Source organism: Lycium barbarum, chromosome 11 (genome assembly GCF_019175385.1).
Source record: "Lycium barbarum isolate Lr01 chromosome 11, ASM1917538v2, whole genome shotgun sequence".
Taxonomy (NCBI): Eukaryota; Viridiplantae; Streptophyta; class Magnoliopsida; order Solanales; family Solanaceae; genus Lycium; species Lycium barbarum.
The window spans coordinates 39,043,952-39,116,040 of NC_083347.1; the positions used below are offsets into that span (position 1 = coordinate 39,043,952).

General features: G+C 35.8%; 1 protein-coding gene, 1 long non-coding RNA gene and 1 other non-coding gene across 27 annotated transcripts; 1 reads left to right on the plus strand and 2 right to left on the minus strand.

Annotated features, from left to right (window-relative positions):
• Positions 1-27,805: 27,805 nt before the first annotated feature.
• On the plus strand, positions 27,806-27,911 carry LOC132620554 (small nucleolar RNA R71). Its single transcript, XR_009574997.1, has one exon. It is a non-coding gene; the product is annotated as a small nucleolar RNA R71 (small nucleolar RNA).
• An 11,604-nt stretch (positions 27,912-39,515) lies between these two features.
• LOC132620489 (uncharacterized) lies at positions 39,516-47,496 on the minus strand. Of its 7 annotated transcripts, none has more exons than XM_060335168.1 (5): positions 46,575-47,496; positions 45,753-45,803; positions 44,591-44,676; positions 42,637-44,073; positions 39,516-39,835 (listed from the first exon to the last, which is right to left on the minus strand). In XM_060335168.1, exons 4-5 carry the CDS (start codon positions 44,069-44,071, stop codon positions 39,801-39,803), a joined length of 1,470 nt encoding a protein of 489 aa, XP_060191151.1. In that variant the 5' UTR covers positions 44,072-44,073; positions 44,591-44,676; positions 45,753-45,803; positions 46,575-47,496; the 3' UTR covers positions 39,516-39,800. The 7 variants fall into 7 exon arrangements, with proteins under 7 accessions (XP_060191151.1, XP_060191152.1, XP_060191149.1 ...); XM_060335169.1 differs by having other exon boundaries at positions 44,591-44,963; XM_060335166.1 differs by having other exon boundaries at positions 44,591-45,803.
• Positions 47,497-51,150: 3,654 nt separating this feature from the next.
• LOC132620491 (uncharacterized) lies at positions 51,151-59,940 on the minus strand. Of its 19 annotated transcripts, XR_009574938.1 has the most exons (10): positions 59,701-59,857; positions 57,696-57,777; positions 54,624-54,666; positions 54,183-54,359; positions 53,870-53,946; positions 53,655-53,789; positions 53,445-53,570; positions 52,837-53,075; positions 52,658-52,756; positions 51,151-51,500 (listed from the first exon to the last, which is right to left on the minus strand). It is a non-coding gene; the product is annotated as an uncharacterized LOC132620491 (long non-coding RNA). The 19 variants fall into 19 exon arrangements; XR_009574932.1 differs by lacking the exons at positions 53,445-53,570; positions 53,655-53,789 and adding an exon at positions 52,233-52,314; XR_009574936.1 differs by lacking the exon at positions 53,655-53,789.
• Between the last annotated feature and the right edge of the window lie 12,149 nt (positions 59,941-72,089).

The window sequence follows — 72,089 nt, forward strand, 5'->3', positions numbered from 1 at the left end:
TTGATCCTCATAATCCACTCTCTTACTCTTTTCCTCTATCCCAACATCACCTAAGACCACAACACCAATATAGACAAGGATTTTCTAGGCAATTCTTGATATTGAAGGGAAAAGGGCAAAAACATGCCTCAGAAACAGTATAATTTTGTTCTCCGTTTGAATTTGGTCCTAAATATATCTTTATCGTTGGACTCTGACTCAGATTTGCCCTCAATTATGAGAAATAGAATAATTTTTTCCTCCATTTAAATTTGATCCAAAATATGCCCTTGCCGTTGAGAAACTTTCTCAAATTTGCCTCTAAAAACTGATAAGATTCACTTCTTTTTTATCAACCATTTTATTTTAGGGTCAAAAGTTTGTTTGGCTTCTTTTTTCGAAAACGACGAGCAGAAGAACTAAAAGAAGAAAATAAATAAAACGGAAAAAGAATATGTTACCTTTTTTTCTTAAAATACGCATCAAAAGAATGGAAAATAGTTTCTCAAACATTCTTTTTTGCTCAACAGATGACTAATAGAGCCTGTTTGGATGGGCTTATGCTTTTTTTCTCAACAGATGACTAAGTCTTTTACCTTTCAGTTTTCTGAAGATCAATACTTCTTTATCTACGTAAATTTAATATATTCATAAATTTAGTTCAACTAAAGTAAAATTGATATTTTATTAATTTTTTCTTTTTGGCATGACAATGATTGCACAACAACATCAAGATTTTTGTTAAATGTAAATAGTAACTCCTTGCAATTTCTTCATTTACTTTTAATTATTTCTCACATATTTAAGAATTTCAAATCGGTATTGAGTTCTTGAAGAGTATTTATTTTTCCATGAAAAATGTTTGATTTCTTGAAATTTGCATTCTATTTAACTGTTATGAAACTTCTAGAGAGTAAAGACTTTTTTAAAAGGAGAAAGAAAAAAATATGAAGGGAACCTTGGAGCAACGGTAAAGTTGTCTCCGTATAACCTATACAGGTTCGAGCCGTGGGAGCAGTCGTGGGAGCAGCCACTGATGCTTGCATTAGGTTAGGTTGTCTACGTCACAGGCCTTGGGGCGCGACCCCTCCCTGGACCCTGCTAACGCAAAATGCTTTGTGCACTGGGTTGTCATTTTCTATCAGAAACGACCTCTCTAACTTCCAAGGTAGGGATAAGGTATGCGTATATGTACACTCTACCCTTCCCAGACCCCATTTGTGTGGTTACACTGTTATGTTGCTGTTGAGAAAGAAAGAAAGAAAGAAAGAAATATGATGAGAAATTAGATGTAACCCAGCTCTATAACCAACTTGGGTTTGTATTATTTCTGATTAATTTTTTTTATAATAAAATTTAAGGTTAAGATTATTGTCTTTCGAGGTGATACTCCCTTTCAATAATAAAATAATTTTAAATCGGGTAAAAACAAGATATTAAAGGTACATTAATTTTAATGGGCATATTTGAGCAAGTTCTTCAACGATAAGGCCTATTTGGGATCAAATTTAAATGGAGGACAAATATGTTCTGTTTCCCATAATTGAGCGGCAAATCTAAACCATTTCACAACGATAAAGGCATATATAGAACCAAATTCAAATTGAGGACATATTTATTCTATTTCCATAATTGAAAGACATTTTGGCCCTTTTTCCTTAATTTAATTATTACAAATAGGGGCATAAAATTAGGCCCAAAAGATATGATTCATCACATCATTTTAAGTTTCAGCAGATTAATGACCCGCCTATACATTATTAACTCAGTCTATATTAATCTGCCAATATATGTTAATTTAGTCCATTTTGATTCGTCAAATTTATTTCATCTAAAATTTAGCCTGTTTTAGATTAAATTTGTATCCCAAATTGATCTGTGAAAAATGTGTTAAATAATTTATTTATTTTGTCTGATATGTTATATATTACATAAAGAAAAAAAGAAGAGTTTTATTAGAGTTGGTATTTAATTAGACAAATTATAAAAATAACAAATAAGGAAATTAAAATTAGGTAATTAGAATTCAATGGGTTGGGTTATGAGATATTAAATTTAGCTCACCCATGTTATGGAGGCCTAATTAACTATTAGGCATGATTTGCAATAAGTAATTTAGGGGTTTAGGTATTTTGATCCATCAAAATTTAGTTTAAACCGTTTATTTGCCACCCATAAATTTACAAAGTCATTTATTCTTATACTATTTTATAAATAATACTTACAAGTTTGTGGCTGGTAGAGAATAAAGTGAATGGAGAATCACGAAGTATTCGGTTCAAGTGCAATAAAGCAAAAAAAAAAAAAAAAAAAACTTTTTATATATCTGCCTAGCAGCCAAGGCAAGGTAGACAGTGTTATTCAAACATTTCACGTATTTTTATGTAATACTCCATCCGTTCTAATTTTATGTGACGGTGATCAAATTTCAAGTTTCATGTCTTTTAAATATTATGAAATTATTAAATATTATAACTTATAGTACTTTTTTATAATGTTCAAATGTATAACTTTTTTTTCAAAAAAAAAAATTAAAAATTTATCCGTATACTGTTAAAATTAAAAAGTTTAAATATTGAAAAGCGTAAATGTAACAAAAATTGAAACTGAGGGAATAAAACTTATTATACTAAAAAAAGATAAGGGTCAAAAACACACCACAACTATCACTTTTTTTTTTAGTTTCATACCTAAACAATCATAAGGTTGAGAAAACTACCTAAACTATCACTATCTAGTTTGCAAAACACACCTGAACTAAATATGTGAACTCACTCTCCAAAAGGCAAGTGAAGCTGAAATTTTCTCAAAAAAATTGTCCACATGACATAAGTATTGCTATGGTGGGACCTATATGGAAATTAAAAAAAATTATTAACCTTCTGATAGTTTAGCTATGAAACTAAAAACGATTATAGTTGAGATGTATTTTTAACCGTTACCTCTACTAAAAACAAAGCATTCTCATGAGTTTTCTGTCATCTGACCTTTAGCCTTTTAGGCCCACTGCCATTTGCATGCAGCCTGCTGTCATTACAACCCAAAAGGATGTGGAAATCTAACTCTTGTTTTTGTACTTGTATAACTATCATTTTCGTTCTCCTTCTTTTATATTTATTTATTTATTTATTGTTTTGACCGCTAACCAGATCTTTTAACCTTATGTATCAAGAATTCACCATCGCCGCTTAATTTCCAAGTACACCATTGACACTTATGATAAAACTCTGAAATTCCCTGTACTTTCTTTGAGGGGAATAGTGTCTCCTCTACTGATATGAGTGTGAGACATAAAGAAATGTCCTCTTCATGATTAATGAGATATTAAATGCATGAATAACTTAATTAACAAAAGATCCAAGATGTCCCAGCAGCCAAAACAAAAAAATCCTTAATTTAGATATGTATTTTTTTTTTTTTTGTCAATTTTTTTGTCTTAGTTTGACTGCACACAGAATTTAAGAAATTAAAAAAGATTTTTAAATCTTGTGATTATTAATTAAAGATATGTATAATGTATCGGAATTTTCTTTAATTATGTGATCTTAAATATGTCATTTTGAATGAAATTATAGAGTTGCTAGATTTGAAAAGAGACATTCTTTTTTAAATTGACATAAATGAAAGTAAGACAAACAAATTGAAACAGAGAAGTACATACTTAATCATAAAATGCAAGAAAATGTCATTTATTGGGTAAAGCAGTCCAGAATGAAATCCAGATCAAAACAGGGGTGGATCCACATAATTAATTGCGAACTTCATAGAACTCAGTAACTTTGACTCAAATTTTATATTTACATTAAACAAATAATTAATATGTATAAATAATAATCTTAAACCCGGGTAGGCTGTCGTGCCATAAAATTAAAAGTCATGAACTTAAAATCTCGGATACGCTTTCGATTAGAACACACAATAAGATCAGCAACTGGCAAGAACTTTGTAAATGAACTTTCTGTCTTATGTTGCAACATGATAATATCGGATCATAAATAGTTTAAAAATCAAATCTAAGGAAAATTAAAATTAAAATTAAAATTAAAAAGATAAAATAAAGAATTCATGATGAGAAAAGAGGCTACGTAAGAGGGTTAGGAATCACAGCCTGCAGAAGGTGGGGATAGAGGTGGAGACAGAGATGGAGACAAGGGTAAAGAAATTATCATATTGTTAGCTGTCAGTAATATATAATGTCCAAATGCAGGTAGTTTTCATATTGGTGCTTGATAATCCAGAGGGGCCATAGCCTTTGTGCTACATGACATTAGTTTCAATGTCAACAAAGGGCCCAGTCTCTAATTTCCTCTCCAACACCATCACTTGATAAGTTATGGTTGCAGTTGCAGTGACAGGGCATCAATAAACTCATTGGAAGGGATAATCCTTTTTTTGGAACCCCAGGAAACCTGCAATCGCTATTTTTGGGTGCGCACTTGGTAATGATACGCTCAAATTACACCTTTAATTAGCGTAAAGCGGACGATATCAAATATAGTAAACCAACTATGTTGGGGTCGAATCCACAGGGAGTATAGCGTGAAAAGGTTACTAAACTCGTAGAATGCTTAATTTAGGTCTAATGTCTTAATCCGATGATTTTTGTAAAAGTTTGGTTGTTTAGGACTAATGGCTAACTACTTTCTTTGGAATGTAATTAGGATAAAAGAACCCAAGGTTGTGTCCCCTTTAGATAGGGTGTATGATCATGAGTATTGATCTCGATATACTTCGAATGGATTGTTATATGAATGCACTTAACCTCTATGTGAATCTCTACTATTTCCCAATAAATAAAGATTATTTCATTTTATGATTTTCCCAAATATAAGAAAGTGATATGAAGAACGGTTAACAATGCCAAGTAAATTCTTCTTATTCCTAAGTGAATTTATTAAACAAAGTTTAAAGCTTTGAGTTCTTGCTATGTATTCTTACCAAACCCTAGTTATTTTTCCAAATAAACTCAGGTTTATGGTGTTAGCTAATGTTTGCAACCACTAACTATATGATAAAAACGAAGAACACATAAATTCTAACAATCTATGATTCGTATATCGCTAACAATCCCCAATCACATAACACCATCATTGGGTTCACAACCCTAGTAAGGAAATTTAGCTACTCATAGAAGAAGAAGAAGAAGAAGAAGAACAACAACAACAACAATTAGAAACAATTGAGATCATAATGCGTACGAATTGATTGCTTGGAATTGAAGAGAAATTAATTGCAATTGTTTGTAATCCCCAAAAGACTTCCAAAACTATGAGTATTTAGTGCTAAAGAAAGTAAAAGCTGAAATCTGGTGTATCTCTTTACAAGAAACCTAAATCATGTATTTATAAAAGTCTAAGTCGTCCAAAATATGATTGACAAAATTGCCCCAGACGGACCAATGTACGGACCGTACAATTTATACGGTCCGTTGAATCAGTGAGCAGTTCTCCGTAAAATCTTCTTCAGTTGCCAGATATATGATCCACTTTTACGGACCGTAACTATTATACGGTCCGTATAACTTGTCCGTACAATCCTCTTCCCTTTGAGACTTCGCTGGAACCAATATACGGTGGGATTTACGGACCGTAAATAATATACGGTCCGTACTTCTGCCTTGACTTCCTCTTCAGGTCTGAGGCCTTTCTGTTATGCATTTACGGTGGTTTTGACGGACCGTAAATATTATACGGTATGTATGTTTCTCCGTCTAAGTCAGGCTTCAATTATTCTTCTTTCTTTGAATGTCTTTTTACTCCATTTCCACGACTTGCTCCCGCAATACGTTAAACATCTGCAACATATCACAAACACATCAAAAAGACCAAGACTTGCTCAAAAACAAGTAAAACTTATAGCCAAAGAGCATCGAATATGCCATAATTTCACGGCACATCAACACCCCCAACTTAAAGTCTTTGTTTGTCCTCAAGCAAGTTGCACAACACAGTGACTAATCTACCACTTAGATATTGCAGAGCAATGATGTCTACATTGGTTTTGACTCTGAACTCCTGGCATGCATGTTTTTCATCCAAGAACCACCCCATTTTTCGATTTTCACACCATATACACAACAAGAACGCTATGACTAACAATGAAGCTTCAATGCATGACATTACATTATCGAACATATTATGATGCACACAAACGCTACTTGAGGCGGTCACTTATTTTGCTCAATTCTCATCCTTATGCCCTCACATAGACCAAAAAATGTCCCAACACACATATATACAACAAGAATGGGATGAAGACGAAAGAGAAGAGAAAAACACTCACACTCACAAAGAAATTCATATCTACACATGCAAATACCATAGGCTTGCCCTTATTTTCTATGTTTTCATCCTAGACTCGTTCAGTTGTGATCACATTAGGACTTGTTTTGGCTTGTAATGTAGGCGTAGGGACGGGTAGGATACTTTTTGGATATTAGTGACTCACCCTCCTAGAACACTACAACATCTCTTCACCTTAATTCACCTCTTTTCTTTCCAACCCCTTTTATTTTCTTTCAAGTTTTCGACCTTGATGTGGTTTTATTCCTAACCAACTTGCAAATCTTTTTGTGTTACAATTTTTTTATTTTTCTATTTTTTTTCATATATGCAACTACCACATCGAATCTCCACTAGCAAACTCCACCACCCCAACTTATGTTTTTAACATCTACTCCACATTTAATTCACCCCCAACTTAGTTATTTTGCCTCATCTATCTAGTAGCATCAAGAAGGGAACGGGTGCGAAGAAGGATTAATTGCACAAAGGGTAAGGTTTCATAATTGGCTATCCAAGAAAAAGGTCAAAAGGCTCAAAAAGGGAAACTAAGGATATTTGAAAATTTTGGTAAGGCTTATTTAGGCAAAGTGACTATTTACACAAAGAAAGCCTAAGATCATCTCAAAACCAAACTAACTTTCGGATTTCAAACAAGACAAACCGGGCAAGTTCTACATTATACATGCATAAACATAACCAAACTAACAACTCACACACACATTGGCATAAGGACAATTATTTTTTCACTTGTGACCTCCTAAGTAGTCATTCATCACACCCAAAACCCCAAAAATCATAATGTCATATAAAGAATCAATCATGTCAACTAATAACTGTTCTAAGTATGCATTTTTTAAATTTTCGAGGGGTCCAACATTTCCAACAAACGATAACAACATGCCATCAGTTACAGAACAATACCAAATAAGTCAAAACTACTCTACTCAACCTAAGCAACATCCTAAACATGCCAGTTTTAACAAAATAAAACCCCCCTCAGGAAAAGAACTCTGGCAAAGAAAAGCCGAGGGGTTTCCTAAACATATATTTACACTACAACAATATCAAATAGTCCCACCCCAACTAAAGCATCACTCACTGCCCTCAGTCCATCAATGTAGGCATAGATAAGAAAAGGGTTAGGACTACCTGAGGCATACTATATGCGATGGTCCTCCTGCTGTGCCCCCACCAGCTCAGTATCGGAAGGTACTGGATCAATCAAGCTGCTAGGAAGCTCGGTCTGACTCAAGAGAAGTGGGTCAGCTATTGAAACAGTCGTGACGGCCTCCTCTGGTACCTTAATGCTAGGTACCGTCTGCTCAGTAGGGGGATCCAAACTGCTCGATGCCCTTGTGTAGTGGAAATCAACCATAGATAGTAGCGTGGCATGCCTCAGCTGGCGCTCTGCTAACTCCACTGGGTCGACCCCCTCATCATTTTCCCCTGATCTCGGCCTTTTGCCTCTATCTTGGGCTGAGGGCTCTTCCTTTGAAAGTCGCACCACTGGCACTAAAGATGCCAAATCAATCAACATTGCTGGTTGAGGGTGATTTTCAAACACTCCCCCTCCTTCACTTGAAGCGCAAGGACGTCGTCCTTCAGCAGAGTAATATCTTTCTTCACTGCTTTTAAGTCTACTGCTGACGATACCTTCTCCAACTCAAGTACTCTCCTCTCAATACAATCAATTCTGGAGTGAATTTAACGGTGTGATTAGGTGAGGGACTCCTGTAGCGGCTCCATCTCCTTCCGAACTGCCCGTGCTATAACCTCCTCCAACTCCCCTAATAAGCTAGTGATATGTCGATCGGCTCTGTCTACCTTTACATATGAGTCATGGAAGTTTTGTTTGTTAAATGGAATCATTACACCTCCAGGAAGTGCTGTAGATGTGGAGGTGATGCGGGTAGCTAGTGGGGCAGTCGTGGGGACCGGCTCAGTAGCAACCTCAGGGGTTGCTGACAAGGTGGGGCCCGCAGATGATTCGAGAACCGCTGTGGTAGCGGGTGCTATCGTGGAGATGGTCTCAAAACCCTCCTGGGCCTCCTCTAATGTCGTGCCCTCATCCTCATTCTGATCAGACTCATATTGCACAAATTCTGGGGCAGCCACACCGCCTCGGGCTGCTGCCAACTTATCCTTAACCTCTTTATCTTGGCTCTTAAGCAAACTGTAGATGTGTTTTGCCTCATACTTATGGTCCCAGTATGGAAACTTCTGGATGTCATCCTTCAGACAAAGGGCCGTAATCAAGCACGGGAAGACCAGCGAAAGGCCAGGCTAAGTTGCCCGCATTCAAACCTCATCGGCTATCAATTTCCCTATATCAATTGCATACCGGGACATGATGGAAGCCACTAGAATCACATGGCTTATAGTGAGCTGATTATCTGTCTGAGTTGGGTGTATTCTATGCATCAGGACACTACACCAGAATTGTGCCTCTACTGAAAGATCTTTCTTTTTTATCGGTGCACTAGACTTGATGCGCCAAACTAGGTTCCCTCTAGCAATCACCGAGGCCACCCACAACACTTCTTTCATTATATCAGTCCCGTTCCCCGCCATTCTATAGTCTAACTCATCAGTGTTTATCGGCGGTTCATAGTTGTCCCCGAAATAGAATCGATCTATGGCTTTGCTGGAGAAGTCAATCTTCACACCCCTAATAGTTACCTTTTGGAGGAGTATAACTATCTTTGCTCGTTTGGATGGCCCGTACCTGTTGTTTATCTCCACAGCACAGTTAGCGTAAAAATCTCTCACAATGGAGGATATATATGGCCGAGTGGTTCACTAAGAAAACCCCATCCATGGTGATCAATGATAGCCTGTATGGTGGGGAAATGTTCCAACCCCTCAAAACTGATCCACCTCTCCTCAAAGATGTTCCGGCGGAAACCCTGTCCTCCTTCCTTTGGCTCCAGCCCTTTATTATATATTTCTTTCGAACCTTGGACCAGGAACCTAATAGCATGTTCAGACCTCTCCTTCATTCTGTTCTTATTTAGGCGTGCCGCCTCTTCAGCATCAGACTCCTCCGGCACATTAGTCGCCTCCTCCCGACTAGATAGATCAGGAGAGCTTAATGAGTGCTCCCCATCACTGCTGGACCCCTCATCAGACGGGGGGTTTGCCGGAGTTTGGGCTGCTTTTCGCGGCCTCGTGTTTCGTGCGACAGGAACCTGGTCTTCATCACTCACATGGTCCTGATCATGGAGCCTAGTTTTGAATTGGGTCTGACCTCGCCCTCGGCCCTGTCCTGTGGCCTGGGCATGACCCCTTGTGGCAGCCATACCTGTGGACTACATATTAGTATCTACAATAATGAAAGTGTAGATAAGGATGATAATTTACAAACATAATTTTTTTTTATATATATTTATACGGACTGTGAAAAACATACGGTCCGTAAAGGAGACCGTAGATAGGTGACAAAATGGCATGCTTGTTCATGGAGATTCTACGGTGGAATTCTACGGTCTGTATATTCTTTACGGTCCGTATATTCTTTACGGTCCGTAAAATTTCTACGGTCCGTAGGGTATGTCGTAAAACAGGAATAAAGAGACTCAATGCAACTTGGTATATATACGACACAGATTTACGATCCGTAGAATTTCTACAATCTGTAAATCTGTCCGTATATATACTTTCTCTGTAATCAGTTACCCAGAATTCCCCGTGACCCATATGCATTCAAGACTTATTTTTATACATGGAACCCCGTTATTTTGCTCGTATCATGCCGGGGTTACTCAGACTTCACCCCCAATCTACTTTTTTCGCATTCAAGCATTTTATCGAACAATTGGTGGGCATAGCGAATTGTTATATCAATTAAGATATTGACACTCAAGATGCCCACTGACCCAATGGGGATTTCGAGTACTCGTTCCCCATGAGTCCACATGTTAAACACAACACAACCAAATCCCCGCCCCATCTAACTTAAAGAATTCAACACCCATACAAAAATATTGTAAGAACTCATATAAAAAGATCATTGAGAGACAAATGGACATTCGTCCCTCTCGCTAATGTGCGATTTAAGAGCAATATGAAGGTATGAGAGAATCAACAAACCTCATAGGGACGCGGATGATCAAATAGACACAGAAAAAAAAATTATTGCCCCCGACTCTTGCTTCACTTTCACTTTGCTGCTAAGGTTATGGGTATAGACGAGAGATTCGTGGGTATAGGAAGGGTTATGGGTATTTGTAACTGATGATTTGTCGGAGTGAAATAAGGGATGTGATTTGGTGGTTGAGGGATCGTGATTAGAGTTCTAGACTTCTAGTGGGAGTAGAAGAGTGAGTCGTGGTTTTTTTGAATTTGAAGCAAGAGTCGCATTGTTTTTATAATTTCTCCCTTATATTTTTTTTCTTTCTTTTAAACATACCCGGCCTTCTTACGCGTCAATCTACGCCCGTAAAAATTATACGAGGCGTAGATCTGTCCGTAAATTTGCAACGGTGATTTGATCTGACGGTCCTTGGTTTACGCTTCTTTTTACGGTCCGTATAAATTATGCGGTCGCGTAAATCAAGGACAGAAAGATATTTTACCTAGCTCATGTTCTACGCTTCCATCTACGGACCGTACAATTTATACGGACCGTAGATTCTGGCATAGATCATTAACAGAGAACCATTTCTTCTTCAATCTACGCTTCCATCTACGAACCATAGAATTTATTCGGATCGTAGATTCTGGCGTAGATCATCTCCAGTTTCTACCCTTTGCATCCTGCACCAAAACAAACACTACCCTATATGCTTCAAACTATAAAAGAAAATAAACATTACACTTGGGTTGCCTCCCAAGAAGCGCTTGAGTTAACGTTGCGGCACGACGGTGGTATCCATTCACTCCTTATCAGTGAACACCAGGTCAGCGTTTGTTCTGAGGTGCTTCAACCGGTATCGGTCAATAATTCTATCTCCCGAAACCATCCCGTGATAGTGCTTCACCCTCTTCCCATTCATCTTAAATGTTCGAGTTCCTTCTCCAGGCTTCAGCTCAATCGGCCCATGCGGTGAAACACCTACCACCTCAAACGGACCAGACCACCTTGACTTTAGTTTGCCCGATAGCAACTTCAATCGAGAGTTAAACAACAAGACATGATCACCCTTGTAGAATTCTCGCTTCAGGATTTTCTTGTCATGATATTGCTTCATCCTCTCTTTATACAGTGCTGCACTCTCATATGCCTGGTACCGAAACTCATCCATCTTATTGAGTTGAAACAACCTGAGCTTGGTCGCCTCTTCCCAATCCATATTCAACTTCTTCAAAGCCCACATAGCCTTGTGTTCAAGTTCAACCGGCAAGTGACAAGCTTTTCCGAACACGAGCTTGAAGGGTGAAGTCCCAATCGGAGTCTTGAAAGCAGTCCGGTATGCCCATAGAGCATCATCGAGCTTGCGGGCCCAATCAGTCCTATTTGTATTCACCGTTTTAGCTAGAATACTCTTGACCTCCCGATTGGATACTTCAACTTGGACACTTGTCTGAGGATGATAAGGTGTTTCAACCCTATGTTTTACGCCATATTTCTCCATCAATCCCGTGAAAGCTCTATTGCAAAAGTGGGAACCACCATCACTGATAATAGCCCTTAGGGTACCAAAACGAGTAAATATGTTTTTCTTAAGGAACCCTGTTACACCCCATTTTAACCGGGTTAAATTAGAGTACAACATATTGGAGATTCCTATTTATTTTATTTTAAGGAGTCGCCACCTAATTAATTTAATGGTGAATTAGGACACCTAATTGATTGACTAAGGCAAAGCTAATTAAACCTCCGTTAATAGTCTTCTTAATCAGTGTGATTCTAGGTAAGGGTTCTTTATTATTCTAAAGGGAAGGGGTTAGGCATCCTTTAGAATCCGTTAACTACGGTTATCCGGCAAAACTTAGGTTAATTAATTTAGGCTAAATATAGAAATGGCTTGCAAGTATTGCTGAGGTTTTAAAGGAAAATAATGTTAGTCAAGATTTACGGAAAATATAATAATTTGTACAAAAGAGAACTTTAAACTCTACTTTAGAATAAGACTTATAAATGTCACTTAGACTTTAAGTGAAATATAATAAATGCTATTCACAGATGAGACTTGTAGGAAATATAATAATTTGCCCACTTTTGAGAAAGCGATCTTGAACTTTGGATAAATTGTGTTATATGATATAGCGGCGTAGAAAATCTAGACTTATTATTTATTTATTTTTAAATAAAATGCAAAAAGATAATGAGTTTTCTTCCTTTAACTTTATTTAGTTATATTCGGCTAAAATATGTATAATTTGATAAATCTTGAAGAAATTATTTATAAAAAGTTCTTGAATTTATATTTGTGTATTAGTGGCGTTTTGAAATTTTAAGATGGTAATAATGAAATATGATTCCATTAACTCAAAATACATAGTTACGCTATTTGCGAATTAATAAATAAAATAAATGTTAGATGCTATAAATAGTTTTGACATAAAATAAAAAAGAAGCTTATGGAATTAATTAGTCTTTCTCAAATTAACTACCCTTTAACCAAAACTAAATTCTATACTAATTTACTAAGGCTCATTTAGCTAAGGAAACAAACAAGTAAAATGTTAGTTGCACAAATACAAATCAAGTGCATAAAAATGAAATAAGGGAGCAAATGATATCAAAATGGGCTCAGCCCATTTTCGGACTGCTGATTGTGCTGCTAGTGGGAGTGGGCTCAGCCCACGTTTTTTAATGCTGCGTTCAAGGGCTGCTGTTGGGCTGGACACGAGAGGAGTCATGTTGGGCTTTTAGCCCAACGCCAAATGCGGAAGAAGAACGAGTCCCTAGGACTCGTGTGCAATGATCATGCATAAAATGAAAAGAAAAGGATTAGTATCTAAACGATGAATAAGTTAAACATGTAGAATATGAATTCAAAAGAAATCAATAAGTTGTGTATATTTTGGGAATATTTGGGTATATTTTGTATTTATACACCATTCAGCCATTATACACTTGGGGCATAGAAAAACAGGACCACCCTCCCACATAGGCAACATCCACAATGTGATGTTTGTCATACATAAATGTGTACAAGGTTCGGACAGATGCAGTAGCGCATAATACTCAGAATATACCTGGTATACTTGCAAGGTATACATCTATATACGACCTTTGTGTACGCTGTCATACCTCATTTTAACCGGGTTAAATTAGGAGTATGACGTATTGGTGATTCCTATTTTGTTGTTTTAAGGAGTCGCCACCTAATTAATTTAATGGTGAATTAGGACACCTAAACGTTAACTAAGGCAAAGTTAAAACTAAACCTCAATTAATAGTCTGCTTAACCATTGTGATTCTAGGTAAGGGCTCTATATTATCCTAAAGGGAAGGGGTTAGGCATCCTTTAGAATCCGTTAACTTACGGTTATCCGACCAAACTTAGATCAATTAATTAAGGTGAGAATTTGTATAAAAGAGGATTTTGAGTGCCATTTTAAATAAAACTTTATAAATATTGCTAAGGCTTTAAGTAAGATGCTATTTAGAAATAAAACTTGTAAAAGATATTTTGCATAAAGAGAGGATTTTAAATATTCTTTAAAATAAAATTCACAAAATGGTGCTAAGGTTTTGAAAGAAGAATATAATAATGTTGTATAAAAAATAGGTTTATAAATACATATTAATTGATTCTTTTATGATTTAAGAGTATACACAAAAGTAGCTAATAAGAATTTCTTTATCCTTTTATCATTTCTCATTAACTATGCATGACTGAAAATATACGTGATTGACTCCGAACTTAAAGGGTTATTTATGACAATATGCTTGAGTTTATATTTACGTATTAGTGGCGTTTTGAAACATTTTATGATAAAATATGATTCTCTTTACTTAAAATATATAGTCATGCCATTTTGCAAATTAATTATTCCAAAATAAAAACGTGAAAAGAAGAGAACAACTTATGGAATTAATTGTTAGTCTTTCTAAAACTAAATTACCCATTTGTAAAACTAAACCTACTAATTTTACTAAGGTTTGTCTAAATTAACAAAACAAAATGTTAGTCATGCAATACAAATTAAATGCTTAAAAGAATAAAGTAGAGGAATAAATAAAATTGAATGGGTTCAGCCCATTCTTAAAAGAACTGTTGCAGTCGGGGCTGCTGTTGGGCTTTGGCCCAATAATAATTTATAGGCTGCCATGGACTGTTGCTGCTGTTATGGGCTGGACAGTGGTGACTCGAAAATATTATGTTGGGCCTTTCGCCCGACACCGAATGCGGAAGACGAGCCCCTCGGACTTGTATGCGAAGATCATGCATAAAAACGAAAGAAAGGGATTAATGTGTGATCAACAAATAAAGTTAAAATGTATAATGCAAATTAAAAGATCAAACCAGTGGATTGCACATATACTATGTATATTTAATGTATACCTCATGTATTACACATTCATAGAGATATATATTTTTCATGAACATACTTCAAATATATATTCATATACATACTTCAACTGAAATACACTTGCAACGAACGCACAAAATCTAAACAACCCAAACGACAATATAGACTATGCATTTCACCAAAGTATGGTAATCTGTTTCTTCTAAGAAGGCAGCAAGGTTATGATAGCAACTATTACATCAAGTGTAGCATATATACTCATTTTAAACACCAATTTAAGTAGCCAACAGGGTTGCAGCTCGATCACAAGAATGTGAGAGTCAGCTCATAGCATCAATATACTTCAAACATGCAGGCAGCCATAAATAGTGCTTTGAACCTTAGACACCATCAATTATCTCAGAGATAGACTCATTAAGTATAGAGCCTGTTGGTTTAAACCAACAGCTAATCCATTAAGGATACTTCAAGAGTGATCAACATGCTTGACTGCAAACAAAATCAACAGAATGGCAGACAAGGAAGCACCAAGTTTATCCCAAAAATGTGACAGCCACAGAGGAGTCTTAAAAGCCAAAATGCTACAGTTCAGAAGACACCCCAGCTACAGGCAAAACAAGTTCTAGACACCTAACATGAGTAATACATTTAGAGAAATATGTATATGGAAAATAGGCTGCAGATTTTCACATGGCTCATTTAGTCACTAACCGAACCTTTAGCAAGGAACAGAATGACCATAGCAGAATTTTAAAGAAAAGAAGTCAACTAAACCAAATCATGCTCGAGTTTATCAACATGTCATATGTCATCTATAAATAAATAAGAAAGGACCAACTCTGCCCTAAACTGATCAACCCAGAACTTTAGCAGAAACCAAACCTCAACAAAGAATGAAAACCCTCAACAACCAAATCAGCCATCATTTATTTTTTCTTAAGATAAGTCAAGAAAAGGAGCCTGAAAAGAAACACTGTTGAACTCAAAGAAAGCTGAGTTAGCCAGTAACAAAACATTCACCAGCAATCCCTTTAAAACTCAATCAAGTTGAAACCTAGTTTTTACTTGACTATCCCCTTAACATTTTTAGAATAAGAGCAATCATTTGGCTTATTAAACAGCAGGAAATAGACTAATTGTGGTGTAAAACTTAACACACAGAAGACTCAATTGCACGAATAAGTTTTGATTTCTTAGGGTACAACCCCCCAAACCTTGTTAGTGGATTTAAGCATAACTAATCAAACTTTCTGTCATATGATCACATAGCTCATGAGTTAACTTGTCAAAACAAAAGACTAACAGAGAGTGGGCTGGGCTCTTTGAACATAACTCACAATGATCATTTCCACACTTAGTCAATTACAAGATTTATGGTCACAACCAGCAACCAAAAGCTTTTTACAGTATCATTATGGACTAAATTAAAAGGTGAGGAGTGTTATGGTTCTACACAGATCTTGGAAAGATGCTGAGAAACCGACAAAAGGACATAACAAGTTAATGCTACTTCTCCCTTTAACTAGCAAAAAATGGAACAATAGCAGATTCTTACTAAGAGTTCCTATGAGTACCTTTGATTCATTGAACATCTTTTCCAATTAACATGGTACCAAATAAACAAGCTTTAGACTTATTGGCAGAATGAATTGAGGCTTCACACTTGGTTATAGAAAGATTGCCACAATTAGGGAATAATGGACCTCATCCGGTCTTAAACTAAAGTGATTAACATATATGTTTTGAACCTACTTTTTCTCTAAACCAAACAGAACCTATTTGAAATTATAGTATGTTAATTCACATCATGATATACTGATAGTGATAACAATATACTGAAATGATCATGCTTATAGATACTTAAGGCATAAAGAAAGAAGGAAACAACATTATTTTAACCTTACACACAGTTTTCTTTAATCTGCTGATACATTTTTGAACTTAGTAGAAAGAGAAAAAATGCAAATGTTCAGCAGTTAACACGAAAATTCTACCCATGCTTTCATACGTAACTGAAGACAACTAGACATCCATTTCACAATAAGGATCAAATTCTGATCAAATGACAAGCATAAGAACCAAAACAAACACTAATAAAACGGGGAATTATTGAACTGGAAATTAAACTCTGAATAAAACATGAACCGCTAAATATCCTAACTATTAAACCGAAACTAAACTTAACTAAATACAAACGCACCTAAGACTACCATGCTGCTAAACTGAAAATAAACCAGCTACGAAAACTATCACGTACGAACACACACACACTTGTCAAATACCATACTGAAGCTAAACCCAAACTAAAAAGGGAAGTTATTCACCTCTTCTGAGTGCAGCGAAGTGAGGCGCGGAGTCTCGATTTCCACTCGAACACCACAAATCTACTTCGAAATACCGCGAATCCCGAATTTGTATACCCTCAAATCCAAACGGATGACAAGGGCAAAAACAGAACAAAAGAAAACGATTTAGATTTTGACTTGATATCAAACAACGCTGCTAAAAGAACTGATGTTTTCTAAGAGGGATTTCTGCTACTGAAAAACTTGTTTTCTCAGAGAATAAACGGATCTTTTCTGTTCTCCCCCCAAAACCTCTTTTCTTTTCTCCTTTCTACTGGAAAGCTTGTATTTATAGGGTGAATTAGGGTTTTTTCGTTTGACAAGAAGAGAGAGAGGAGCGGGGGACAAGACATGGTGGAGTGGAGGCGCAGATGAGTGGGGAACAGGAGAAGGTGGAGGTAACGTGGGGGAGAGAAAGTGGAGAGGCAGTGGGGGTAACGTGGGGAAAAGGAAGGTGGAGCGGGAGAGAGAGGAAGGGAAGAGAGAGAACAGGGAAGGGAGCGAAAGAGAGAGAGTGAGGGAGGCGGCTGAGTGGAAGGTGAAAGAGAAAGAGATTAAGGGATTAGGGTTAAAGAAAATAAGGGGATGGGCTGTACCGGGTCGGGTGGAAGGAATGGACTGAAAATGTGGGCTGGGTATTTATTTTATTGGGCTGAGGTGAATTAAAATGTGGCCTGATTTTATGAATAGGGTGTTGGGTTGATTTTATGAATTGGTCCGAAAATAGTATGAGTTGATTGGGTTACTACATTTAAATAAAAGACCTATTTAAATAACTTGTGTTAAAATATTACTCAATATAAAATATGTAATTATTAGTGCTCAGATAATAAAAAATGGCGTTGTAATAGCCGTGCAATAATATTTCAAAAATCCACAGTAAATAAACACTATTATTTAATTATGCAAAGATAAATGCGATGCGTGTGCGTAAGCTGGTAAAATGACGGAAATGATAAAAATTATGAATTATAATAATAATAATAATAATAATAATAATAATAATAATAATAATAATAATAATAATAATAATAAGTGATAAATGATGATGATGATAGCTAGTAACTGTAATATAATAATGAAACGCCGATATTGATAAGAGGCTAATAATTATAGTAAAAAAAAAACCAATATATATTTTTAATTTTCCAAAAATATTAGAAGCATAAATAGTTATTTTGGAGGAGAGGCGGGACAAAATTGGGTGTCAACATACGCTGGGCGTACACTAAGGTTTTGTATACCATGTATACTTTGACGTATACCATGCTAGAAAAAATAAGAGGGGACAAACCCACACAAGCAGATTTAAAACGCAGGAAGAGAGAAGGAAATTCGCGAGCTCCTCATATATTCCAGACTAGAACAAACATTCCAAGCAAGCATAAGGCATGGTTAGATATTTAACTAGAAAAATTAATTAGAACTGCCCAGATAGCAACAAAGCTGGGAACAGACAGGAAATGCAAAACACTGCGTTCAAATAAGGCTGAACAGCAAGGGAAGAAGGGAAAAATATACAGGAGTTAACAATACGCTACAGTTAACCATATGTAAAGCAACATGATTGATGAATGCTATCATCTGAACACTTTATACATAGTCGTTCATTTGAGACAAAGTTCAGTAACAGAGCATCTATATCCTGGAAACATTTTGGCACAATGTAGAGCAAGAATAGGCATGAGGAATACTGATTTCACAAAGGGGCAAATTATAGGCTAGCACTGATAGCATATAGGCCTATAAGATCCCTGTTTAACTTAGACAAAGGCAAGTATTCAAATCACAGGAATGGTTAAACACAGAAGTACGCAGGTGATGTCATTAAATATGGTCTTATCTAGCATGTTTCAGGACTAAACCGACACAGCACTTAAGATGAAATAGAAGTTCAAAGCCCAAGCGTTCATGTAAACATCTCCAACATATGACAACTCTCATATATCAGTAAAGTAGGTGTTTAGACATTCTTAGACATCAGATACAAGCTAATCCTCAAGCAAACAGGTGGACATGACTACATTTGGACAACAATGACATACAAGGCCAACTCTGACTCAGATTATCACCTATGAGGACACAAGACATATAAGGACAGCCCAACCAATTCCACAGACCCCTTTTATGTGACCTAGACTAGCACTGATGCATTCATGAGTCACATAGAGACATCAAACAAGTACCCAGACCAATATTGACAGTATATGAGCATTTATAGAATTAAATAAACACCTACAATAGACTGAACCCAAATTAATTAGAGGCAAGCAGGGGATATTCATCAAAAGACTTAAGTAAAGGCATATTAACCTAACACAGAAGCATTAAACAACTTTCTGTCAATGATTTAAGCCAATGCTCAAATAGCCACATTAAACAATTTCCTGCCATTTCAAGTTTTTTTTTTTAGATATTTAGAGACCCTAAATGATTGAACCCAGCCCATATCTGAACAGTTGATTGCCCTTATGCCATTAATGAATCAAATGAATAAGGAACCACATGAGTAGTTTAAGAAAATCAGGGGTGAAGTAGATTTTTTAAGCATGGTGGTGACAAGGTCAGGCTAGTAGTAGCCTTAAACACTAAAATATTCAAGATTAGACCATTTAAGAATCAAATTGCAGTATACTTAGCTAAATCCCAATTGTATCTAGATGTTAATCGTAATGGACCGCTACTAACCAATAATGGGACAGGATAGACAAGCCAGATAAATGAGTAATTAATGGCTAAGTAACTAAACTAATTTAAATAGACAACCATGTTATTTCTAATGCTATTTTTTACAGTAAATGAATGGCATGCTTACGCAAACAAACGATTGGACTTAAACTAAGGTTGATCCAGACTAACATATGAACTAATAACATACTTAAAGACTAATCACGACAACATTAGCTAAAACTAGCACCAAACTGAAAACTGGACTATACTAAGGTAATAATACAATAGCCACTAGACTGACATATAAGCAAATGACACTATATTAAACTAAAACAGAACAAGATTATAATGCTAAAACTGCTAGCAATACTGAACGAACCATTGATTTAACAATTACTCACAAATATTAATAAACACATAATAAACATGAAGTAAAATAAGCACATACTAAAACAAACTCTTCCAACCACCAAACAGAATAGACATACATATAGACCTGAATGTAAGCAAAATGGCTTAAAGGAGGAGAAATTACCTTCTTCGGGTGCAGCGAAGTGAGGCGGAGGTTTCGATCTAACCTCGAACACTTCAAATCTACTTCGAAACACTAAGAAAAACCCGAATTTGTATACCCTTCGAATCCAAACAGATGCCAAGGGCAAAATAGAACAAAAATGGTGTGGATTTTGACTCGATATCGAACAATACGACTAAAAGAATTAATGTCGTCTATGGGGATTTCTTGCGACTCGAAAAACCTCAGTTTCTTGGGGAATTTTTTTGAATCGAAAACCTCTCGGTTCTTGGGGGGTTTCACCAATCAAAAATCCTCCCTCTAAAATGGATTTGAAGCAAATATTTGTAGGGGGTAGAAACAGCTAGGGTTTCGTTTGTGACGAAGAGAGAGAGGAGCGGGGGGACAAGGGAGAGTAGAGATGACAGTGAGCGTGGGGAACAGGAAGGAGTGGGGGTGGCAGTGGCAACGTGGGGGGAGATGAGGGACAAAGGAGGGAGAAGGAGCGTGGGGATGAGGTGTGCGGCGCTGAAGGAAAAATGAGGGATCTGTTAGGGTTAAGTTGGGTTGAGGGGATAAAACGTGAAGTGGGCTGGTCGTGTAATTATTTGGGCTGGGGTGAATTAAAATGTGGGCTGGGAATAAAATGTGGACTGGTCAGAAAATTGTATGAGTTGATTGGGCTACTACATTTAAATAAAAGACTTATTTAAATAACTGGTGTTAAAATATTGCTCAATATAAAATATGCAATAATTAGTGCTCAGATAATAAAAAAAATGGTGTTGTAATAGCCGTGCAATAATATTTCGAATATCCACAGTAAATAAACACTATTATTTAATTATGCAAAGGTAAAATGCGATGCATGTGCGTAAGCTGGTAAAAAAATGTTGCAATGATAAAAAATGTGAATTATAATAGTACTGGTAACATAATAATAATAATAATAATAATAATAATGATAATAATAATAATAATAATAATAATAATAATAATAATAATAATAATAATAATAATAATAATAATAATAATAATAATAATAATAACAATCATAATAGCTAGTAACTGTAATAGAATGATGAAACGCCGGTATTGATAAGAGGCTATAAAATACAAATATATTTTTTTAATTTACCAAAAATATTAGAAGCGTAAATAGATTTCGGAGGAGAGGCGGGACAAAATTGGGTGTCAACAAACCCCATGACACTTTTGGCCTCGTTGTTAGGTAAAGCCACCACTTCTACCCATTTTGACACGTAGTCCACAGCAACCAAGATATATTTCATTCCACCTGAACTCACAAAGTGTCCCATAAAGTCAATCCCCCAGACATCGAACACTTCTACCTCCATCACAAAATTTATAGGCATCTCTTGCCTTCTGCCTATATTCTCTTGCCTCTGACACTGATCACAAGACCGCACCAATAGATTTGCATCATGAAATATAGTCGGCCAGTAATAACCGCATTCAAGAACCTTAGCCGCAGTTCGGTTACCACTATGATGACCCCTAACAGGAGAGTCATGGCATGCCTTTAGAATCGCCATCACTTCACTTTCGGGAACACAACACCGAATGATGTTGTCAGTACATGTCCGGAACAAATAAGGCTCGTCCCAATAGTATTGACGAGACTCCCACAAGAACTTCTTTTTCTGTTAAGCTTTGATATCTTCTGGAACTATACCTGTCACCAAATAATTAGCACTTTTAGCATACCACAGCGCCACTTCATTTGACACAGCCAACACCCTCTCATCTGGAAATGCATCATCTATATCTAGCTCATCAGACGGTTTCCCAGCTTCTTCAAGCTGAGAGAGATGGTCAGCAACCTGATTCTTAGTACCCTTGCGATTTTTCAGCTCAAAATCAAACTCTTGCAGCAATAGTACCCACTGGATCAGTCGAGGCTTTGCTTTCTTCTTCGCCATGAGGTATCTCAATGCTTCATGATCAGTGTATACCACGACTTTGGACCCCAACAAATAGGCTTTAAACTTCTCAAACGCAAAAACTATTGCAAGCAGCTCTTGCTCCGTCACTGTTTAATTCATCTTTACCGCATTTAGTGTTCTGCTTGCATAATAAATTGGGTGCATAATTTTATTGTGCCTCCGGCCAAGCACAACACCTATCGCGAAACCACTAGCATCACGCATCAATTCAAAGGGCAAGGACCAATCAGGAGCAACAATAATAAGAGCAGTAGTGAGGCGCTCCTTTAACTCATCAAACACCCTCCAGCACTTGTCATCAAACACAAACTTAGCCTCTTTTTCAAGAAGCTTTCACATCGGGTTAGCAATCTTGGAGAAATCTTTGATGAAGCGCTTGTAGAACCCAACATGTCCCAAAAAACTTCGGACACTTTTGACTGAGATAGGTGGAGGAAGTTTTGCAATCACATCTATCTTCGCTTGATCGACCTCAATTCCCTTTTTAAAGATTTTGTGACCGAGGACGATCCCTTCCTTCACTATAAAGTGGCACTTCTCCCAATTTAGCACGAGATTTGTCTCCTCACTTTTTTTCAGCACTTGACCCAGATGGCCAAGACAATCATTAAACGAATCACCCACAACAGAGAAGTCATCCATGAACACTTCCTAGTAGTCCTCTACCATGTCAGAAAAGATCGACATCATGCACCTCTGAAAAGTGGCTGGAGCATTACATAACCCAAAGGGCATCTGACTGAATGCAAACGTCCCATAAGGACAAGTAAATGTTATCTTTTCTTGATCCTCCAACGCAATGTTGATCTGATTGCAGCCCGAATAACAATCAAGGAAACAATAATAAGAACGCCCTGCTAGCCTATCAAACATTTGATCAATAAAAGGCATAGGGAAGTGATCCTTGCATGTGGCAGTGTTGAGCTTGCGATAGTCCATGCAAACTCTCCATCCGGTTATAGTTCTCGTTAGAATCAACTCATTCTTTGCATTGGGCCCAACTGTGATGCCGCCCTTCTTAGGAACACATTGGACTGGGCTCACCCATTTACTGTCAGCAATCGGATAAACCACTCCAGCATCTAACCATTTGATGATATCACGACCTAAAACGATGAGTCGTGACGAGTGTCTGACCTCTAGCAACCAAACACCCCTATACTCATATCTGAACCTTACTGGACATCAAGGGCCCACAAGTGACTTACACTGATCTCATACTACCTCATAAAATAGGTGACATTATGAACTCTGTACAACCTGTATATACATAAACATGCTGAAAGAACAGTGCAAGCCAACTAGGCTGCTACGTATACTGTACACAAAAGAATAGAAGCCGACAAGGCTACATCATCTGACTAATACATACAACTGTCTACAGACCTCTACTGGAATAAAAGCTGTAGAAAGGACAGGACAGGGCCCCGTCATACCCATGTGAATGTACATCTCAAAAGGCTAGCATACCAACATAGACTGCAGCTCCAGATCAATGGAGTGCACTGACCACTGTTGGATAGAAGTTATACTAAGCTGGAGCACCTGTCAGTCTACCTGAACCTGCGGGCATGAACGCAGCACCCCGAGCAACAGGGAGTCAGTACGGATAATGTACTGAGTATGAAAGGCATAAGAACAACATATATATACAAGAACCATGAATAAGGTCTGAACTCATAAGCTGAAATGACTATTTGCATGTACTTATATGAACTAGTATCTGTATGTATCTTCATAAATCTGTATAAGTGACAATGCCTCTGTGGGCGCATAATATGTATGCTTATGCCTATCAATGTAGGTCATATATATATATATATATATATATATATATATATATATATATATATATATATATATATATATATATATATATATGTGTGTGTGTGTGTGTGTGTGTGTGTGTGTATATATAACACCTGTCAAGCCTCTATGGCATCCCATCATATCATATCGGCCTCTCTGCGGCCATCATCATATACATTGCTGCGGTATGTATAGCCCGATCCTTATATCATCATCATGGTGCACCAGCTGATCAGGTGGTAATGCGTATATAACGCCTATCTATTTTCCATACCCCATATACATATAATACTTGCGTATATAACGCCTTCTGGTCACGAGTCAATATACATATATATGAATGAATGTAATGCATGAGTAAACTGTATACATAAAACTGGACCCATAAACAGAAGGAACAATCATAAACGGGTACATGAGCATCAAATACTGAAGTACTCCTAATGCTTCTAAGAGTAGAGTAATATGGAAGCTCGCTTACTCGTTTGGTTCATATCATAAGGTCATGCCAAAAGAAAGAAGGGATAGCCTCAACATACCTCGAAGTATATCCAATCCTCCAACTTCTACCTCTCGAACTTGTAAGTCTACTATTAAGATAACATAGGCCTTAATTAGACTATTTACTTCACTTACTAACCATCTTAAGATACATATAGAGCTCAACGAATTGTAGACAATATTTTCCTTGTAAGCTCAACAACTTTTCAACTTCACATTCGATCTAACATTAACCATAATACCCACAACAACAATGACAACACTTATATATAAAAATATACTCAAATCCATTCCCAATCATCTCTTAAAAATAGCCCCAAATCATTATCTTACGCTTCATCAACTTACAACTTCCATAAGTATCCTCTCTTCACTTAAAACCACTAAAACTCTTGATAATTTACTTAAATACAAGGGTAGAAATCATTTACATACCTTGAGGGGTCTAAGATTCCAAAGATCAACTTTAACTCCAACTCCCTAAGCTTCACAACTTTGAAGAAACCCTAGAAACAACCTTCTTCTTCACAAGCTTGGTTTTACGGGGCTCGGATCTTGCCAAATCACCACTATAATGATAGAAAATGTTGGGAGTAAATATACTAGTGTTTTTCTCTGACTTGGAAGAGATAAAACGAGAATTAAAGTTGTGGACCACATATTTATACTTGGAATTAAAAAGTGCAAACAGTACGGTTCGACGAGCGGGTCGATGGCCCGTCGACTTCCCCGTCGACCTACGCCTACAGATTTCAAGGATGCAGAACCTTTTCTACGCCGCATAACGATGGTCCATCGTCCATGTCGACAGCTCGTCGACGATGACTGGTATCTGCATATTTCTCAAATTCAGCTCAGATCGCGTCGATTCGATTCGTTCAACTTTTAATCCTGCAAATTACCAAGGATACTGCTGGTACCTTTGTACACGAGGTAAGACACTTTCTATGTCCAAAACCCGGACACGGGTCTCAATTCCAAGGCATGCCCGACTATGAAACCATAGGTTCTACTATGATGAGAACGAGAGGCATAACAGATGATCTCTTTCTTAACTACCTCTTACATATTCTCGTTCAATCTCATTTGATGCTCTACACTCTGTTTGCTATCCTCCTCCAACTGGATTTTATGTTCACAGATCCTAGATGGAATTCGCCGAATGTCTGCTATGGTCCAACCAATAGCACGCCTATATTCACGCAATATCTCCAAAAGCTGTAGAATCTGCTCCTTAGTCAGTAGGGCTGAAATAATCATTGGAAATGTATTGTTTCGACCAAGGAACTCATACTTCAGATGTGATGGGAGCTGCTTAAGCTCCGACTTAAGTGGCTCAATGATCGAAGGCTTTGCTGGAGGAGTTGTTCTATTTTCCAGATCAAGATTTAGCTTCTTTGGGTGGTAAGAATATGAACCCAACCCAACAAGAGAATTAACTGTCTCTACACAACCTTCCATGTCTTCAGCATCAAAGTTCACAAGAATACCGGCTAGAGCTTCACCCAAACTTTCTTCTTCCATCTTGAACTCCACCGTTTCATCTACAACATCAAACGAATCAATTAGCGAAATGCTCTCGTAAGCACTTGGTAACTTCATCCCCTTGCTAGCCTGAAAAGTAACTTCTTCATCGTTAACTAGGAACTTGATTTCATTTTTCTCCGAATCCATCAGAGCTCTCCCTGTAGCAAGGAAGGGTCTTCCAAGAATAATAGGAATGTCCCAATCAACAACACAGTTAAGAATCACAAAATCAGCGGGCAACATAAATTCACCAACCCGCACAAGCACATCATCAACCACACCAACAGGCCTTTTGATAGACCTATCAGCCATCTGTAACCTCATAGTAGTTGGCCTTGGCATCCCCAAACCTGATTGTTTGTATATAGCAAGGGACATCAAATTAATACTCGCCCCATTATCACACAAAGCACAAGCAAAATCAGGGTGCCCAACAGAACAAGGAATGGTGAATGCCCCAGGATCGCCCTTTTCTGAACAATAGTAATTGAGATGATGGAACTCACAGTGTGAGTCAAACTCACTGTTTCATATAGCACCGTTTTCTTCTTGGTCAGCAGGTCCTTCAAATATTTAGCAAAACTAGGCATCTCCTTAACAGCTTCCAAGAAGGGAAAATTTGGAGACAATTGCTTTAGCTGATCATAAAAAAATTCGAACTTAGCATCTTCCTTCTTCTTCACCAACCTCTGAGGAAAGGGAGGTTTTGATTTGAAAAGCTGAGTCAAAGGGCGAAGAGCCCCTTTCACAGTTTGCTTGCTCTTGTCATCAAGATCCTTCTAAATCTCTAGAATATCAGCAACCTTCTTGTCCGTAGGATTCTCTTCAACAATAATTGGTACTTCAGACTGCACCTCTTCTTCTTAATCTATCGGCTCAAGATCAACAACCTTCTTATTAGCCCCTTGGAGTGTTTTACCACTCATAGTAGTAATGGCAAACACAGGGTCTACACCGCCTTCCCCATTCTTCGGATTCGGAATAGTGTCACTCGGAAGTCCTCCCTTTTTAAGAAGATGCTGCTCTTTAGAAATATCCCTTATCTGTGACTCAAGCTTCTGAATAGCCGCTGTACGGGAACTCGTTGTCTCTGTTAGCCCAGATAAAGTCCTCTCAGACTTAGACTGATTTACCAGAATCTTCTCAAGCATTGCTTCAACCTTCGAACTACCTTGCTCGGTTGACTGCCCTTTCGGTGGTATATAAGGATTGGAACTCTTGTTCCCAAAATTATTGTTGTTGTTGTAGCTCCCTTGGTTCGTACCACCATAATTATTATTGTAGTTCCCTGAGTTATTATTGTTATAAGTACCTTTACCTCGCTGAGGTCTCCATTGATTCTGATTCTGGTAACCACCTTGGTAGTTCTGTCTTTGATAACCCCCTTGAGAGTTATTCACATAGTTAGCATCTTCAACCTGCATAGGAGGTCCATTATGAAATGGACCCTCTTGAGTCTAGTACATTCCTTTTGGCATACCTGCATCATCCTCACAAACATTCACCTTCTTAATCTGGGTCTCATCAAACTTCTTTGTTAGCAAGGAAATATTTGTTGCAAGCTCAGCCAATGTTTGCTAGGTATGTAGATTCTCCTTTACCATATTCTGGATCATAGCACTACCGTAAGGCACAACATCAGCATTGTTTGAGTGCCAAGCCTGATTGTGAGTAGTCAGCCTATCAAGCAAGTTTGTCACTCGTCGGTAAGATTTATTGTTAGCAACTGATTGCGTCACTGGATACAGACCTCGGTAGAACTTCTCCATTAATATGTTCTCCGAAAAACCATGATTCGGAATCTTTTAAAAATACTCTTTGAATCTCTCCCAAGCTTCATATAACTGTTCCCCTAGTCACTGCTTAAATTCATAGATCTTTTCATGAATCTCAGCCGTCTTGCTAGGAGGGTACCATTTCTTGAGAAAGACTGCTGCCATCTCTGTCCATGTAGTAATAGAATTCCGGGGTAGCTTCTCGAACCATGCTCTTGCATCTCCAGCTAAAGAATATTGAATAACATCAGCCGAATAGCATCTTGTGGAATGTTGTTTTTGATGTGATTAGCACACACATCTATAAAATTCTGCAAATGACGTTGAGGGTCATTCTCGGTAAAGTTCCGAAAGTATCCCTCAAGCTTCAACAACTGGTATAGAGAGAGGAGTCAGCTTTTACGTTTGCAGCTCCACATCAAAGATGAAATACAACAGATGCATAGTCCTCCTCCGGAATAAGATCAGCGAAGACATATTTTCATCTGATTCATTCGCCTGATTATTCAATTGATTCCCCTGGTTAACAACATGTTGGTTTTGCTGATTCTGATTCATGTTCACCTGGTATACAAGGAATAGCAAATAAGGTGTGATGGAATAAGCAAAAGACTTCAATCAAAGCAAATACTATTTAGTAATTTCAAAACTGTATTCCCCGGCAACGGCGCCAAAATTTGATACGCTCAAATTACACTTTTAATTAGCGTAAAGCGGATGATATCAAATATAGTAACCCAACTAGGTTGGGGTCGAATCCCCCAGGGAATATGGTGTGAAAAAGTTACTAAACTTGTAGAATGCTTAATATAGGTCTAATGTCTTAATCCGATGATTTTTGTAAAAGTTTGGTTGTTTAGGACTAATGGCTAACTACTTTCTTTGGAATGTAAGTTAGGATAAAAGAAACCAAGGTTGTGTCCCCTTTAGATAGGGTGTATGATCATGGGTATTGATCTCGATATACTTCTAATGGATTGCTATATGAATGCACTGAACCTCTATGTGAATCTCTACTATTTCCCAATAAATAAAGATTATTTCTTTCTATGATTTTCCCAAATATAAGAAAGTGATATGAAGAGCGGTTAACAATGCCAAGTAAATTCTTCTTATTCCTGAGTGAATTTATTAAACAAAGTTTAAATTTTTGAGTTCTTGCTATGCGTTCTTACCAAACCCTAGTTATTTTCCCAAATAAACCCAGGTTTATGGTATTAGCTAATGTTTGCAACCACTAACTATATGATAAAAATGAAGAACACATAAATTCTAACAATCCATGATTCATATATCGCAAACAATCCCCAATCACATAACACCCATCATTGGGTTCACAACCCTAGGAAGGAAATTTAGCTACTCATAAAAGAAGAAGAACAATTAGAAATAATTGAGATCATAATGCTTACGAATTGATTGCTTGGAATTGAAGAGAAATTAATTGCAATTGTTTGTAATCCCCAAAAAACTTCCAAAACCTTGAGTATTTAGTGCTAAAGAAAGTAAAAGCTGAAATCTGGTGTATCTCTTTACAAGAAACCTAAATCAGGTATTTATAAGAGTTTAAGTCATGCAAAATATGATTGACAAAATTGCCCCCGACGGACCAATGTTCGGACCGTACAATTTATACGGTCCGTAGAATCAGTGAGCAGTTCTCCGTAAAATCTTCTTCAGTTGCCAGATATACGATCCACTTTTACGGACCGTAACTATTATACGGTCCGTATAACTTGTCGGTACAATCCTCTTCCCTTTGAGACTTCGCTGGAACCAATATACGGTGTAATTTACAAACCGTACATAATATATAGTCCGTACTTTTGCCTTGACTTCCTCTTCAGGTCTGAGGCCTTTCTGTTATGCATCTACGGCGGTTTTGACGGACCGTAAATATTATACGGTCTGTATGTTTCTCTGTATAATTCAGGCTTCAGTTATTTTTCTTTCTTTGAACGTCTTTTTACTCCATTTCCACGACTTGCTCCCACAATACGTTAAACATCTACAACATATCACAAACACATCAAAAAGACCAAGACTTGCTAAAAAACAAGTAAAACTTATAGCCAAAGAGCATCGAATGAGCCATAATTTCACGGCACAATAGGTAACCTGCACACTGTGCAATAGCTTGCAAACTACATAAGAGACATAAACTACACTAGGTAAGCTCGGTGTGACGAGATATGACTGAGAAAGCTTCTAGTGAGGGGAATCGATCCCAAATCTCTCACGTGGGAAATCAACTCGACCAAGATAATCTTAGCACAACTAATTGTATTGGTATGGGGTTTTGCACGCCAATTAAAAGAATCATCTGATAACATTACTCACAAAATATATTTGATTGAATTTTCCTTATCACTTCTTTACAGGAGCTGAGTAATGATTCCTTGGTTTAGTAATTTTAAAAATATATGCATTCTTGAATACTTAAAATTAAAAATATTTTGGATTAATTTTTTTTAAAATAGTAGTGTTATAAAATAAAGACTATAAAATAAATACACCAGAGAAAAATATATATATAAAGAGTGACTAATATATTATTAGACTTTGAACTGATGTACAAATGAATTGAATTGACTTCCTATTTATAGAGGAAAAGAAGCTACTGCGAGGCTTTTCAGGAAGCTGTTGTGAGGCTTTTCAAAAGTTGCTGGCAAGCTGCCTGCTTGAGCTACTTGCGAGCTGCCTACTTGATTGCAAGTCTGAGGAATCTGCTGCAAGGCTTTTTAGGAAGTTGCTGATAAGCTGCCTGCTTGAGCTACTTGCAAGCTACCTACTTGATTGCAAGTTTATCCAATTGCAAGCTTGTCCAGTTGACTGTGTATTTGAATGAACATCCACAATACCGTGTATTTATAATACCCCCCCCCCCCCCCTTGGATGTTCATTAATATATAATGTATCTCATTAAAACCTTACTAGAAAAAATTCAGTGGGAAAAATCCAAGTGAAGGAAAAATAATACACATTACAAGCTATCTCATTAAAAACCATACCAGGAAAACCTAATGGGATAAAACCTTGGTTAAGGGAAAAAGAGTACAGCGCGTATTTTACTCCCTCTAATGAAGACCACAATTCAAATGTCGAAGTCTTCGCATTCCAATCTTGAATACCATCTTCTCAAAAGTTGAAGTCGGCAAAGATTTAGTGAACAAGTTTGCAGGATTATCACTTGAACGAATTTGCTGCACATCAATATCATCATTCTTTTGGAGATCATGTGTGATGAATAACATTGCTGAAATGTGTTTATTTCTGTCTCCTTATATGAATCCTCCCTTTAATTGGGCTATGCATGCAACATTGCCTTCATATAAGATTGTGGATATTTTGGTATGACACTTCAGGCCACATCTTCCTCTAATGAGATGTATCACTTATCTCAACCACATACATTCTCCACTTGCTTCATGAATAGTTATTATCTCAGCATGATTTGAAGAAGTAGCAACAATGGACTACTTTGTAAATTGTCATGATATAGGAGTACCTCCGCATGTAAACAAATAGCCCATTTGAGATCGAGCTTTATGTGAATCAGATAAATAACCTGCATCTGCATAACCAACAAGATCTGCACTGCCTTTGTTAACATAAAACAGACCCATATCAATAGTACCTATTAGATATCGCAGTATATGCTTAATTCCATTTCAATGTCTCTATGTAGGAGAAGAACTATATCTTGCGAGCAAATTAACAGAATATGCTATATCAAGTCTTGTAGCGTTAGCAAGATACATAAGTGCACCAATGGCAGTAAGATATGGTACTTCAGGACCAAGAAGCTCTTCATCTTCTTCTTGAGGTCGGAATGGATCTTTACTCACTTTAAGTGAGCGAACAACCATTGGAGTACTTAAAGGATGCACATTATCCATGTAAAACTGTTTTAAAACTTTTTCAGTATAGGCAGATTGATGGATAAAAAGCCCGTCTGCTAAATGTTCAATTTGCAGACCAAGACAAATTTTTGTCTTTCCAAAATATTTAATCTCAAATTCTTTCTTTAAAAATTCAATTGCCTTTTGGAATTCCAAAAGATTTATGTCATCAACATAAACAACAAGTATAATAAATTCAGATGTTGTTTTCTTAATAAAAATACATGGACAAATGGCATTATTTATATAACTGTCATTTATCAAGTACTCACTGAGGCGATTATACCACATGCGCCCTAATTATTTTAAACCATATAATGACCTTGTAATATGATTGAATACATTTCTCAAGACTTTGAACCAAATGTTTCAGGCATTTTAAATCTTTCTTGGATTTTCATAAAAACTTCATTATCAAGTGTAAAGATAAGCTACTACGTCCGTAAGATGTATTTCAAGCTTTTCATGCACATCTAAAATGATGAGATATCGAAATATTATGGCATCCATAAAAGGTGATACTTTTCTTCATAGTCAACACCGGGTCTTTGAGAGAATCCTTGTGCAACAAGGCGTGCCTTGTATTTCACAATTTCATTTCTCATTTCTTTTTCGCACAAAGACCCATTTATGGCCAACTGATTTTACACCATCAGGTATTTGGACTATCGGTCCAAAAATCTCCAGTTTAGCAAGTGAGTTCAATTCAGATTGAACTGCCTCTTACCATTTTGGCCAATCACATCTTCGTCGAAATTCTTCAACAGATTTAGGTTCCTAATCCTTACCGTCTATCATAATGTTCAGTGTAATATTACATGTAAATACTAATTGTGATGGCGTGTATTTATTAGAAGGAGTCAGTATGAGACGAATAAGCGATACTGCATGTAAGATAACATGACCCTAGATAGCAGAGGCGGATCCAGGATTTGAAGGTTCGGGGTGCCGTCTTTGAATCCAAATAAAGAAAATTCTTGATCGGTTTGATCGACGTAGAACTTCGAATCAGATTATTCGCCTTTTCAATTTATATTAGACAAATTGATTGAACGGAAAAATATATAACTATGATAACTCAGTATAATAGAGATTTTGTTCCTATGGGAGAGAGAAGATTTTTGGACTAGAAAACTTATGATAATTTAACTTTATATATTTTAGCAAATACTCTCTCTGTCTCTCTCTACATATATATATATAAATAAAGTCAATATTAAGTAAACAAAGATAATAATACTAATAACTAAAAGCAAGTTAAGAGGAGGAACTAAGGAAAAGAATAGAAAGGAAAGAGATAAAAAGCATCTTTATCAAGCGTGTGTATTTGACTTAGGTGCAACAAGCTAAAAAGTAACAAAAGTGCCTTGCCTTGAATGAGGCTCGAACCCTCATCTCCTGGGAGGCAACTCCCGCTCCTTGCCACTGGCACTATCTCACCACTTATTATTCAGGGTGCCAATATAATTATTGATATAATTTCATATGGATATATACATATACACATAGCGGTTTCACCGAAGCTTGCGGGTGGCGTGGCACTCCCCCGGCCCTTAGTAGATCCGCCCCTGCTAGATAGTAGTGGGCAACTATGTTTCCATAAGTAATGGTCTTGCTGTCAATTGCAGGCACTTCATAAATGACTCAGGAAGGCCATTTTGAGTATGAACATGAGCCACGGGATGTTCAAATTTTATCCCAACTGATAAACAATAATAATCAAAAGCTTGGAATGTAAATTCTCTAGCATTATCGAGGCGTATAGCCTTAATAGGATAATTTGGGAGCTATCTGCTTGATTGCAAGTTTATCCAATTGCTAGCTTACCTAGTTGACTGTGTATTTGAATGAACATCCACAATACGCTGTACTTATAACAGATAGGTAAAAAGGACCGAAGGGAGAACACATAATACTCCTCATGATACTACACTTATAATGACACTCTTAATTCTTGAACAATATCTAATCGTTGTCTAGAAAAAATATATGCATTCTTGAATTCTTAAAATGAAAAATATTTTGGATTAAATTCTTTTTACTAAAGTGATAGGTAAAAATGACCGAACGGAGTACACATAATACTCCTCATGATACTACACTTAAATACATATAATAACACTCTTAATTCTTGAACAATATATAATCGTTGTCCATTAAATTTGAATAGGTGAAATTTACTTCCATCCGACGACCATAAATGCAAAACATGTATTTTTTTTTATATAAATATTAATTATTTAATCATATTTAAATATTCGGTGCCGGCTCTTGGGTGAAGCAAGTAAGGCAAGGGCTTTATGCTTCAAAATTTTTAGGGCCCCATTTTTCACTAATAGTAGATCTGTGTTTTAATAAAAATTTCAAAATATATTTGATTTTCAATTTACAGGTAAATAAATTAAGATCACTAGGTGACGAGAATATGAAAAAGCCATTGCTTAACGACGAAAATTCCTCAAAACATAGTGCTACTTAGCTATTGATAGTTTAGAATAATTTTTCAAACTAAAAGTGTTAAGGAAAAGATAATATTTTAGTCGATATACTCAATAAGATAAAAAAAAAAAAAAAAAAGACTTGATTATGTTTCAAATACATTTGTTGCTTACGGAATAATATTAATAATTCTTGTAAGAGCTGCATATTTAGAAAGAAATTTTCAAAATTAAAATTGATAAAATCTTATCTAAGAATAACGATGTCTCAAAGGAGATTAACCGCATGTTTGGCCAAACTTCTAAAATCTGCTTATTTTGAAAAATGTTTTTTTTTTTTTTGTTAGAAGTGCTTTTCGAAAAAAAGTATTTCTGAAGAATATCAAATTTGCATTTGGGCGTCAATGTAAAAAGCATTTTTGCCAATATTATCACAAAGATTTCAAAAGTACTTCTGGGAAAAATCTACTTTTCAGTTTCTGAAAAACAATTTATATTTCTACTACTAAAACACTTATTTTTTTCTTAAAAGCTTAGCTAAACATCTCAACTCTCTAAATAATCACTCTTCACTTTCCATAAGCTTGACCAAACAGACTATAAATGGACGATTTATACATATCATCAATTGAAAAGGAATTATTAAAAAACGTCAGTTATAAAAAAGATATTAAGAAAATAAATTTCAAACAACAATATATATAAATTTTTATTTTAAATATTTAAGATCAGGGGCGCCTTAACAAAATTGTTTCCCTAAAGCAAAATTTATGAAGAAGCCTTAATATTTTTTTTAAATGTCTTAAACGTATATTTTTATATAAGGTCTATTTGGTTTAGTGTTTTTAGATGTGAGTTCTTAATAAATTTTTAACAATTGATGATACAACTAATCAATCGTATGACTAAAATTTTCTCTTCTTATTTTTTATAAAAACCTTGTAACTTTCACCTTAAAAATATTATCTCTCCGTCACCATTTATGTATCTTAGTTACTAGAGAGTCAAAACATATTTTCTTTGATTATGAATTTTTCAAATATTTTTTTAAATATATTGAATAGTTAACTATTGTGTACTTATAATACGTTTTATATAATTTTTAAATATGAAGATTTTATTTCCAAAAAAATTGAAGATTTATATCAGAATTCACATTGAACATTAATTAGTTGGATCCTCATATTCCGAATCAAGCCATATAAATGAAATTATGGAGAGTAAATAAGTTTTGAAGAAAATTAGCCCTAGAACTTAATTTTTACGTTTAAGAGAAATAATTAATAGTTGGTAACACAAATGACATAACTTTTGCATCTTAACATAAATAGCAAAATTTATATCACTTTTAGCATATGCATACAAATTTGTACCGCAATTTACTTAAATAAATACTTTAAATGAGGTCCTAAAACATAGGGACTTGTATTTATACCTTTTTTATGTTCCAAATTTCTCTATCCTATAATTGATATCAATTCCCTTATTAACGTTACTAGTGGTGCTTTCCCGTGCTAAGCACGGGCCCAATGATCTAACCGTAAAACAAAATTTTTATGGATCATATACATTCTTAATTTTTAATTTATGCGAATCTATTTTAAAAAAAATTAACTTAAACCGTTTCTCTTGCCTGTAATAAGAAACTTTTATAGCCGTTCAAGTTATAAAGTATTTAAAATTACAAGTTCAAAAGTTATATGACTATACAAATGTTATTGTGTTGATTCCTCTCTATTATATTTATCTCCAATTTCTCAAGTGCATGCTTGGATGATTAATACTTGTCTGTTTTAAATTTTAAAGGCTTATATTAAATTGACATAAACAAACATTCTAACCATAGTTAAGGATTTATCTTAAAAAATTACTCTTCAGGATAACCATAACTTAAAAAAAAAATAGGAATACATTAATATCATTATTTTCAATTATAATTTTTGACATCTAGATATAAAATTTCTTAATGAAATGAGATCTTGTACGTTAATATTAATTATACATTTTTTTCCTATTAATCATAAAGACGACATTATCTCCCAAATTTCTTTTGGCAATTTACCTCTGTAAATTAAAATCATAATATAGTATTACTTATTTGAAGGTTTCTTACTAATTTTATAAGCTTAATTTATCGAAAAGTCCATGTGGTTTATGAGCAAAAGAAACAAAAGGATGGTTTTAGATGTCAATAGAGAATTTATTTTATAAACAATTTGATAGTGGGATAAAATCATCTGCCCATTCAACCAAAGTTGAATGATGCTCCTTACGTGTTACATGCTTGCACGATATAAGAATATTAATCAGAAGGTTAGTTAAAAAGAGGCAGAGAAGATGATAAAGTCGGGAAAGTAATAAAAAATAATATAAACTGAAAGTACAATAAAACGGAAATAATGCCGTTAATGGTTGCCAAGATTTGTGGGAGTTGAGATTTTCTTACCAAAGTTAGCAAGTACTTCGTAAGATAAGTCCTCAAATATGGTTAGAATGTTGTCTAAGTCAGCTTAATCTAACCCTTTGAAGTTTAAAACAGACAAGTGTTACTCATCTAAGCATGCACTTTAGGAAATGGAGAGAAAATGTATTGAAAAGCAGCTAAATTTAAATGTTATGATATGTTTAAGATCACAATTTTTTAAAAAAAATATTTCTTTCTTAGACACTGCACATCTGCACCTATTCTTTAGAGGAGTATCTAGAGGATAATCTTTCAAAATTTTCTTGTTGCTCAATTTGACCTTCTCCAAACGCATGAATTGTGATACATACCACTATCTCTAAACTAAAATCAATTATTGGTTAATCTATTATTTGGCAAATGTATTATGAAATCGATGAAGTTAAGTTATTAACTAAAGATAACAATTAAAATAGATGAGATTATATCATGATATTGCCACACGATGTCCGCAATTGTTCTTCCAAATTAAATCATGCATATATATTCAAAATTTTAAAAAAGTTTGAATTAATTATCTTACTTTAAACTTTTTTTCTTTTCTTTTCCAAAATAGCATACAAGAAACATCAAAATATTACACGTTATACACAGTGTTGTATTACAAATTTAATAAAGTTATAGATGAATAAACATAACATAGAATTTAAAACAAAAAAGTTTAAACTTTTGATAATCCAAAGAAATGTTTGCAGATGTCCTAAAAATGATATACTCCTATTAGAAATCGAAGAAACAATTTTTCCGTACTTTAAGACCGCCTATTTTCTCGGAAAATGCATTTTAAGGAATGACTTTTCCCCATTTTCTTAGTCAAGCTGGAAGAATTATTATAAATTTTCTAAAAAATATTACTTTATGATTCTCGAAACATTTTAAATATAGAAATCACAACTCTTATTTATTTCATGTAGTCTCTAAACACGAGTTCAACTGTTATCTATGCTTTCTTCTCTGGACTATAGCAATATTATACTTTCGTTAAAGCTATTTCTTAAATATAGATATGTGTACGTAGAGGAAATTCAGGATTTAAAGTGTATGTATCCCTATTAATCTTAAGTTAATCTGTAATAATAACTGACTTCTCAATCAAATACTTATAACTACTTATTAAATTTTTGAATACATACATATATACAAGATATGGATAGAGGCTATTGGATTTCAGTAAATTCGTAATGAGCAGATGAAAAGTAAGAGATGCAGCAAACTTCTGAAGGCGCAAAAATGGTTTTACACTTTTAAAATTGTAATTCTAAAATTATTCATTATGAAAATTATGTTATATTTAGAGCAAGGATGCTTTATGAACAAAATTCAAGGCATGTTGGGCCTCTGCAACCAAACACCTAAAAAGAAAGAATGATGTGGAAAATTTCCAAGTGTCAGTCCTTCTGATTGCACGTCAGCACCTATAATGGAGTACTGTGTAAAGGATAAATATTAACTCTAACTAGGATAGAGTATCACAACTAGAAGTATTGTACATGTATACCTCTTGTAGCCTTTCTCTATGTGTATTCTAGTAATTTTAGAAGACTTGGCTCCCCAGGGAACCTCTTGTATAAATATTGGCTGCTATCTTCAGAGATAATAAGAGAAGAAAAACTTCTTTCATGGTATCGGAGCCCTAGTGGTTTAAGCAACCCTCCAACTACGGTTTTTTTTTTAAAAAAAAAAGGGACTGAAGCAGCCCTTGAAATCCAGCAATGGGAGACGCCACTCCTTCCTTAGGCACGCCAAACACTGGTTCAACCACCCAAACAACAGCCTACTCCTCAACACCTAACCTTGCTCATCAATTGCTCGTGAAGCTTACGTCGTCGAACTTCTTGCTATGGAAGACACAGTTTCTTCCAATGGTTTGTGGTTGTGGTCTCAATCATCATATTGATGATAGTGAACCTGTCCCAGATCAGTTTATAGGTGATAAGCAGTTGAACCCCGCTTACAAAGCTTGGGTACGTGAAGACCAACTTGTTTTAAGTTGGATTGTCGCTTCAGTATCCGAGAGTGTGCTACCACAGTTAGTTGGCGCTGAAACAGCCCGTGCAGCATGGAAAAAACTAGTTGCAGCCTATGCATCCGGATCCAAACCACAGATCCGTGAGCTCAAAGCACAACTACACACTCTGAGTCGTGACAATGCGAGCATTGAGACTTATGTCCAAAAGGCAAAAGGGATAGCAAATAAGTTGGCTGCTTTGCAGCATCAGGTCAGTAATGAAGATCTTGTTGAATTTGTTCTTGCAGGTCTAGGCCCTGCCTATTGTCCATTCACCAGAGCACTTGAGGCACGCCACGAAGATGTCACCTTTGATGATTTATATGGCATGTTGTTATACGAAGAAAGGCAACTAAAAAGGGATGAAGCTCTTAATGTGATTTCTCCTTCAGCTCAATATACTCAAAGCTCTATTCCCACCACACGTGGTCGTGGTAGGGGTAGAAGTGGTCGAGGTCGTGGTCGTTCTTCTAATCAAGGATTTACACAATCTTCTCAGAACCGCAACTATCAGGGCTTTACTCCGTCATCTCAATCTGGGGTACAATCTTCATACTCTGATATGTCTGGGATTGTTTGTCATAATTGTGAAGGAAAGGGTCATATTGCACGTGTTTGCCCATCACCCAAAATCAGCAGTGGTAATAGGGTCTCTGGCCGACCCTCCTCAAATTTAGCTAGCACCTCACCTCAACCTACACAAAACTGGTTAATGGATAGTGGCACCACACATCATCTTACAGCCGATCTTGACAATCTCGCCATCCATTCTGAATACCAAGGTCCGGAGGAAGTAACTTTAGGTAATGGTTCCAAGCTCCCTATATCTTGTCACGACCCAACCCCGTAGGCCGCGACTAGTGTCCGTGCTGGACACCCAAACGTACCCAATAACCCAAACCAACATATTATCAAAATATATTAATATAAAGGTTAGTTGGCGCTACTAAATATCACAGATGAACAGATTTTGCACGTAGAGGCCGATAAGGCCATCACCGATCATAACAACCCAAAACATATACAGAACCCACACAAGTATGTCTACAGACCTCTACAGAACATAACAGAATCATAAGATGGGACAGGGCCCCGTCGTACCCCTGAATAGCGTACATATATACAATAGCAGAAGATTGTACCAAAATATAGGCTCCGGATAAAGGAGCGCTCCAAAATAGCAGAATAAGATCCTAAGCGGACGGATCAGCAAACCTGTCGTCGGTACCTGCGCGGCATGAAAACGCAGCCCCCGAAGAAAGGGGGTCAGTACGAAATATGTACTGAATATGCAAAGCCTGAATTACAGAAACAAAATCATAACTGGTACAGAACGTACAGAAAGTAAATAGAAAACCCAAAGTATCAGATACATATTTTCAAAACATGCAGAGTGTGTACAGAAACATATGTCACATCAAATCCGGCCCCTGCCAAGGGACTCGGCAGACAGAACGTGGCCACCCTCCCGACGCTGGTGCCACAACACAGAAGAATCAGAACAGGGGCATAACCCTGTAACATAATATGTCATATCAGATGGCCATAGCAAATCATATCAGAACAAGCGTACATGGCACAGCATACTCCACAAACCCATGTACGCGTATACCTGCCCCCTCACATCGAGGCACGGCGAACAATGCAAAGGATCACGCTTGACAACATATCCTGGCCCGGGCTCAGTGGGGGAAACATTGAGGCATCCACGAACGGAGTAGTGAGAAACTAAATGCACTAAAAATACCATATATATATTTCCAGAGACTCAATGAGGCATATCGAATGTCAAATCAAATCAATGAAATCGGACGGAAACATAGTAAGTAAATTTAGATGTTATAACGGGTTACGGAGGCATAATCTATCCGAGATCGTTTTCAAGATTCAAAACAATTTATAAGACTTAATGAAATATTTAAAATAGTTTTTATTTAGTAGATAAAGGAGTAGTTAGAGTATCTCTAACGAAAACGCTCGAAGACAAGTCATAGACACATAAAGGGTAAAATTGGAAATAATGGGTCCACCTCGGGACCAATGAAGCGGTGGGCTCAAATTACGTATTTTTAAGCTTATGGGGTCACCTACAAAGGTTCTAGGACATTCCATAACTTCGTAAGCAATTTGGGAAAAATTTTCATAATTGTTCATCAAAGCATACTTAAGGAATTCAATTCTATTGAATGAAAAAGCGACGATTTCAAACGCGGATTCCGATGGACAGAATATTCCCCGAGGCGTAAATCCAAGCCTAGTACATCTAGGACATGCCAAGAGAAGAATCGGGATAGCTTTACATACCTTATATGCTCTTTACGCCTTTCCAAATTCAATTCCCGTTTCGCCCAAAATCTGCAATTGGTCACATTTACCAATTCTCAATTTCCAATCTTTAAGTATTCAATCTTTATTCATAATTGCCTACAGAAATTTGGGCAGCATCTCCCCTATACATATAGCATCCCCGAGAATTTAACTCGGCCAAAACAATCAACAACAACCCAACAACAACATCAACAACAACAACAATCACTATAAACACAATATAACTTAACTAGCTATCTTTCCAACATAATGTCATAACCTTCATTTCAACTTCAATTTCCAAACTAATCTCAATGGTTTCACATTCATCATTAATCTAGATCATCACAATATAATTTGGAAATATTGCATATCATTTCTACGAAATATTCACAAGATATACAAAATATACAAACTTTCCACCAAAACATAATTCACCCAAAACTTCAAATCTTCAACCTACATATTCATAACATATTTCCATCTTCCAATTTCATCAACCATAATCATAATTCACATCTTAACAACTTCATTTCCATAATATCACAAAATCATTCTAAAGTGACATAATCTTCTACATTCCAACTTCAACCAAAATTCATTCAACTTTCATTCCCAATATAATTTTCACCATAACCACAACTAGAATACAACATAAAATTCAACTCATATATGTATACAACATATATACACTCATGGCTACATATATATATACATACCCACTTTGCAAACTTCCTTATTTCCATAATTTCTACTCATTTCCACATACCACAACATAAACAAACCTTCATAACATAAGAAAAAGGAATTGATTCTTACCTTTTTCTACAACTCCTTCACTTGAACAAGTTGTCAACTTGAAGAAATAAGTGCTCCTTCTTCCAAAACAATTACACCAAGTTGTAAAGGACCCTTAAATTAGTAGGAATACCACAAGAAAATAATTTTTGGAGGAAGATTTGGAGGGGTGAATTTTCTATGGCCAAACCCGAAATGGCCCTTTTTTTTGCTCTTGTTTTGTTTGTTCTTTCTCCTTCTAAGTTTCTTGAATCATCTAAGGGATAATGATCCCTTTATAATTAATTTGCCACATGGAAATTAATTAATTTGGTGGGCTTGGACCAGGTATGGCCGGCCACCCTCTCACCTTGGGCCTAAATTTTTCTTTTCATTTTTTTGGGCCAACTCGGTTGGTCCCGAGTTGGGCCTAGCCCACTGACCTTTCGACCTTAAAACGTCCATATCTCCTTGTACCGACGCCACCTGGGAACCCACGACCTATGGTTGGAAAGATAATTCAATTATCTACAACTTCTAATTCTTGGTATTTTTCCAAATTCCAAACATATAATACCGTTTTTTGCCCCCCAAAGTCAGGTCACCCGAAAACGTTTTCTTAAAAATATTCGTTTGGAGGACTTCCACTTTGATTTGGCCCAAGGGTCCTTCTTGAGTTGTGTTTAACTTCACATATGTGATTCATATAATTTGTCACATGTCCCAAAAAAAAAAAAAAATCTTGACGTGTGGGCCCCACCTCAGCTTACAAATAATCCGACGTTCAAAAATACGGGATGTAACATCCTCCCCCCCTTTAGAACATTCGTCCTCGAATGTTAAATTAATCTTATAGGGTCTTGTAAGCATTTTGGGGAAAATATATCACAAAGTAGAGGCTAGATCTGTCAATACACTTATATTTCGAAAAAGACATTAGTATACCTGTATCCGCGTTTGGTAGCGCCTCCGGGTCCTGTCGACTAGTCAAGGCATAGATGCGGTTCGAAGGACCGCTTGAACTGGGAGCCCCGCCACTACCTCTGCCGCGGCCTGCTGATGTCGACGTACCCTGCCCCGCAGGGCGCATGGCTATCGAAGGAGACGATGACCCAGCGACTGATCCGGTAGGCTGCGCTGCACCTCCCAAATTACCCTTATACGGACACTCTCTCACAGTATGGCCCTGACGGCCACAAGAATAACAAGCACCTGTAGCACGGTAGCACTCTCCAGGGTGGTATCTCCCACAATAAGAACACTGAGGCCTGGGTGGCCTCGTCTGACCGGAACTCCTGTCTACCCGCGAACCTGAAACCCCGGAGCTCTGGCCTGCTCCTAAATACCCTGGGCTATCAAATCTCCTGCCTGAGAACTGCGGAGGTGTGCTCTGTGCCGGCTGGGAAGAATGCCTGCTAGACTGCTGCTGCTGCTGAGGCTGCCCACTCCGAAATTCCTCAAAATACCTAGATGATCTGGCCCTCTTGGGCTGTCTCCGATCCTGACTCCTATCGGGCTGATGACCCCTGTGCCGGTCCTCCATGCCCTGAGCGTGCGCCTGAATCCGGGCAATATCCATATCGGGCTGAGCGGCCAATACCAAGCAACTGTCGACAAAATAACGGTCCAGCCCCATAATATACCTGTGCATCCTGTCAGCCATAGTAGCTACCACAGCAGGTGCATATCGGGCCAATGAGTCGAACTCCATACTGTACTCTCGAACACTGCAGCCCCTCTGTCTCAGCAATAAGAATCTGTCAGCCCTGGCCCGCCGTAACTCCGGAGGCAGAAAATGGCTAAGAAAAGCCTCAGAAAACTCATCCCAGACTGCTGGGGGAGCACCAACGCCTCTGGCTAACTCCCAAGACTCGTACCAATTTGCTGCTACATCATACAACCGGTACGAAGCCAACTCGACTGACTCTGTCACAGATGCCTTAATCAAATGTAACGTGCGCCGCATCTTCCTGATAAACTCCTCAGGATCCTCCTCGGGCTTTGTCCCGAAGAACTCTGGAGGATTACAGGTCAGGAACTCACGAGCTCTCGAACTGTCACGTCTGTCTGCACGACCATCCCCAAGTCCGTGCCTATGAACCTGCCCTGCTACCAGTCTGGTCAACAACTGGACCGCATCTCTCATAGCCCGATCCTCAGCCCCTGGCTGTGGAGCTGGAGGCTCAGGTACTGGAACCTCTGGAGCTACTGGTGGAGCTGCCCCAGACTCCTCTGATGATGAAGACGTAGCAGAGTCTGCTGGCCGGGACGCAATATCACGCATCATCTGAGCAAGGGTCCGAGTACCCTTCTGAGCCCGGCTGGTCTCTCCTACCACGCCCTTCTTCTTCTGGGCAGCCGTCGCCTTTTTCGGAGGCATCACTGAAAGAAAAACAACAACGGATCAGGACAGAATCATCCTAATAGCACAGTTCTATCGCACGATCTAAGATTTCAAAAAAAGAAACACCCTAAATGTCCTGTAGCTTCCTGTTTATAGGTGTGGTGCACAACACACCGATAAACAAGACTCTACTAGACACGGTCTGTAGACGTTCCGAGGACGAACCGCTTTGATACCACTTTTGTCACGACCCAACCCCGTAGGCCGCGACTAGTGTCCGTGCTGGACACCCAAACGTACCCAATAACCCAAACCAACATATTATCAAAATATATTAATATAAAGGTTAGTTGGCGCTACTAAATATCACAGATGAACAGATTTTGCACGTAGAGGCCGATAAGGCCATCACCGATCATAACAACCCAAAACATATACAGAACCCACACAAGTATGTCTACAGACCTCTACAGAACATAACAGAATCATAAGATGGGACAGGGCCCCGTCGTACCCCTGAATAGCGTACATATATACAATAGCAGAAGATTGTACCAAAATATAGGCTCCGGATAAAGGAGCGCTCCAAAATAGCAGAATAAGATCCTAAGCGGACGGATCAGCAAACCTGTCGTCGGTACCTGCGCGGCATGAAAACGCAGCCCCCGAAGAAAGGGGGTCAGTACGAAATATGTACTGAATATGCAAAGCCTGAATTACAGAAACAAAATCATAACTGGTACAGAACGTACAGAAAGTAAATAGAAAACCCAAAGTATCAGATACATATTTTCAAAACATGCAGAGTGTGTACAGAAACATATGTCACATCAAATCCGGCCCCTGCCAAGGGACTCGGCAGACAGAACGTGGCCACCCTCCCGACGCTGGTGCCACAACACAGAAGAATCAGAACAGGGGCATAACCCTGTAACATAATATGTCATATCAGATGGCCATAGCAAATCATATCAGAACAAGCGTACATGGCACAGCATACTCCACAAACCCATGTACGCGTATACCTGCCCCCTCACATCGAGGCACGGCGAACAATGCAAAGGATCACGCTTGACAACATATCCTGGCCCGGGCTCAGTGGGGGAAACATTGAGGCATCCACGAACGGAGTAGTGAGAAACTAAATGCACTAAAAATACCATATATATATTTCCAGAGACTCAATGAGGCATATCGAATGTCAAATCAAATCAATGAAATCGGACGGAAACATAGTAAGTAAATTTAGATGTTATAACGGGTTACGGAGGCATAATCTATCCGAGATCGTTTTCAAGATTCAAAACAATTTATAAGACTTAATGAAATATTTAAAATAGTTTTTATTTAGTAGATAAAGGAGTAGTTAGAGTATCTCTAACGAAAACGCTCGAAGACAAGTCATAGACACATAAAGGGTAAAATTGGAAATAATGGGTCCACCTCGGGACCAATGAAGCGGTGGGCTCAAATTACGTATTTTTAAGCTTATGGGGTCACCTACAAAGGTTCTAGGACATTCCATAACTTCGTAAGCAATTTGGGAAAAATTTTCATAATTGTTCATCAAAGCATACTTAAGGAATTCAATTCTATTGAATGAAAAAGCGACGATTTCAAACGCGGATTCCGATGGACAGAATATTCCCCGAGGCGTAAATCCAAGCCTAGTACATCTAGGACATGCCAAGAGAAGAATCGGGATAGCTTTACATACCTTATATGCTCTTTACGCCTTTCCAAATTCAATTCCCGTTTCGCCCAAAATCTGCAATTGGTCACATTTACCAATTCTCAATTTCCAATCTTTAAGTATTCAATCTTTATTCATAATTGCCTACAGAAATTTGGGCAGCATCTCCCCTATACATATAGCATCCCCGAGAATTTAACTCGGCCAAAACAATCAACAACAACCCAACAACAACATCAACAACAACAACAATCACTATAAACACAATATAACTTAACTAGCTATCTTTCCAACATAATGTCATAACCTTCATTTCAACTTCAATTTCCAAACTAATCTCAATGGTTTCACATTCATCATTAATCTAGATCATCACAATATAATTTGGAAATATTGCATATCATTTCTACGAAATATTCACAAGATATACAAAATATACAAACTTTCCACCAAAACATAATTCACCCAAAACTTCAAATCTTCAACCTACATATTCATAACATATTTCCATCTTCCAATTTCATCAACCATAATCATAATTCACATCTTAACAACTTCATTTCCATAATATCACAAAATCATTCTAAAGTGACATAATCTTCTACATTCCAACTTCAACCAAAATTCATTCAACTTTCATTCCCAATATAATTTTCACCATAACCACAACTAGAATACAACATAAAATTCAACTCATATATGTATACAACATATATACACTCATGGCTACATATATATATACATACCCACTTTGCAAACTTCCTTATTTCCATAATTTCTACTCATTTCCACATACCACAACATAAACAAACCTTCATAACATAAGAAAAAGGAATTGATTCTTACCTTTTTCTACAACTCCTTCACTTGAACAAGTTGTCAACTTGAAGAAATAAGTGCTCCTTCTTCCAAAACAATTACACCAAGTTGTAAAGGACCCTTAAATTAGTAGGAATACCACAAGAAAATAATTTTTGGAGGAAGATTTGGAGGGGTGAATTTTCTATGGCCAAACCCGAAATGGCCCTTTTTTTTGCTCTTGTTTTGTTTGTTCTTTCTCCTTCTAAGTTTCTTGAATCATCTAAGGGATAATGATCCCTTTATAATTAATTTGCCACATGGAAATTAATTAATTTGGTGGGCTTGGACCAGGTATGGCCGGCCACCCTCTCACCTTGGGCCTAAATTTTTCTTTTCATTTTTTTGGGCCAACTCGGTTGGTCCCGAGTTGGGCCTAGCCCACTGACCTTTCGACCTTAAAACGTCCATATCTCCTTGTACCGACGCCACCTGGGAACCCACGACCTATGGTTGGAAAGATAATTCAATTATCTACAACTTCTAATTCTTGGTATTTTTCCAAATTCCAAACATATAATACCGTTTTTTGCCCCCCAAAGTCAGGTCACCCGAAAACGTTTTCTTAAAAATATTCGTTTGGAGGACTTCCACTTTGATTTGGCCCAAGGGTCCTTCTTGAGTTGTGTTTAACTTCACATATGTGATTCATATAATTTGTCACATGTCCCAAAAAAAAAAAAAAAAACTTGACGTGTGGGCCCCACCTCAGCTTACAAATAATCCGACGTTCAAAAATACGGGATGTAACATATCTCACATAGGTCAAGGCTCACTTTCTGTTTATGATCAAAAGTTTTCTCTACATAACATTTTACATGTTCCTACTGCCACTCAGAATTTAATATCTATCAGTTCCTTTGCTAAATCTAATCAAGTTTCGGTTGAATGTTTTCCTGACTATTTTTTGATAAAGGATTTGGCAACGAGGGAAGTTCGTCACAAAGGGCCGACAATTGACGGCCTGTACCCTCTTCCAGTGTTGAAATCACCATCGTCCCCTGCTTCATATGCTGCATCACTTGGTGTTTGGCATGCACGACTAGCCCATGCATCCTATCCTACAGTTCGTAAAGCTTTGCCATCAAGCGTTTTTTTATCGTCCCCTAATTTATCTCCTAAATTGTGCTCGACATGTGCTGTTAGTAAGAGTCACAAAGTCCCTTTTAGTGAGTCTAGCTTTAGGGCCACAGGGCCTCTAGATTTAATTTGTTCAGATGTTTGGGGTCCTGCCCCAGTTGTTTCTAATGATGGATATCGTTATTATGTTATCTTCTTTGATCATTATAGCAAGTATACTTGGATTTACTTTCTTCAATTTAAATCTGAAGTTTTATCTATATTTATTCAATTTCGTACAATTGTGGAAAAGTTTTTTGGCCGCCCAATAAAATGTTTTCAAGCAGACTGGGGGGGGGGGTGAATTTCAAGCATTAACTAGTTATTTGAGAGAAAATGGCATTGTTCAACGCTCCTCATGCCCTCATACTCCTGAACAAAACGGTTGTGCCGAAAGGAAACATAGACATATAGTTGAAACCGGTCGTGCCTTGTTGAACTATGCTAATGTTCCTTTAAAATTCTGGACTAATGCTTTTGACACTGCTGTATACACAATCAATAGATTGCCAACTCCACAATTGAATAATTCCTCTCCTTTTAGTATTTTATTTAACACTGATCCAGATTATTCCCGTTTGCGTATTTTTGGATGCCTTTGTTTTCCCTGGCTTCGTCCTTACACGAAGGACAAGTTATCTCCTCGCTCTAAACATTGTGTTTTTCTCGGTTACAGCAAGATTCATAAGGGTTATAAGTGTTTTGATCCTCTCACGTCTAAACTTTATGTCTCGTCATGTTGTTTTTGATGAAAGTACTTTTCCTTTTGCTGTACGAGATGACGTGGTGCCCAATACTTTGGCCAGTTCTGATACCACACCTCTTACCGTCCAGTTGCCAATGCCACATGCTGTTGTAACATCTCCTCATTCTAATGTACACACAGATGGGTGTCAAAATGATTGTTTGCAGCCATCACCTTCGTCCCCCAACCAGCCAGCTTCTGGCAATGCATCTAATCCACCGGACCCTGCTAGCTCTCTGCAAGAGTCTATTCCCATATGTGGTCAGCCTACTACAGATGGTCTGCGTGATGACCTCGTACGTTGTGACTCCATGCCTACTCAGCCTCCAGTTAATTCTTCTCTGCATGATACAATTATAAAGCCCCACAAAATGGTGACTCGAGCACAAACAGGCTCTTTAAAACCGAAACAGCCTTTCTCACTTTCAGCAGTGACATTGCCTTCATTAGAACCGACTTGCTATTCGCAAGCTGCAAAAGACAGGAATTGGCGCCAAGCTATGCTTGATGAATACAATGCCCTCATACAAAATGGAACTTGGCAGCTAGTTCCACCCTCCTCGTCCCATAATGTGATTAGATGCAAGTAGGTCTTCAAAACTAAGATGAAGCCGGATGGATCAGTAGAACGGTATAAGGCGAGACTTGTCGCCAAGGGTTATCATCAACGACCAGGCATTGATTATATTGATACATTCAGCCCGGTAGTTAAACCTGCCACTATTCGACTGCTTTTGTCACTGGCTGTTTCTTGTCGTTGGCATATTACTCAATTGGACATTTCAAATGCCTTTCTTCACGGACATCTGGACGAAGTTGTCTATATGTCCCAACCTCCGGGATTTGTTGATCCTTATCGACCAGATCATGTGTGCTTACTCAAACGGTCGCTTTATGGCCTTAAACAGGCTCCTCGTATGTGGAATAAATGCCTCACGGATGCTTTAATCTCATTTGGTTTCAGGGGCTCTAAGGCAGATAATTCATTGTTCTATTTGCATTCTGGCAGTGTTAAGATATTTTGCTTGATTTATGTTGATGATATATTGGTGATGGGAAATAGTTCTGATTACATTAGCTCTCTTGTTGCTAAGTTGCAATCTCGATTTGCAGTCAAAGATCTAGGAAAACTTTCTTATTTTTTGGGCATTGAAGCAACCTGGACACCTCGTGGCTTGCATCTATGTCAGCAAAAATATGTCTCTGACTTACTTAAACGCGCCTAAATGGAGTCATGCAGCTCGGTAGCTACTCCTGCTTCATCCTCAAGCAAATTATCATCCTCAGATGGCCAACCCTTTCATGACCAGACCTTGTTTCGTAGCATCGTCGGTGCTCTGCAGTATTTAACATTTACAAGGCCCGATGTAGCTTACTCAGTGAACAAAGTATCACAGTTCATGCATTCACCGTTGGATTCTCACTGGATGGCAGTAAAACGAATACTTCGATATATCAAAGCCACTCCCACATATGGTTTGTTCTTTACCCGACAATCATCTCTACTTTTACATGGCTATAATGACGCTGATTGGGGTGGTTCTCTTGATGATCGCAAGTCTACTATTGGTTTTGCCATCTATCTTGGTTCTCATTTGATCTCTTGGGCCTCTAGAAAGCAGAAGGCCGTGTCTCGCTCGAGTACTGAATCGGAGTATCGAACACTTGCTTGTGCTACCTCTGAGCTCACGTGGCTGGAAATGGTACTTAAAGAGATTGGTTGCTTTTCTTCGATCACGCCTATTCTTTGGTGTGACAACCTTAGTGCCACCTATTTGACTGCAAATCCGATTTTCCACTCGCGCACGAAGCACATGGAAATCGATTTTCATTTTGTCTGTGAGAAGGTCCGAGACAAGGCTCTTGTAGTTAAGTATCTCAACTCTCATGATCAGATAGCTGATGTTCTCACTAAAGCTCTGCCCAAAGCGCGCTACCAGATGTTAAGAAGCAAGTTGACAGTGTTCCCACATCCTGCTCAACTTGAGGGGGCATGTAAAGGATAAATATTAACTCTAACTAGGATAGAGTATCACAACTAGAAGTATTGTACATGTATACCTCTTGTAGCCTTTCTCTATGTGTATTCTAGTAATTTTAGAAGACTTGGCTCCCCAGGGAACCTCTTGTATAAATATTGGCTGCTATCTTCAGAGATAATAAGAGAAGAAAAACTTCTTTCATACTGGTCAGCCTATGATATAAACAGGGATGTACTATGGTTTCATTTACGAAATTATACAAAGGGGTTTGAAGTAATAAGATGGACAACTAAGGGCAAAATCTAACCTGCAAAAATAGGGGTGTACGTGGGAGCCACTGCAATAGACATTACAAAATTATAAAAAGTAGAAGCCGATGTAAAAGTAATAGCGATGCAGTTGGTTTTTCCGTCAGTTGACAAGAAGATACAATTGTTGAAAGCTCAATTTACAACCATCCTTAGCAACAACTTTAGCTAATTCCCCAATTAGCCTCATGCCAGGCAGGCATGTTGACCCTCAGCTGCCTGGCTATTCCCACTTATATTACTATTACTAGATGGTGTGTGCCCGCGCAAGGCACGGGTCGTAGGCCAGCAATTATTGTTTATATGTGTCGTTTAATTATTGTAGAATATAAAGATGAGAGAAACAAACTTAACTTAGAACTTTGTTTCTGCAAAAGTAATGATGAACGACATATGGGCTATAAAGGAAGTATGGAACATCTTTGTCAATATACCATCAAAGAATGTCTAAAGCAAATGCGTTAGGAGATCAAATTGCTTGGTCAAATTTTGAATCCAAACTTCAAGCTAAATTTGGAAGCTGAAGAGCTACTTGACTCTTTTCCACAAAGGAAAATCATAGCATTCGTCTCAAAGTTAAGTCTAACACTAACCAGCCTATTAGTCTACCAAAAGAATTACCAAGGAACTAAAGAAGCATCAGGAGCAGCTGACTTCATAAATTTGAGCACACCTCATCTGAAGCTTGTTCAAGTACAGCGCATCATTTCTTGCCCGCAACATCCACATGTGCTCTATGTCTTCTCAAAAGAAGAGCTACCTGTCAACCAAAAGTCAAATCTGTAGGTGTCATTTCCTTTTCCTGTTCTTTTATTTTTGGTTCCAGAAAGGTGTCATTTCCGCTCTAAAATGTAGTAAAGATTACTGGCACTATCTTAACATGGATAAGAAAGGACCATATTTTAATTTCACTGTCATAATCACAACCCAATCTATAAATCTCTGTTTCATGGATTGGCCTGCAATCCCCTTGTAAGATAAATGGACCAGAGATGATGTACTCTTTGAATAGGAGAAAAAGAAAGGTTCATATACATATACTGTTTCGAAAGGGATGGAGGGTTTGGAAACTCATCCAAGAAAGCATTCAATATATTTTATCAGCAAGCATACCTGCATCAACCAAGTCCTAATACAACAGTTGCTAGACCATGAAACATTATACTCAATAGCTTAGTTTATAGAACAGTAACAGAAAATGTCAGTCTAAGTTCAGTGGACACATAAATTAATTGTAAATATTGCTATACATTGCCAGTGTAACCATGCTTCTATGAATAGTGAGAGAGTTTTTATTCGATGTATAAATATAAGTGACAAGATATTCTTTCTCTAGAAAAGACAATATGGCAGATTGTTCATATTTCTGCTTATCTGCTGGATAATATATGCAATATAAATGCGAGAAGTTCACCAGAACCTTTTGGCAGTAGATAAAAAACAAAACTGAGTTTTGTGAGGCATTTTCAAGAGTGAAGTAATAGATGATTACCGAGGAATTATATGCTTATGAAACTCAGCCCTAGACAAAGAGTTGAATTAGTTTTCTTTCCCATCTTGTGTCTGCTACCAAACTGTAGATGAAGTAACGGACTAAATTAAAGTAGAGTGTTCACCTTCTTCCACAAAAGAGCACTCAGTTATAGAAGAAGTAATTTTTTTTTAATTTTCTTCTTTTAATTTTTCTTCTATCACCTAAACCATCACTGATGCTCAAAAGAAAATGTTCTCTTTTTCAATCTCAAAAGCTCTAAAATACAGAAAGCTGGCTTTTAAAAGTTCATCCTAATCTGTTTCTTAACTCTTTTGACTTCAAAATTATAATTTAGTAAGTAGTTACTATTCAGTAAGTAGTGAGACAGAAAAACATAACAATCATTGTTACAAATAAAAGGATACATGTTGGGCTTAAAGTACCTTATAATGGTCAAGCAGCCGTGATCTTTTCACCTTGAGTGCGGGAATAACTAAATCTATTGCCATGTTAGAAGGATTTCGCTCCATATGAACCCGAAGCTATGCAATTATTTTTTCAGATTAGAAAAAGAACTGAGCAGAAACATAGAATGCAGGAAATTGAAAACCAATATTCATACTTGATTTTTTGGGCAGTGTTGTTGGGTCCAGCCAAAATGTAATTACTCGCCTTCATCTTCTTGCATAAAGATGAAGTCTCCAGCTTCTTGATTACTTTAGGCCCAATCCTCAGTTCTTCTACAACTACCAACGCCAGCTAATAGGATTTCAAGAAGCTTCTTAGCTGAAGGCATATTATAAGTTCGCTCAATTTTTTCAATCCCTCATCCAGCTTTCTTTTCTCTTGCAGCAGAAGCTACTAAAATAACAGGGCAGAACGGAAACCATCAAAGGACAAAATATGTCAGTAACAATCCAAAGAATAGGCACCAAATGAAAATGAAATTAAAGAACTTCATTAAAGAATATACGAAATCAGGTAAAAATGAAATAAAAAGACAAATGAAAAATCAGTTGATTTAAATGCACAGACACGAATAATCTCATAGTTACTATAAAGATCTCATAAAATAGAATGCTTTAATTAAAAGACCATGTTCCATCCCCACTCTATAAACCTTGATGTCAGAGCAGAAAATTTAAATTAGCTCAAAAAGTAATTTTTCGGTTACAAGACCCTTCTATTAACATGTAGCAGCTTAGATGGGACAACACATCAACTTTTTACCTTGCAAATAGAATCTGTAAAGATTTAAGAAGCCCTTTCACTGAAATATTTCTGCTTAGTTTAGCGGCAAAAAGTAAATCACGTTCTAAAAGCAGCTCGTGCCAGCATGGGCCCAATTACAGTAATCTGCAAGGGAAAAACTAAACTAATTCTCTTTCTTGATATCAAAATCAACAGATTTTAAACTTTGTCAAAGTGAACACTTTGGACCTCTCCACCCACATGTCGAACCAAATTTCAAATTTGTTAATGCTTTAAATAAAGATGAGCTCAGAATGCACATGGAATTTAATCCAGCTAGCATCTGTCTTCCAAATTCTTCATCTGACATCCAAGCTTGCTTCTCTGTTTCTACAACGTACAATTTTAGGAAAACGCAACGCAAAGGAATATTTACAGAGGGTTGTCTAGCTAAAGTCAATTACCTCTCACAACGTGTTGCATTGGATGCTTAAGAAAACCCGGAGCTCCTTGTTCATAAACTCCCAATACATCTTCAAAGCTGTAGAATCAATTGAATGAGGTTTCCTCAAGTAGCAAGTTAAGGAGCAAAGAGTTGTGCAATGTCTTTCTGCTCATTACTAATGCATCTATCAGCTTTAAGGGCGGAGTTTTTCCATCCCCTGGGACTTAAATTGCCAGCTTGCTATTTGTGGTAGCCGGCTTTCAATTGTAAAACAAAACAAATTGGCGTATGCAAGCTGTAAAAATAGCGCTAATGCTTATTGAAAACCTAACCTGTGTATGATAGTGGTCTTTTAGTTCTTTCCCTTCGTGGATAAGGATATTCTGAAAATTCATACAGCTTATCCCTTTCGTCGAGCTTTCTAGTTCCGTTTCCTCTCAAGACTCCAATTAAACAACTCTTCTTCTCTATACCTGCGAGCTTAAAGAATGGTAGCTCTAATATCTATCCTACAATGAAAGAGCAAAAAGGATTAGGGAAGTATGGAGAAAGAATGAGGCGGAGAGAAAGAAGAAGAATGAGGCAGAGAGAAAGAAGATTTAATCAGGTTAAATACGATGGCTGGTCATCTGAATGTACAAATACGATGTTAACATGTTTTAATCGTGTTAGTCTATCATGTTAACCAATACTATGGCTGGTCATCTGCCTGCTGAGCTTCATATCTCAGAATTTCTATGATATAAACACAATTAGACAGTAAATGAGCTTACCAACAGAGTTAAGTGTTCGACGAATCAAGTAGAAAAGGCATACCTGCAAAGTCCAAAAAGAAACAACCTTCAAAACATGAGTTATAGGAACACACGAATCCATAAAATATAGAAAGATCAACGGGATAGCTCTAGTTCGGTGCAATCCAATCAATTCACAGAAAGATGAAAGAAATTATCTCCTCAACTTTAATCCAAGATAAGAAAAATCCAAACTTCTCACAATCCGTAACATTAGACAACGGTTGTAGAGTTCAGTTTTAGGAAGTGGTATCGTATCTCTTCGCATAATGGCTTCTACCAGTCAAAACCAATCATTTAGGCCGCATGGACTTACATTACCATGAACTCATACAAAAAAAATCTTACCTGAACCTATGTGAATCCTCTTTTTGTTTGATTAATTGTCAAGTAATGCCATAAATCACTACATTACCTGGAAGGGATATACTGACAGCATTTCCATTGTTAGATACAATTCTAACAACCAAAGTTCCTCAGGACGTGACTTTGATTAAAGACAGCAAATTCGAGAGATAATTGATCCTACTTTTGCCAAAAGAGTACTCGTTTCTTCCAGCCTTAAAACTCTATGTTTAATATCTTTGATTCTTTACTTAACCAGTTCTATATATAGTGCCAGTGGCTTTGCTGATCATTTAACAAACATCCACTCACACCAACCTAAGTTTCATATACTTCCAAGCATTTTAAATCAAGAAGCTGAACAAAAGGAGCGGAACACAAGCATACCAGCACTACAAATGCTAAGAAATCGAGAATCGAAGTCATATCAAAAATGAAGAATAGCCAAAAATTGATGAGCTTCTATACAACTCTGCAAGTTTTGCATGTTAATAATTCGATCAAAGATAGAATAATTGGATAGTTGATGTGAAAAAAAGGATTGCACAGAATGTACAAATACGATTATAGTCCTCTTGCTCCCTCCCTCTAAAATGAATAGCTCAGTCAGTTTAAATGCCATTAAATTACTAATCAGCACCTGTAGAGTAGCTAGCTAGTCTTAGCCTATCGCATTACAACAGGAATATAAATGTAAAGGGTAGAGACAAACTGCAGAAGCAAGAGGATTGAAGCAATGGGCCTACAGTAACTTTAAAAAAAGCAGTAGATTCAATTTTTCTCCTTCACTGTTAACTTTCAAAAAGGCAGTAGATTCAAATTTAGCATGCTGAAAAATACTCCCGCAATGTTATCATGTGAAAACCACAAATATTCCACATAGTTGAATAGAATAACTGCTAGAATGGACTGCAACATGAGATATCAATACTTAGGTTGCTCCCACAACTTACATTAAACATGTTGCTTCAAAGAAAGAAGGAATGTAAAATATGCCCACTAACTCCTGAGGATGTTCGCCTTATGCTTAGAGCACTTGGTTTTGATAATAATGTTCATATTTATATAACATCAGGGGAAATCATTGGGTTAAGAAGATGTTGGCTCCTCTCAAGGCTGACTTTCCAAATTTTGGTGCCAAAGAGCAAGGATGAACTGGCAACCACTGTCTTCCTTTTCTTCAAAAATGGCTGCTTTAGATTTCATTGTAATTGTGGTTAGATAAATGTTTCTTTTATCAAATAACAGCTGCAATAAGGCAAGAATGAAATTCCGGATGAAGGTTTTCTCTAGCTGTTAAAATGTATCAAATAGGTTTTATGGGAAAAGTTTGTTCCGCATGTGCAAACATATCATATAGGTTTTATGGGAGACCTAATGGAGGTAAAGCTCGGCAGTAGGGGTGAGCATGGTATGGTATGGTACGGTATTTGAAACTTCGGTACGGTAATTTCGGTTTACGATTTCTAAAAGTACTATACCATTACCATACCCAATTAATTCAGTACGGTTCAGTATTTTTAAGTTCGATTTCGGTATTTTGCGGTACGGTAAATCGGTACCATAGTTGGTTCGACTTCGACTTACATATACTCATATCGCAGAGAATTATGACTTTGGCTACTCAAGAAACGTCTCAATTATATTGTACTAACACCTTACATATAAAAATATTCAAAAGAAAGTACAAGCAATCCCCTTCGTAAATCAATTACACAAAAAAAACATTTAAATCAAGATAGAGTAGTCAAAGTTTTAGTTTTCTAATAATATTAGTTTACATATTTTTTAGCATTATGATACTATGACATATGAATTGTATATGTAACTATATACACCAGTATGTTATTCGGTATTTCGGTATTTTCTTTATGAATACCAAATACCGTACTAAATACCAGACTCTCTTAAAATGTATATCAAATACCGTACTAAACACTATACTACCAAAACAACGGTATTAAAAAATTCGATTACGGTATGGTAATCAGTATCTACCATACCATGCCCACCCCTACTTGGCAGGGATGAGTTTCATGAAAATCCATCAACATGCATTTTGTAAAAGTTCTAATGCCAAGGCTAGAGAAGATATAGCTCATTCCTAAAAATCTTGCCGTGAACTTTGAAAAGAGTATTGATTCTGCTGATGATGGTGCTAGGAGATTAAGAAGGTCTAGCTTGTCAGAAACTTCGAACAATTAGTTCATTTTGACTACCGGCTTCAATTGATTAATACCAACATAATCTGTAGGGTAGAAAGTTATAAATAAATATCCTAGCAGCTTCAAATGAAGTAAAAACTTTCTGACTCCTCATCAGCTTCAAGCTCAAATAATTCAGATAAATTTCTTGACATCCATTTCTTTAAGAAAAGCTTACATGTTCTACTACAATTTATAAAAGCTTACATGTTCTACTACAATTCATAAATTGGAGAACTCAAATAAGGTAATAGTTGCTGGTAGTAAAAATACCAGTAGCAGTTTAAAGATGCTTCGTTTTAAAATCGTGCCACAATGCCTAATTTGACAAACAGACTTTTATCTTTTAATTTTTATAGTCTTAAGAATCTAACTATCAGAACTACCATCACTCTTAGAGACTTAAGCGTTCCATTTTGAAATTTGAAGTAAAGGAAAACTTTAAACCATCAATGAATCAAGCCAAAGTATTTACTAAATCAGTAGAGAAGTATAACCTTACTTATTCTTGGTAATCACAATTTTAAGCCATCCATTGACTTCAAAAATCCAGTAACAAAGTGAACAGCGCTTCCAGGTAGAACCTACAGAATTGTAAGGAAAAAGGGCAGTCAGCCACTATATTATTTGCTCGTTCAAATTGTTAAGATCACAGTTACTATCCAACAGATAGATAGAGGAAGAACGTAAACTCTCCAGGATGCAAATGGAAATTAATTTATCAAGGTAAACGATTGAAATAAATGTGAAAACATAGCACTTAGATGCTAAAAGCTAACTAACTAAATTGTGCCATTACTAATTTAACGTATTCATTTCATCCAAAGTTATCCATCTTTAGGGGCTCTCAGATTGTTTTGACTGAAAATATAGTAAGGCAATAGTAAGGGTTTAAGAGAAATGTATAAATTGAGTTTCTTCTTCCCTACTTGTTAAGTGGTGATAATCATATGTTTGTATTAAGTTCTAGAAAACACTTTGAAGGTATGCCTTTTTTTTTTTTTTTTTTTTACTTTCGATTCCAACGAGGGAGATTTCTATCAGACATTCAGGTGACAATTGCCAAGTACTATTTTCAACACATATAAAGGGGAAATCGAAGTCTATATAATATTGATATAAGCTTTTTAAAACCATTATAGAGTGATAAACTAAAAAACAATATGCATAGGAAACACAGAACAACAAAGAGCAAGAAGAATGGATAAGAAATCAGGTATCCATTTTATATACGGCAAAAACAAAATCGAAGTTATTTTATGTGCAAACCTGGAACTATGCTTAAAGAAGTAAAATGTACAAGTGCTTTTCAATACTTCTTTCAGATGCTATGAGGAATCTTTTTACTGGTGCAAATCTGGAAGTACACAAATTTACCCATGCACCAATGAACATTTACTCCTTATCAAAATCCTTTTTGGTGAGCATAAAAAGATTCAATTTCTTTGGAGATGCTATGAGTAATCTTTTTACTAGTTTAAGTGTGGAAGTATACAAATTACCCATGTACCCAGAGTAACCTAAAACTTCAAAACCTGAAATGATCCAACAGGATTCAAGAAAACTAGATCAAAATAAGTAAATCCTTTTTGGTGAGCATAAAAAGATTCAATTTCTTTGGAGATGCTATGAGTAATCTTTTTACTGGTTTAAGTGTGGAAGTATACAAATTACCCATGTACCCAGAGTAACCTAAAACTTCAAAAACTGAAATGGTCCAACAGGATTCAAGAAAACAAGATCAAAATAAGTGCAAGAATCAAATGGGATTTAGCTAGAATCACTGAAAATGAAAATTGTATCATCATTTCTCCAAAAAAAACTACCAATTACTGTTAACTCGCTAAAGATCCTATGAGAAATTTAATACGCCAGGTACACCTTCAAATATAGAAAAGGGTAAAGAAAAAACATAGAAAAGAGAAGTGCTAGAATCCAAAGAGATTCATATGAAGATTCAACTTTTAGAAGATGCTATAAGTGAAAAAAAACTCACTGGTGTGATTCTTGAGGTATACAAATTCACATGCACCCAATTTACTAGAAGAATTTAACTCTTCTATTTTTGATGAATATGAAAGACTATTTTTGTTTTGTAGATAATATACTTTTTACCTGTGCAAGTGTAAAGGTGTGTAAATTCACCCATGCACCCAACTTAGATGAAGAATTTGACTCCTTAATTGAGTAAAAAATAATTAGAAGAAGAAGAAAACAAATATATACCCATCAAACTTTCCAATGTCAACAAACTGATACAACATAACTCAAATTAACACAGAGATTTAGAAAGAAAAAAAATGAAGATGAAGAGAACTGGAAAAAATTTGGGCAAATATTAAGAGAAAGCATCTTGAAATTGTAAAAGCGAGCTGCAGAGGAAATCGAAGGGGAGTAGTCTGTGAAAATTTGAAGAAAAATAATAACTCCATGAATTTTAACATTGATATTAGAAAAATAATAATAACTAAAGTTAAAATCTCAAAATCAAAATTAACAGAAATTACCTCATGCAACACTTCCCGGATGCAAAGAAATAACATCAAAAAAACAATAATACAGAGAAACAGAAGAGACCAATAATCAACAGAGGAAGAAGGAGAAGAAAGAAAATCAAAGAGCAAAGGAATAATGGAGAAGAAGGAAGTAAAAGAGAGAGTAATCGGGACACCTTTGTTGCATTTGAAGATGGACGGACAGGTGTATCTCTTTGAAGCTTGTAATTACTGATTTACCCTTCGTCGTCCAAGGAGCCTTCACTTATTAATAATAGAAATATATAAGGGAGGATCTCAAAATTTTGTAGTCTTTCACGTGAAATTCTTTATCCATTTTAATCCTAATTAAAGGTTTAATTACTATGTAAGCTTTCGCCTATTTTGATAAATTTAAATAATTATGTGGGCTAATTAAATTCGAAGAGGGATGATGTGGAAGGGTGATAGTGACACCACAAAATATTATTAATTCAATCAAATTAAAAATTGATCCAAAAGTTTATTATCTTTCTTTTATGTGGAAATGATTAAATTTGTTTCAATTTTTTTTTCTATAAAATTTATTAAGGACAAGTAAAAAAGTTATATACCTTAATACACGCTTAATTATTAATTTAAAATTATTTTTCATATATAGCTAAAATTGTTTGAAAAAAGTAATTAAAAAAATATTGTAGCTCTCCAAATAATAATAATAATAATAATTGAAAACGAGAGTAATCATTTTCACATTTTTTTTATATTGAAATATTTTACAAAAGATGAGATTATCAATGTTTTATATAATTAAGGAGAAATAGTTAGATAAACATGAAACACTAAAACTACATACACGTTTAAGAAATTATAATAGTTCATTAAGAAAAACAAACTACAATATTTTTAAGAAAAGGAAAGATTAAAGTAAGAAAAACAAATAATTTCATTAATTTTCCAGTTCCTTTTTGTATGGTTTAATATGAAGAAACATCTAAAGTATTTCGCTATATCAAAACTTTCAATTATTTAATTTTAAATGCTATCTTTAATATTTAATTTTAAATGCTATCTTTATTTATAAGTTAACTTCATTGATGTCATTATACAACAATTTGTACCATTAAATATTTTTTTATATTACTTGAATATCGTAATTATTTTTTTCTTCCCAAAAATGGGTTAGCCAATACAAGTTTAATGAAAAAGAAATTAAGTTGAAATCTAACGTAAGGTAAAATTCAATTTGTATCAGTAAAGATTTCTCAAAAAATGTAGTAAAATAAAAGGGAGAAAAGCTTTGATGCATGCATTAATTTGTATGAATATAAAAAGGAAGTCTAAATATATTCTAAAAGATGTTGTTTTTTAACTTACAATTTTTTTATATAATTAAATATATTAGAAACATTGAAAATTTGTAACCTACCTTTACAATTGATATGATGATACAAAAACAACACAAAAAGCAAGAGTAGGAAAAAAAAACATTAAAAATATAAAAAAAAAAATTGCAAATTTTAAATTTTAATGGAGCTTGGGCCCGGGCTTAGCACGGGTCAAACGACACTAGTATTAGTAGTAGATAGATAGTAGATTTACTCAAATAAATATATTAAAGGAGGTCCCACAAAATTAGGGACTCATATTTATACCTTTTTTGTGTTTCAATTTCTCTTTCCTATAATTGATATCAATTCTCTCATCTCACATACATTTACCTTTTTTCTTTTCATTCTACTTTTCTTGTTTTTAATGCTATATTTTGATATAATATAAGTATCTTTCCGGAGTATGTCACATATAATTTTTAATATTATATATTTGATATATTATAAATATTTTTTTCGAGTATGTCAAATGTAAATTTTTAATACTATATATTTGATATAATATAAATATTTTTCTAAGCATGTATGTGTGTGTGTATATATATATGTTTAATATTTTTTGGGATTTTGTCATCTTACTCGATCAATTTATTTCCAATTAGTAAATGTATATTATATCAAATAATGTATATTAGTAAATGCAGATTAATATTTTGATTATTTTTAATTAATTAATTATTTATTTATTCTGCTAATTTATGTTATCAAGAAGATCATTAACTTATATACTCAATTAGTATTTCTCACTTTTTTTCTTCGCCTAGAAGATAATATGTATTTTTTATAAGAAATTTGTTACATAAATTAAGAAAATGAAACATATCATGATTTTAAAGAAGTAAAAAAAATAAGACAATAGCTATAATGTAGGGTAAAATAAACATTTAAAAAAGTCAAATAGGATAAAGGGGGGAGAATGTCTATTGTTCAAATTTGAGGGGGAGCTTGATTTTTAAAGCATAGTTGGGGGGGGGGGGGGGGTGTAAATGATTTTCACCCATTGTACAAATAGTATAATATAATAAAAATAACAAGCAAAATGTATCATACATAAATATAATATACATATTTTACACTTAATTTATACCGGTAAATACACACACACACACACACATATATATATATATGTATGTATGTATGTATGTATGTATGTATGTAATTTACCACATATACCATATAAGCACCATCAACAATTTATGTAGTATGTTAAAATAATATGTATGTGTAATATCAAAATTTGAATTTCAAAAAAAAAAAAAAAATGCCAAGATAAGAAGAAATTAAGAAAGAATGAAAGATATTATAATAGGAAAGGAAAAGATTTTGGAGCGTTATTTTAGGGATTGGTTGAGAAAAAACGGGGAGGTTATGTTTCTTCGTATATGAAAAGTAAGTGTTTTATGGCTACTTTTGATATATTGTTATAAATATTATTTAATTATGGATGTCTATCTTTAGGAGAAACTTTAGGGTTTGTGACTTTGGCACCAAGTTAATTTTCTCCTATAAATAGAGATGTTCTCTTCATTGTATAACACCCCTAACAAGAGAAATAAAGATATGTCCTCTCTTCTCCCTTTCTGTACAAATATTCTTGTTCTAGTTTTATTATTTTATAACACGTTATCAGCACGAGATTCTAATCAACTGGGTAATAACCTCCAAATATGGAGCTTGACGCCGGGTGTAGAAACTCTCCGCTGCTTTTAAGTTGCCCAGGTTTGTTTATCTCAAATCCACATATGACACCAAGGTAAGTGATTTCTTCCATTAATTAAGTTGAGTCATGTGGACTACTATGCACGTAAATATAGCAGATCACAATTAACGAACATAACTATGGCAATACGTAATTCCATGATTATATGATTAACTGAGATACCCATAATTCTATTGCCAAACGTTGTTCTTTAAGTACTGATGATGATTCAAGAAATTTTATGATATTAACTTTATGGTTCGTTTGATATAAGGGACCTCAATGGTTCACTTGGCCATTAATTGTGCCTCCAAGTTGTTCCTGAAGAACAATATTTTAAGAGGGATTATGATATTAATTCATATCTCTTAATGGCAAAGAATAAGAGTTTGCGATAAATATATGATCACCATAAGTGATAATATTTCTTAAATTTCGTTATTAGTAAATTTATTTCAGTCTATAACCACCAGAAGTGAAAATATTTTCATAGGGTTGTTGTGGCTACAACTGAAAATATGTTAGAGAAAATTCTCTACACTATATGTATGCATGGCTTTGCTCCTGAAGTAGCAAGATCTTAGAAGAGGTTGTAAGTGATCATAATTTGATCTGATTAACGCATGTTCAAATGATTATGTTTCATTCTAGAAGAATGAAAACTTTTGATAAATACTATAAATACAGATCAGTTCCCTAAAGTGAATATGACAATATTTAATAATACTTATAAATACGGACGTGCACTTAGTTGTGAAGATATCATGACTCACCCGGAAGAGGTAGAAGAATTGAAAAAAAATTGTGAATATTCTATACTTTATCCTTAAAGCAGTAAAATTTGAAAATTTAAGAATTTCATCTTTGGACCAAAAACAAGCAAGAGGTGGAATACCACAAAGAGAAAGTGTACCTAATAAAAAAATTCGGGTTCTTATTGAGCGTAGCGAAATCAAGGCACTTTTGACAGCAAGAGAAGAGGAACGAGGAAGAAACAACCAGAAACAGCAACTAACTATGGCTCTTTTGTCCTCTGGTATCGGGCATAGCCAATTTTCCATTTTTGATAGAAGGACAATGACAGGAGATTGACCGGTCGGGGTCGAGTTGACGGAGTTAAGCTGTATTGAGGGAAGCTGGGGCTTTTCCCCCACGACCCCTTTTAAAGGAGCTTTGAGAATAAATGACTCACTCGACATTCATAGCTTGAAAAAGCAAAAGAGGTCTTCCGATCTTGGATCCCCCGATTCAGGAGCCCGGCAAAGGAATGATTTTTTCCCAAAGCCAGCACCTAGCTGTGCTGTCAGTAAGAAGGTAGCCGGCGCCTTTCGAAGCACTTTCTTGAGTCAATGTCGCATTTCGCGTGCTTGGTTAGATCGGACTCGGAAAGTAATAACGAAAATAGCTAACAGAACGTTCCTCAAAGAAGGGAGTGAGATCTATGACCATATTATGTTAACGGTTCGTGGTGAAAAGGTCTTAGGCATCTTTCGATGAGAAGGTGGAAAGTGAGGAAGAAAGAGATGTAGAAATAGAAAGAGCTTCCCATAGCTTGCTGGTTTTTCCATCATCCAATCCACAACAAATCGAATGAAACCTCTTTTAGGGGTTCCGGCGGGGCCATTTGGGAAGGCTTGTTTTGTTTACAGAGTGAAAAAAGGAAGAATTCTTGACCAATTTTGAAGAATTTAAGGATATAGAAGGTATTCGGTGCTTTAGGCCTGAAAAAGTAGTACTCTTATGTTTGTCATTTTTCTTTATGTTTCAAACAGTATGTCTCCATTTTGCTTAACAATATATTTATGGCTCGTTAAATTTGTTACTACTATAATATTATGTCTGGAATCTCTTTCATTTTTATGAGACCTAGTTACTTAATATTTTAATCTATCCGATGATATAAACAAAGGTGTGATGTTGGTTATATGCTTTCTGATAATTTGTTTACACCAGTTAAATATTTGTCCACCAATGGATTTTCTTAAAGCGCTTTCTATGAGGCTTATCTATGGTGGTTTTGGGGTAGGGGTCGGAGTAGCACTACTTTTAAATTTATTCCTTACGTAGTAAAACATTGAACTTTACTCCTGAAGCAGTAAACATTAAACTTTACTCTTCAAGTAGTAAATTCTGAAATTTACTCATGAAGTAGTAAATCTGAAATTTACTCCTGAAGTAGTAAATCTAAAATCTACTCCTGAACTAGTCAGACTGAACTTTACTCCTGAAGTAATAAATCTGAAATCTACTCCTGAAGTAGTCAAACTTTGAAATTTGCTTCCGAAGTCTTAGAACTTCGAACTTTACTCTTGAAGCAGTAGAATTTCGAAACTTACTCCCAAAGTAGTAAGACTCTGAAATTTACTCTTCAAGTAGTAAATCTGAAATTTACTCCAGAAGTAGTATCTTATCTCCGCCAAAGTTAAGTTTCAATCCCTTCTATCTGCAAGGTATGATTAACTATTGACTTCTTGTTTGCCTATACGTGCTTACCATCCGAAGCCCTTCTGTAATTTCATATTATTTTAATCCAAATTAACACGTTTTGTTAGTTTCTGGACTTGTATAAAAATGACATGTGCTTTTTCTTATATCAAGTATAACACTTCACATGACCATTCATATACTAACAGAAAGTCTAATTTTAAAGTTGTTAGACCAGTTTCAATTTGATGCAAATCTTTTGCGACGTATTTTCTGCCTATTTCTAGTTAATTTTGAGTTGATATGAGGCATATGATTAGCTTAAAGCTATTGTTTGTGGCACTAACTGTATAGCTTAAAGCTACTATGGATAATAGACTTTTAAGAATTGAAAAAAAAAAACGGATATTACATACGGTAATTCTTATTTTCAACGAACAGTAGCATATATGTAAGTTTATTGATGAGATCAAAATATGCTTGTGCAACTTTATTACTATGGATATGCTTGAAGTTTATTATTATTTGCTTATCCACAATTGCTATTATGAATTTGCTTATAGACGATGGTGTTAATTATATGCTCATAACCATCAGAAGTGGTAATATTTTCATATGTTTATTGTGCTTGAGTAAAATAATGAGCCGCTAAAAGTTGTGTATAAAGCTCATCTAAATGATCAAGTTTTATTTCCCGAAGTGAATGAAAAAATATCACAACACATCTCCTGAATAGATAAAATAACAAAGGATATAAATGTTATTTTGTGGTATGAAGGTCATTGTTGCACGTACCTGAATACTTTCTACCAGAACCACATTAATATATTATGTTTACTTAATGATTTTCCAGAAGAAAATGACAGTTCATACAAAAATTTACTGAAGAAAGAAATAATTATGTGGTTACCGACCAAATATTCGGATGTTAATGGCCGATATTCTCCCTGAAGGAGATATTTATCATAAAAGTATCATAGACTGTATAGCTTAATGTTTACTTTGGTCATTTATGAATTTAAGAATGTCTTTATAATATTCAATTGGCTGCAATATTTTTTTTTGTCATGACACCAGCGACGTCGGAGTAATATTTGATAGTACAAAATCAATTAAGTGCTCCAGAAGAGCTAACTATTTCTCTAGAAGATCATGACACTAGTAGTGTCCAAACAATATGTGATTACGCAAAATAAATTAAAGGCTCCAGAAGAGCTTATATAGTATTATGTCATTCGTTCTAAATTGTAATATACGAAGGTGTTATGATCGAAACACAAGTTGTAGTAAACCCAAAGTTTACTAAAGTAAATGGCTATCATATTGAAGCTATAAATGATTGGAGGATTAAATATTTTCAAAATCATAGTGGGTAAGAAATATATATGTGAATGGTTATCCTCTCTATCCTCCAAATTGTACTACACAAATATAAGTATGATAAAATCATATGTCACAATAAACTAGAAGTTTATTGGTACAAAAACAAAATAAAAATAAAAACTCATGTCATAGTAAACCAGAAGTTTACTAAAACAAATAGCACATGACATGATAAACTTGAAGTTTACTAGTATAAATAATTTTATTAGTCGGTATGAGCGGTTTGGCCATCGCGATTCAAATATGATGTGCAGAGACATATATTGAAGAACTAGAAGATTCTTCAAGAATTTATTTTCGTTGCTTGTTCTCATCATAAGTTGATTATACTAGCTAATGTTGGGATTGAATTCCCTAAAATTCTGAAAAAATATAAAAGGCGAATATGGGCCCGTTCACCTGTTATGTGATGTCTTAAATAGATGCATCGATAAGACGGTCACATGTTTGTTTATTGTCAACCCGCAGTTTGACATATGCAAAATTACTTGCTCAACATAATTGAGTTGAGAGCACAATTTTCAGATTATATAACCAAGATAATTCATCTTGTTAATGCTGGTTTATATCCAAGCTGGTTTGGCACTGAATGCCTCCGATAAATAGCTAAACCATTGCTTATGAGAACAAAGCTTCATATGTTGATCTGAAATATGGTATATTGCATACAACAACACTTATATGCTTCAGACCAATAAATTATGATAAATTCTCCCCTCACAATTGGTTTACGGTTAGGAACCAAATATTTTCATCTAACAATTTTTTATGTGTGGTATATGATTAATTAATCTACCATAATGCACAGAGATGGATTCCCCCAAAGAAGATGGGATATATGTTAGTTTTTCTTACATAAGGGGGAGAGAAAAACAGCTGAGAAATATGTTATGAATTATCATTAGTATGATCCTCATTCAAAAAGTAATTCAAGTTAAATGCTAGAAACATTTGCTGACCCAAAACTAGTTTCATATTTCAGCTACAAAATGCTCCTATTAATATTAATGTCCCTGAAGGACAAAGTATACAACATGCATGAAGTATGGTAGATCAATTGGTTCAAAATGAAATAATCCTTGAAAAGGACGAGGAGCAAATGATCAAAATGGTCATAATAAGGAGGCAATGTGCTCTTGAAGAGCACACGATATAACACTTCATGAAACCTTATGAGAGGTTTAGGTACCTAAAATAATGAAAGTGATGAGATCTCAATAAGTTGTGTCACATTGCGAACCGATACAAATGATATATCGTCGACGATATCTTTGGTAAGATATAGCGCAATATTGTAAAAGATTGTGAGGATCTAAATTTTACGTCTATTAAAGCATGCTAGCATAGAAATTATTATCAAGTGAAATGACCCATCTTGATAAGCATAAAGCTTATTGGACCTGCTGTCCAGACACCAGAAGATGTCACATCATTTAAATAAAAAATATATGTTGTCACAGCCTATATGAATTACTTGACAAAATTATATGAAAATTTCTGAAGAATTTTAAATGCCTGAAGCATATACAAGTTGTAGAAATTTGTTCATAATTCTTATATGAATTAAGTTAGGCAAGGTGAACGCGATTTTATCACCTTAATGAATATTCACTGACTAAAGGCACAAATGACTCTATTTATCCTTACGTCTTTGTGGAAATCAAAATCTGTCATACTGTTGGTGCAAGTTGATGACTTGAATATTATTGAAACTCTTGAAGAGCTCTCAAAAGCAATATATTTTCTGTTGAAAGAAGTTGAAATGAGAAACTTGCAGAATTCTTTGGTCCTGAAGTGTCATATCTTTATGTTACAATCATACGATGTTGTTCTACATGACAGTGAAATCATATAAAGATAACATTTGTTTATAAAGCAAGTCGGGAATGCACTTGGAGTGATTTCAATAATACAACTCTATTCAAAGACTGAAGATGCAACATCATACATAGCTCAACTAAAGAGTGGATTCATAAAAGGACAAGGCATAACTCACCAAAGTTGTTCTTCACACACGATCTCCAGAAGAATGGTGATATCAACATGCAAGAGATTTGTTCGAGCAATAATATGACTGATTTATTCACCAAGTCTCTACCAACTGCAACTTTCGAGAATATGATGCACAAGATTGAGATGTGAAGATTCAAATTTTTGGATTGAAGTTCTCATCAGTGGGAGTTAATACGCGTTGTACTCTTTTTCCCTTTCAAGATTTTTGTCCCACTGGGTTTTTCATTGTAAGGTTTTTAATGAGGCAACCAAATGGCGTATTATTAGAAATGTGTACTCTTTTTCCTTCACTAGAATATTATTTAATTATGGATGTCCATCTTTAGGAGAAACTTTAGGGTTTGTGACTTTGGCACCAAGTTAATTTTCTCCTAAAAATAGAGATGTTCTCTTCATTGTATAACACCCCTAACAAGAGAAATAAAGATATGTCCTCTCTTCTCCCTTTCTCTACAAATATTCTTGTTCTAGTTTTATTATTTTATAACATATATTAATTTTTATGCTAAAATAATGTGATATTGTTTCTAACATTGTTTAGTTATGCAAAGTTCTCTTAATTCATTGACGCTTCCACTTTATATATCTTAAATTTGGTTTTGGTTTCGGTTTCTGGGAGGAGCCCAAGTTCCACTTGTAAGCTGAATAAGACCTTTTTGCGGCTTAAAAGCCTCCACCAGCTATTTCGGTTTTAATAGTACATACCGTTGTAGCCTTCAAATTTGATCTAGAGTTAGTGTCGATTTAAGAAATAAAAGTACATATAAATTGTTCAATTGTTCCCTTTTTCAGATCTACCCCTTCTCTAACATTATTAGAAATAGAGGTTTTTCCCACAACACTCAGTGGAAAATTTATGCTATAAAATATGATTTTCCCACTCAATTCCATTGAACCAGCTCACTGGGAAAACGCATGGTGGAAAATAAGTTTCCATTGAAACGCTGGGAAACTTAATAAATTTTCCGTATCAAAACACTACTATTTAGGTTTTTTCCACTGACATTTAATGAAAAATAGCCACTGAATATTTTTCAGTAAGAATTCCGTGGAAAAATAGAGATTTTTTAGTAGTGTAATATAATATTAGCTAGAAAATCTTAGCAGGAATAAAAGATAATTTTGAAGGATATAAAGGGTATTTTAGTCAAAATAACTTTATAATTATTGCTATTAAAATAGTTCGCTAAAACCTTTATGCGACATTTAGAATCGACATGAGGTACGAGTGCTTACTCCATTTTGACGTTTCTTCTTTCCATTCTACACAATATTGTCTGTTAATTGCAGCTTTGACCAGAGGATGTCATCAATATATAGAATTAGTGAAGTTGTCCATGCTTCGCGCAGTCATTAAAAATAATAATAAAGTTTGTACTTGTAAAATAATTAATTTGTCTTGTAAATCTAGACAAAGTAGAAGAATTAAGTTATCCTGTAAATATAATCATTTTAACGTCATATTTTTCATAAAAGAAAATACTAATCCAATATCGTTCAAGATCCTATCGTCTCTTTATATTTCTTTTAACATTCTTTATAAAATTTTGTTTGAAAGTATTCGCGGAAACAAGAGAGGATCCACTATTAAAAAAACAGAATTTTTCGACCAAATAATTTCAACCTCACTTTTTGGTGGAAAGAAAATCGACCACATGAGGTCGAAATTATAAGAAATTTTTTTTTTTTTTGGATTTTGAAAAATTTCGACCGTATGAGATAGAAACATATTTTTATACAAATAATAAATGAGAAAAAATATTTTTTAAAATTAAATTATATAAATAAAACAATTAATAAAAAAAAAAAAATCGACCGCACGCGGTCGAAATAATGAAGTTCACAAATTTAATACATATTGCTCCAAACCTCAATCGGGCCATTCTCACCCCCCAACAACACCAAATTAAAACCCTAATTATATTAAAACTCCCACCCCCACCACACCCCTACCCCGCCGCCGACGTTCCATCCCCACCACACCCCTCCCCGCCACTGACGCCCCATCCCCACCACTGTCCTACCTCCGTCGCGCCCTTGCTGTCCGCCCCCAGTACTAAAGGTGAGTCATTTTTTTTACCAATTTTTTTCAATCTTATTTCTATCATTATTAGTTACATTACTTTGTAATTGTAGTTTAATTAGTAGATTAATTATATTTATTGTTAAAGATTGCATTTGTAGCTATTTGTTAAAATTATACTAAGTGTACTTCGAAATTGAATGTTGTTGAAATATATTTACTGCTTTCATTGCCTTCACTCTTTTATAAATAATACCTCTAACTGAGGCATGAACATCCCTTTCAATTTCCTTCATTCTTTTGTTCCTTTTTGTTGGCAAAAACCTATGAAATAGTCCAATAAATAAGAAATTTGAAAGTGAAAGAGACATCCATTCTGTCGCATGAAAGGCTTGTTGTTGTTGTTTTTTTTTTTTTTTTTTGAGATTACCTGTGCTTGCCCAAGTGGAATTAATTGTAAGGGTCTAATTGCCCTGTTTAAATGTTATCATTGTTCTGTTTTTCCTTTCCCGAAATTGAGTATTGTGTCCGATTTAAGTACAACTTATATATAAGAATTAGAAATAGAGATGATGATTAGAAATTGAGTACTGCGACCAAGCCAAGTCATTTTTCCTATCAAAGTTTGATTTTGATTTTTTTTGTGGTTCCTTTATTTCTTAATTTGAATATAGATATTGCTTCTGCTGTTAATGTTGAATATATATAGCTTTTGCTATTCTGTAAGAACTAGTTTATTATGACTACTGTGACATTATCCTGATTGGCTTGTAATTCTTGATCAGGAACTCTTGACAAGGCACAAATCAACAGTAGCTGAATTTCTTTCGAAGAATTATGACTGGGTAATGGATTTGCTTCCTCTTGATGTGGGAATATTCAGTTTAATAGTATAGTTCTGGTAATTCTGGCATGAGTTTTGTTTCTTTGGAATCTCTCGCATTTCGGAAAGAATCTCAGTGTAAGCTTGGGACATTGCATTATGAATAATTAATGTACAAAGTGCATTTCTTTCGTTAATCCTCCAGATCTTACACAAACGAGATGTTTTCCTGACTTGAATGTTGATCTGCATTTTGTGGAGGATTTTTTTTCTTTTCCTTTTGCACCTCTTTTCCTCTCAGGGATGTTCATTTGCACTTTTGATAACTCTTTAGAAAATACATAAGTAAATGTACATTTTAGGTTGATTATTATTGGGAGGGAATCCATTCGTATTAAGAAGAAAATAGGAGGAAGTAGTTAATCTGTACAAGGCGCACACCAGACACTCCGAGGTGGAAACACCGAAGGGACGGAATGTTACTGTTAAGGATTTAAGTCTGCCTATAAGGTGGTATCATCATCCTTTGCAGTAAACTAAGGGCTTTTGAAGATTATATATAAAGGTGGCTACCTATGAAGCTCGTTTGACATAAAAAAAATTACAAGAAGGGGATTTTTTTTATTTTTGTTAATTGTGTTGAGAGGCTTGCTGAATATATTACTT

What these genes read in the sequence shown, in the direction of transcription:
- LOC132620489 (XM_060335168.1), bottom strand. Translation starts at nt 44,071, where the DNA reads ATGCCTCCGAAAAAGGCGACGGCTGCCCAGAAGAAGAAGGGCGTGGTA. An exon ending in GCTACCAAACGCGGATACAG is followed by an intron (nt 39,836 to 42,636) that starts GTATACTAATGT and finishes CATGCCGCGCAG; the next exon opens with GTACCGACGACAGGTTTGCT.